The sequence below is a fragment of the Sylvia atricapilla genome, chromosome 1, assembly GCF_009819655.1.
Source record: "Sylvia atricapilla isolate bSylAtr1 chromosome 1, bSylAtr1.pri, whole genome shotgun sequence".
NCBI lineage: Eukaryota > Metazoa > Chordata > Aves > Passeriformes > Sylviidae > Sylvia > Sylvia atricapilla.
Window position 1 is genome coordinate 92,364,256 of NC_089140.1, and position 72,089 is coordinate 92,436,344.

At 40.9% G+C, this 72,089-nt stretch overlaps 3 protein-coding genes across 3 annotated transcripts; 2 read left to right on the plus strand and 1 right to left on the minus strand.

Moving 5' to 3' along the window:
• Positions 1-32,481: 32,481 nt before the first annotated feature.
• Positions 32,482-37,813, minus strand: SEC61B (SEC61 translocon subunit beta). The gene is made up of 4 exons (XM_066327957.1): positions 37,547-37,813; positions 37,360-37,457; positions 36,687-36,788; positions 32,482-32,813 (listed from the first exon to the last, which is right to left on the minus strand). The coding sequence occupies exons 1-4, from the start codon at positions 37,547-37,549 to the stop codon at positions 32,726-32,728; spliced, it is 291 nt and encodes a 96-aa protein (XP_066184054.1). The 5' UTR covers positions 37,550-37,813; the 3' UTR covers positions 32,482-32,725.
• A 95-nt stretch (positions 37,814-37,908) lies between these two features.
• Positions 37,909-41,041, plus strand: ALG2 (ALG2 alpha-1,3/1,6-mannosyltransferase). The gene is made up of 2 exons (XM_066327946.1): positions 37,909-38,290; positions 40,111-41,041. The coding sequence occupies exons 1-2, from the start codon at positions 37,955-37,957 to the stop codon at positions 41,011-41,013; spliced, it is 1,239 nt and encodes a 412-aa protein (XP_066184043.1). The 5' UTR covers positions 37,909-37,954; the 3' UTR covers positions 41,014-41,041.
• A 19,254-nt stretch (positions 41,042-60,295) lies between these two features.
• On the plus strand, positions 60,296-64,528 carry LOC136366704 (interferon alpha-inducible protein 27-like protein 2). The gene is made up of 3 exons (XM_066327969.1): positions 60,296-60,558; positions 63,310-63,456; positions 64,354-64,528. The coding sequence occupies exons 1-3, from the start codon at positions 60,411-60,413 to the stop codon at positions 64,380-64,382; spliced, it is 324 nt and encodes a 107-aa protein (XP_066184066.1). The 5' UTR covers positions 60,296-60,410; the 3' UTR covers positions 64,383-64,528.
• The last annotated feature ends 7,561 nt before the right edge of the window (positions 64,529-72,089 follow it).

Here is a 72,089-nt window from a genome sequence, read left to right on the forward strand (position 1 = left end):
AGACTTATTAAAATGAGCAGTGCAAAAACGAAAAAAAAAGAGAATAAAAGACGGGACTTTGGAAACTAAGGATTTGCTGGACATCCTTCCAGTTGGAAAAAGATGATTAGGTTAGAGGTAACCCACCTTTTTTATCTAACCTTGGGTGAAACTCAATTGCTAAGTGTAGATGCACATTAAAACCTTAATAAAATATTTACTTTTTTTTAGGTATAAGGGAGATACTAACAAAGACACAGTCAAACTGAGATGGAGAAGTATCAAACTTTTCCGTTCTGTGTCAGTAACTCTGAATGTCTGATCAGATGCTGCAAGCAGGCAAAGGGATGGGAGTAGCAATAAAAGAGCAGAAGTATTTTGCCCATCTAACCTTGCTATGCCTGACTGATTACCATGAGGAAAAGGGAGAAGGGGAAAGGAAAGGGCCCTCTGTCAATTACAGTTATCTCTTTTGCCCTCATAAGGCTTAAAATTCACATCTATTTGTTTAGATTGTATTTTTCTTTAGAGCAACAGATTTGTCTCCTGTGTTTGCCAAAGGAGACAAAAAGCCTCTTAAAGACACCCTTCTAGCTGAAATTGCCCACCAAACCAGAGAACTCCCAAGTTATAAATCTATGTGAGGCAATGGAAGAAGCCTATGCAGAGCTCTCCCAAATATCTCCCTGGTAGGATAACACCACGGTGCCACCAGAAACCTCCGCTTTTGCAAACAAACTTGACAGCAAGCACAGGCAAACCTTCTGAAAGGTTTCTAATCTTAGAAAATGTACTAAGCTACTTGATCCACATGATAACTGAATGCTTTGTGAGCTATAATCTATACTGCTAGATAAAAACTTCATTGCTTCTACATTTTTCCATCCATACCCTCGCATTTAATAATAATTTAAGTAGAATTATGTGGAATCAGCCATAACCATATTTGCCATAGGGGAGTGATTCCCAGAACCAGAGGGTATTAACTGCTAGGAAAAACTGCTAAAACCACATTTGCCTGTGTATATTAATAATAGGTAAGTGAAAGAAGAGAGTGTGAACAGCACCCTCTCCTCTGGCTCTGCTGTGTACTATTGCAGCACTGACTCCATGAAACATTTTGTGTGGACGTGTGTTGGTAAATCCCAAGCAATACTGAATTTCCTAAAGCAGGGAAGGGGAGGATCCATAACCCCACCTATACTGGCACCTGCAGAGAGTGAACTTCTGCTACCTACAATCTGTTAGCTCTCACAAAATGAACCCAACCCTTTTCTTCATAAAATAGTACTGCGTGAAAGTACAGTCATCTCCAGTAGAACAGTATAGATAGGGGTGGGGGAAATGCCAAACTGTGTCATTCACCATTTCCCTTTAAAAAAGTGCTGTGGGAAGTAGTTTGAACAATTCCCTTCTTCTGAACAGAACAAACCAAACTCAGTGCCGGAAGGTCTTAAATGTTGGCATCCACCAACTGGGTCACAATTTATATCATCTGCATCTATGTGACGATTATACATTTCCTTCCAAATTGTTGATAAAGGTATTGAGCAACGCTGAGCCAAGAATAGCTTCTTATGCAACTTCAGTTCAAAATTTACAGCACTCCTCTGCCAGCTCTTCTAAAACTGAGATTTCCAATCTGGAGTGTGCAAAGCCCACTGACGGTCCACATGCACCCTCAAAAGAGCAGCCAGACACAATTACAGCTCTGTCTTGCTGCCTTCTTCTGGAGTCAGGGAGAGATTGCCTCAGAAGGTAAAAACTTACTGCCATACTTGAGCTCAGTTTCCCACAGTGAAGGGAGAGGCTGCTGTGTAGTTGCTGTCTACCAGCCTCCTCTCCTTCCACCATTTAGATAACTACGTGACACACATGCAGGAGAGCTCTTTTTCTTCTGAATATGCCACCATGGGTGCTTTCAGTACCACTGACAGAAATATTTTCTCTGTAGCTGAGTCACAAAGTCACTACAGGATCAGATTCTTTAGGGATAGAAAGTGGAGAAGTAGTATTAAAGTAAAACCAAAACATGCAGCTGAGAAAAGCTCATCATGGTAGTAAGACTTCAAATCATTAACAGAAACTAAGTGAAGAAACCTATAATCCAGGTAGTAGCCAATCAAAAGGAGGAAGTTGGAGCAATATGTTAAAATTAAATGATCAGAGAGGACAAAATCAGATGGCACCTGAGAAAGGATCACACATTTAAATATGAAATAGCACATGACAAAAGAAAAAAACCAAGGAAGATAATGTAACAGCAATATAAAGGAACAGAAACCACTAGATACAACAGAAAGTTCTAGGTAGCAATCTTCATAATCCCACCAAATGTCCAAGGCAGTCCCAGAAAACTGTATATATATTTGGAAGTTGAATTCAAAGAGTGTTACTCATTATCAATGGCACACTGGGGAAAGTAGGACAGGTAGAAAGGCAGACAAAAGCAAAGAACAACTTTTCCATTCCTCTGAATTAATTTCACCATTGTGTCCACTTCTTTCCCCTCTAATGCATGCACACACACACCCCCTCCATTTCTTTCCTTGCTCCAACCTTTTGAATTCTGTCTCTCATTATCTGTCTGGGATCTTCTATAGTCCTTTTGTGTACAAATAATCAGCCCAATTAAGCTTCTAGGATTGCTAGATATGTGGCTACAGAAAAAAATCTACTTACATAGACGAGATAAATGGTGAACTTCAGCAAACTCTAAAAGAGAGACTGAGAGGTCAGTATACCTCAAGAAGTTACCATAAAATTGTGAGCTGAGATCACATACCTTTGGATCTCTGTGAGGGGATGCCCTACACCCTTTGGTGTCTTCAGGGGCTGGTGGGCAATTATCTTTATCTGTTGAATGTTATTCTTAGAAAATGTTGCTTAGTTAAATGCAAACTTCTGGGGAAAATAAGACAGTGTCAACAAGGAGGGCCACCAATTTTGGTCAAAACTAGGAAGAAAGGAATGCCAGGATAATGAATAATTTGCTTGTGAGGGAAATCACACCACATGCGAGAGAGCCAAACACAGGTCCCGGCTCTGCCTGATTCACAACAAGAATATGAAGGAAGCCAAGTCAGTCTTTCTGTGGTTCAGTGACTACTAACACAAGACAGAACAGACGCAACTGGAAAGCCTGTGAAAGTCCCACACACACTCCCTTGCAGAAGGCACTGTCTGGAGACTAGGGAGGCCACAGCCTAGTTTCAGCTCAGCAGGCACTTGCAACTACATTGAACTACCTCAGGATTATGCTGAAACGTAGAGGGCATATTTATAAATCCTCTGTGAGGTTGATGGTAATTCTGCACCTACTTTCATGGTCCTCTCTTGCAGCCCTCAAAAAATGTACAATCCTAGTGGCCCCATTACAAACCTGCTCTGCTCCGCAAGCTCAGAGGAACACTGCATTGGCTGAAGCAAGTTGGTTTTTTGCTTAAAAATTTGGCTTGGCTTTGTTTCTTTTGTTGTTTTCTTTTTGTGGAAGGACATGGACTGTGTACTTCCTAGCATGAAGGAAACTGAAGCAGAGTAAATGAGAAGTCCACAAGTTTGACTTCTCTAAGTTATGCTCATTACAGCTGTATAATCTAGGACAAAGGTTAAAACCAGTATCAGCAACAAAACCTCACCAAATACAATAAAGACAACCAATGGCAAAAATTAAGAGAAAGTCTTGGGAGTTGACTCAGGTACCAAATGATTTTACAAGCGCCTAACAGAGAAAAGTTCAACAGAAATTACTTTAAACTCCCTGAAAAAGCATGAGAGGAACCTGTAGACGGACAAAATACACAGACTGATACTAGGAAACAGAATTAATTCTTTTTTCAGTCGCTATCAGGAACAGGAAGAGCAATGCTTCAGGAGACATTTCCTAGAAGCAGAAAAAAACACAACTATTTCTTTATCAGAGCACAGGTAAAAGAAAAATGCAACATCATTAAAACATTCCTAGAGATTTTTGCTCTTGCCCTGACCCAGAAGACAGTCTGTCTCATCTTGATAATACTTAGCTTTGCATCTATGCAATCACACAGGTATCTCCTATTACTTAGAGGTGATGTTTACAACAGAAAATCACAGAGAAGTTGTTTGAAAAGGATCTGTGGAGATGATTTAGTCCATCCTCTTCCTTAGTACTGTGGGTATTCCCCACACTAGCTCCTGTCAAGCTGTGGTTTGTCTGGCCAGCCCTTGGAAATTTCCTAGGGTGGAGATTGCACAGCCACTCTCATTAACATGTTCCAGGGTGCACTACCCCTCTCATGGGTTTTCCCAACCATGCAACTGGAACCTTCCCACGGCAGCTCTTGGCTGTTGCTTCTTGTCATATTGTCTACCTCTAAATGGCAGAGTTTAGCTCCACTACCTTTGCTCTTCCCACTCCAGCTGCTGTGGGCTGTTGCTAAGATCACCCCACAGGCCCCTCTTCACCAGACTAATCCCTCAAACTCTGCATGTGTTCTTGATCCTTGCTATCCTGGCAGCACTCTGCTGGGCTCCCTCCAGGTTCTTCATAGTCTTCCTGTAACAGAGTGGCATGGAAGTGGGGCCATACAGCAGGATACATGAATCCAGCCTCACCAGTGCCAAGCAAAAGTGGATGAGAACAACTTTGCTTGACCTTCTGAGTATGCTCCTTCTAGCCCAGTGTGCAGTTTACAATGAATTATGGCTCAACCACACATGATTCAACCAGCTCACCAGAACCCTGAGATGCCTTTACAGCCAGGCTGCTCGTTAGCTAGTATCCATTTTGTACAAATGCTGGAGTTACTCTGCCATGAATGCAGAAACTTGCATTTCTTCTTGTTTAAACTTACGAAATTCGTTGTCCCAATCTTCAACTTTCTGATGATTCCTCTGGACTTAAAGCTCTGCCATTCTGTGTGTCAATCACGCCCCCCCACCTAACACAGTCTGCAAATTTGCTAACGGTGCCATCTGCCTCCTCATACAGGCCACTGCCTTCTTGTCTTTGCTATGTTTGAAAATGAATTTCAAGAAGATGTTCTTTTTCAGTGACTGAGGTGACAGTAACAATCGTATTGTTCCCTGGATCCTTCTTCCTGCTTTTATGTAAGACAGGTGTTTCAGCCCTTAGCCTTTTTCCAGCCTTCATGGATTTCTGCAGACCATCCTGATTTTTCATATATGATAGAGAGCAGGTAACACTTTCCATGTCAAATGAATCTCATCAAGCACTATGGATCTGAATATATCCAGTTGTAGTTGTCCCTAGCTCATTGCTCCTTTCCCAGCTGGCTATCCTCCATAACAAACAGTGCTGATGTAAATCTTTGTCTGATGCAAATGAGACATTGAGGACCCTGTTTAGCAATTATTGCCACTATGATTTTCTCCCTCATTCTTCAGCAGGCCTACATTCTCTTTGAACTTCTTCTGTAATTAGTGTTCCAATAGAATCCCTTCTTGTCATCCTTAATGGCCTCTCCTTGACTTGACTTCAACTGGGCCTCAACCATACTATTTTTTATCGAAAAATGCTAAAACAATATCTTTATATCCATCCTTCATTCATCCTTTCAATTCTTGTATGCTATTTGGTTGTGTTAATGGCTCGCCATGCAATTCCATGCTTAATCTGGAGCCCCTTCTGCTGTAATCCCATTCTGCACAATGGTATGCTTGACTGTTCCTCACCTCTCAGGAGACTGATTTTTTTTTCTTGTTTTTTTGTTTGTTTGTTTGGTTGGTTGGTTTTTTGGGGGTTTTGTTTTGTTTGTTTTTGTTTTTGTTTTTGTTTTTTTGCTTGCTTGCTTTTTTTTCCTTTCAGTTTTGTTTGTTTGTTTTAAATCAGCCAGCCCTCCTTTGTCCTTTTCACCCTTGGTATCTTCCCTAGGAATCTTGCCTAGGGAAATTCCCTAACTACGCCAAACTCTACTCTATGAAGTCCGGAGTACTAATTGTGCTATTTCTCTTCCCACTTTTCCTCTGTATGTTGAACTCAGTCATCTCATGGTCACTGCAGCCCAAGTTGCCATTTCTGCCATACTTTTGGCCAGTTTTTCCCACTTTGCAAGCAGCAGGTCAAGTACAGCCCCTCAGGCATTTGCATCATAACCTGTGAGCTGCACAGTCTACAACTTCTTGGGTTGCTCACATGGTGCAAGCCCAGCAATGCCTACCTGAACAGCTGAAATCTCCCAGCAAGACAAAGGCGCAGTCAGGAGAGTTCTGTATTTGTCTGTGGAAGGCCTCATCTTTTACATCTTGCTCAGGAAATTTTAGCCAGACCCCACCGCAGCATCTGTGGAGGCACCTTGCCCACAGACCTTGACTCTTGGCTGATATATCCTTGGATTTCTGCTAGAGCTCTGCTAAGTTAAGGAGTACCTTTGCAGAGGGGACAGCAACCCCATCTTCCCTAAGCAGACTGTGCTCAGTCATGAGAGCACTCCAGTCAGGATCCAACCCAACAGTTATGTATCTTTCATAACACCTCTCACCAGAAGTATTGATATCATGCTTTTTGTGCAAGACAGTGTTACACAAAATATTAGCGCTCTGTTTTCACTTTTGTCTCCATCTTCTCTATACCACTTCTTCCTATAACCCTATTAACTAGTATTTCAACTCTCTAGGATTAAGCTTTCCTTCTACATTTTTATTTCACCCACTTGAGTTCCTATCATCCCTGGCATTAGTGTAACAATTATCTTTTAAAAAGTGATTAATAATATAACTGGGGTGAGTGTTGGGGTTGAGGCACAGGAGAAGAGGAGTAACAGTTCCCAGTACTCGTAATTTGCAATTCATTAAATTAAAAAAATATGAACATGCCTTAATAGACTCATAACAATTTAGCATCCTTTACAAATGTAAGCAAAATTATAAGATCTAGTTACGGTCATTCATCATTATTAGGAACAAGAAAAACAGGTAATTTTGAATCTATTCAAATGAAAAGGAGATAGATCAGGAAGAGTGAATAGACTGCAACTATACTACTTTTATTCGAAAATTCACTGCAAAATTATGTGCAATAATTATGCCACTGTTTTGCTGAAGCCAAAAATGAATTTTAAAATATCCTTTACTTACACTGATTACATTCTACAACACTTTCTATGAGATCTAAGAGGATAAAATCAGATAAAGGCAACAAAATTTCTGTGCTAATCTTCCAACAGAGTATCCTGCTAGCTGCTGTTGAACAGCAATTAATGATCCCAAAAAATATCCAAAGGAGCAACAATTCTGTGGTTTCCAAAGGGTGAAAGCAGATGCTGCATTCTGAGTTCTCCCAATCCTGTGCTGCTTCTAAATGGGCTTTTCAAGATTTAGGCCACAGACCAGAAGCATGGCCTCCAAGGGCCTGCAAGGCTCAGGAAGTGATGCCTCTTCTTGAATCCATCCTCTCATGCTCACCTTCATCTCCCATTCCAAGTCTTTTTCCCTGCCAATAGCATCTGAGTGAGGCACAGGAGAGGGCATTTGTCTCAGCTCCAGGAGAAGCTCATATTAAGACAGTAATAACCCACCATGCCCAGGAACAGCCTGTCACAACAAGGTGTCTGAATTACAGGATGGTTTAAGTGACTCCTGACTGATCCTGTGTTATCCAGATGCTCTACTCACATATGCTGATGCTTCCTTATGCCAGCACCCACACCTACTTGTCCAGGGGGCTGTGGTGATGGATTCAGGTGCTAGGGAGGGAATCATCCCTGTCTAGCTGAACCGCCACATCCCGGATAATCATATTTATGAAGGGCATTTCTCAAACACAATAAGCAGCAAAACAATCCTGAGATTTTAGGTTGCTTCTAAAAAATTTCTACTCTAAGTATGGTACCGTTCAGATTTTTTTTGTCAAGTTATAACTGGAATCTCCACTGTAAAAAGTCTACTAAAACATGGCTCTTCAAGGAACACCATTAAAGCAAACATGATGAAAGAATTCACTGCCACAGCCACGAGTGACTCTCATGTGTTTGTATCCTAAGCTCTCTTTCCTCCCTCTGTTGCCTGAAAGAAGCATCTTTTCACCCCAGTTTTTCCAGTAAGTCTTCATAATGAGGACTAATAACCAAGGACACAGATCTATTAAGTAGGTGGCTTCTGTGCAGAGCTCTTCTTCATTGCTCTTGCCAAGATGAATAGTGCTGTCTCGCCCTTTCCTGCCCAGTGTTTTACTGGTGGGGAACCGTATGCCCCAAAAGGTGATTTATTAACCTGCTAAACAACAGAGCTGAATGCTGTAGAGATCCTGCTGTCATCATCCAACACAGTAGCTAGAGGAAGGTTTGTTCTCTCGTCTAATCTCAACGATTGCTACTGATGTGAGTCATGTTTCCCACACTGTCACTGATTCCCCACCTGTGTGATGTCTGAAAGGGGATTTTAGACACCATCTCCTGCCCCAATTACTCACACAGAGCTAGCACCCTTATGCACAGACAGATACAGTAATTAGACATGTGTCACACCTCAGGCTTTAAATACTGCTCCAACCTTCTTGCATGCAGGATTTTGTGAAACAACCTTTGATTTTCTGAGGGTGCAGCACAACCATGGAAAATTCTGGCTGGCACATTTTTTGGCCTTGAAAGTGATTCCTATTTATTTACTTGGGGTTTTTAAGTCCTTAAGTAGTATAGAGTTTCTTTTAGGCAAGTACATGTAAATGCAGGAAAGCAACAGAGAGTGCCAGCCTGACTCTCACAGAGAGACAAGATCTTTAAAATAGTATTTCCGCTCCTTTTGAGGCTACAGCCTGTGGTTTCATCTGAGGTACCTGTGTGGCAACCTATTCAAATGAGCCCACAGAGTCTCGTATGTTAAAAGATACCCGAAGGAAAGAGGAATTTCCAGTGGAAAATGTGATTGAATGGAGAGATGTTCACTTGGACAAGCTCTTACCAAAGCTCAGCAACCAGCTAGTGGTATCTGCTAGTCTCTTTTTCCATGCCATGAGGCACTCTGTCTTTACTGCTTACATCAATTAGAACTCTTAATGTCATTACTGGGCACATCAAAGCATCATGCCTCCCTTCAGAAAGGCTCATAAGTCTGCCCACTCACATTGTGGTCTGCAAGTAACTATGAATCCCCCAGCACTTAGTGGTATGTTTCACACCTCAGGTCTGGGATCTAAACACTGGTTTCAGGCTCTTATAGCCCTGACAATTAGACATCATTCCTCAGGACGCTGCAGGCTTAGGCAAACATTCTTTTTTTTCATATTAATAAGAACTACTTTTAGATCACGATGCTCACAATTTAGAATATAGTTAAGAAAATAACCCATCTATTAACTGAATATTTCAACACTGTCCAAGTAGTACAAGACGGCATAAATACATATGCATTTAGATTTCAAAATAAATGGTTCTAAAAATTTGCATGTGGGATTTTTAGTCTCCCATGGAATTTGTATGTGCATGTATAACTAACAGAATCACAAAGATGTTTTGTAAGCATGAAGCTCTTTTCTGGCTACAGGTGCTAATTATAACAATCACTGAATTTGTCAACATGCCACTGATGCTTAAGGGAAATGTCAGAGGAGACATGGCCAATTTGAAAAGGACAAAGGGAATGGAAATATTATGGTTTGGGGTTTGGGGTTTTTGTTTGGGTTTTTTCAGACAAGTGTCATACCATTGCTCTTGGCTTCACTTCCACAACACAGTCAGTTTTCTGATCTCCTGACTGTGTGTCAGGGTGCCAGAGGTACCACAAAGAAGTGACAAGAATGCAAAACTGGGGAGGAATGGTCAGCAGTGGTCCTGACTTAAATGTTTTTTAGCTGCAGCCTGAGTCTACAGTTGGTGAAATGATTCAGGAAAGTGCAGTGAAGGGATAGGAGAGGTCAGTGCTCAATGGCTTCTATGTCTTGTCTTTGGGGACTGAGGCATCTCTGCCTGCTTGCCTTCAAATTCCATGCACAGCAGGGCTAATCTTAAGCACAGAGGACACAGCTGCCTTGGGCAGCAGGTTCACAACCAACCACAGCCCTGATGCCTCCTCTGTACACTGGAGCTTGTGGGAGCCACGCCAACGCAGCTGCTGACTCCACTGACAGGATGGAGTCAGAGGTTTCAATTGAGCTCTTCATTCTTATCCCATTTAACAACAGCAACAAGTTGAATTCCCTAGGCTTTCCCCTCTCCCTCTGAGCTAACTCCTTCCCCTCCTTTCTGCCCTCCCACAGCATGGGTCCTACCCCAGCATCTCACTTGGAGGCAGCAACACTGTGTTTGGTTTGCAGTGCCAAGAAGCCCCAAACAACCTCTGCTATTTGGCTGTGAGGAGCCCAAACCTGCAGCTGTGAGCAGAACAGCTGCTGGTATGTGGGAGCCCTACAATGCACAAACCTGTAAAGGCTGGGAGCTAAGGGCATCCTCATCTACCTAAAATGTCCAGCTAGTGCAATGTGCAATTGATTGAATGCCTTTGGAGATGTGGTGGCCAGGAGCAGTCAAATTCCTGGAACTGCAGCCTACTGCTGCACCCTGCCATGGATGGGCTGTGGTTCAGCACCTCGGGTTATCACTGCAGGTGATCAACACAAACAGGCAAAATGAGAGTGCCAACAAGCAATGAAGGATTATGCTGTCACCTGGCCAAATGAGCCTGAAGTGATCTAGAAGACCTCTCCACAGCAAGCAAAGGAAAACTATCTGAAGGCTGCTGTTTTCTTTGGGATGGTTTCTGCAAAGCTCTGAAGCAGATTGGCTCCAGATGCCAGCAGGACAACTCTCTGTCCTGTTCTGTATCTCAGTAGTGGGGCCACAAAGAGCTACTTGTGGAGCTTATCACAATAATGTCACAGAGAGGTTTTGTGGTTGGTTGTTTCTGTGTTTTGCCTTTTTTTTTTTTTTAAAGGTCAAAACAGCTGAAAACTGCAAAAATGAATTTGTATCAAAATAAAGTTTTGCAAAATTGAAGACAAATGCAGTCCTTTGTCCAGCTGAGTATATGAATGTAGTTTCCTCCTATGTCCTAGCACAGACACATCTGAACCAGAAGCAAGGGATATCTTAATAAATGGTGTTAAAGTGCATATTTTTCATTGAACTGGAGGGGACGGAAGCAAGGAGCAGAAAGCTAAGACACCTGTTGCATGCCTCCTTCAAAAGAAACTATATAATACTAATTGCAGGCTGTCATGAAAACCCTTATAATGCCTCAAAGGCATTGGGTCAATGTGTTAACAATTTTGTTCGTATACTTAGTGGAAAATAAAGAGAAAAGAACTTCAAGGTATGCTTGGTCACTCACTGCAAACCTCAGCTGTATAGTTTGATGAGTGGTTTTATGTTGGAAATTCCTTTATAGTTATAGGAAGAGCAAAAAAACCAACACCACCCCAGATCTAATATTGAAAAGTAAAAGAAAGATTTAGGGATGTTCCCCAGGAAGGAAGGAACTATGACTCTGTAACCAAAGGGCTATTTTTTCTTCCCTGCTTTCTCAAGACAAAACTTTGTGTTTAGTCTGTCTAAAAACATCTTTGCTTTTCAGGTGATGTCTGCTTCACTCACTGAGCACAGAAGTGTTAGAAAGGACAGCATCTGGGGAGAAACAAAGCCAGGAGCATTTATTGGAAGGCACTAACTACATCAGAAAGAGTACTTCAGATCCTGATTTAATTGAAATCAGGAATGTAGCTGGAGAAAAGAAACATTGCCAGCGTACCCCGGAGAGCAGTGCTGAAATATGTGCTACATTGACCACTGACAATCCATAGAGAGCTGGCAGGTCACACTGTGCTGGCTCTTCTCCTTGTTTCCAGCTGCTAAATTACATTAAAGTCAGCTTAAAATTCATTAAACGCCTTCCTATTATTACTTTTCCATATAAGCAGTTGTTATAGCGGCTGAAGAGACATTGTGTGATGGTGACAGCGAAGAGAGAGGCCTGAGTAAATATGAATGGGAAAGGAGAGGTGATTTTGACCAGGAAAACGCTTGGGACCCTTCAGAATTTAACTGCTCTTCAAAAGATGAAAGCAGCTACACAGTAAATTGTGAATTCAGATGCTGAAATGCTCCAGAGATACGTTAATACTGATTGTGGAGGTCACGTTTTGTTTGGCAGTTTTGCATAAATCCTGAACCAGTCAGAATCATCACTCTGTGAGACTGTCATTGCAATGATGCTGACCCGGTGTCACTGATAATTACAGGTAATTTCAAGTGCTGTCATTAATTTCCCTTTTTCAATCTCTCAGCAAAGCCTTACAGGCTTTGTCCTGTATATAATAGTATTGAAGGTAATAAGATTTCTTCCATCAGGGATTTAAGGAATTGGATTTTACTCAGATTTTTTTAAAGGCTTAGCACTATTTCTTGCAGGTTTTGAAAAAAGTAGTTTTTTAGAAGGTTTCACCAATTTCATTGGGAAGTTTTTTCCACTGCAGGATAGAGAGGAGAGAAACTCAGGTGTTACCAGAAATACAGTTACTCAGTTCATAAGGGAAGCTCCTTTATAGGTGAAAGTGGAGGAGAGAGCAGAGGTCCTTGCCTCCATGCCCATGTAAAACTTTTTGCTTATGTGATAATTTTTTTTATAAAAGGTCAAAACAAAAAAGATTATTTGCTTGAATTCTGGCCTTTAATGGCACGACACATGCAACAAAGAACCAAGTGGCATGCAGTAAGTGCAGCTTTACCAACAGGACAGAAATGACTGGCCAGCACAGTATTAAGTGGTATTTTGAAGTCAAACATCAAGCACAGTGCTGTTCATTTATTAGCTGCATCATCTGATGTACATGAGAAAAACATATATGAAAGGGTCTTCAACACCACCACCTTCCAGTCTGACTGAAACAAAGAACCCATCCATTTCCCTGGGAGAGCAAAGTATCTAGTGGAGGAAAAAACTCTTTTTAAATCTAAAAAAAAAATATATAAACCCTTTTTTGTGACTCATACGACTTAGAGCTGTAAAGAATTTTTAAAATAGTATTTGCAGTTTCTGCAGGGAAGACTTTCAGAATAGCACCACTAAAAATAGAATCAATGTCTTTAAAGACTTACTGTCCATGCCCAGAAATCTCAAAAAAAGTAGAATATTAAAATAATATAGGCCCCAACAGAAAGCTATACTTCTGCATAGCTGACAACTGGAGCTAGGAGATGCAGGAAATGCAGAGATCCATCCACTGGAGACCGCTGCTGCATGCCATGCAGTTCCTCTGCATGTGCAATTCCCACCGGTATCACACTTGACCCACCCTACACAACGATGCTGCCAGCATACAGCAGTCATGTGTACAACTATCTTATTCTGATCTTCACTAAATATTTGGAGCTGAATTTGGCTTGTCTGACAACCGAGGTGCAGCAGAAGATAAGAAATTTCTGATGACTGTGGGCTTCCTATGAGTTGGGACTACAGTAGGAGCAGCCAAATCAGCTACTGTAAACGTGAAGAAGAACAACACAAGACTGATGAGAATCTTCTGAACCTAAGGGTCTTCCAGGGAACTCCGTTAACCCTGCAGGTTTCTTCAGTGGAGTGTCTGCCTCTGTGGAGAGCAGTGCAGCAGAGCCACCAGCTCTCTTTGGGAGAACTCATTTCATGTTGCACGGTGGAGCTGTTCTGCCCCCGCATGGCAGGTCACCGGCAGAGCACGGAGCCAGAGCTCGGCTGCACGCTGACAAACCCACCATCGCATGGCCAAGCGTGCCAAACATTCTATGCCACATGGAAGGGACCCGTGTTAGTGTTCAGAGCATCGTGTTCTGTTACAACTGCACATGCCAGAAAATTGTAGGAGCAAAGCAGCTGAAAGGACCCTATAAAAAATTAATGGCTGACATAAACACCAACGTCCAAACAAAGAATGGTCAGAAGGGAAGATGCAAAAGAAGTGAAATCTTTGACTTATTACAGGCTTTGTGAGAGGGTCTCATTTGGAGTACTGATTTTAAAATATCAAGAATTCAAGACGGGTTTTAGACAGGATGCAAACTTGGCTTCTGGAAGCAGAGGCCACACCTGTATATAAAATGCAACTGGGAAGGAGGTCCTAATGATGTTAACTACTTCACAGAAGCAAAGAACGAAATACAGAAACAGAATCAGGAGAAGGATGGAGTTAAAAGTTTCTGCAGAGGAATCCAGACGGCCTTTTAGGGGAAAAGAAAAACTATGTCAGTAGAGAGAATTAATTCACAGAGCAAGCAAAGGAAGTTCAGTTCTCCTGGTGAAGTGTTCCCATGAGACAAGACAGTCGATCCCATTATCCCCCAGGACAGCTTAGGCAACACCACTAGTCACTGAGAGCTAAACAGGGTCTTGGCTGTGTTCAGCTGACTCCTCTGAGAGTGGGAAGAAGATCGTGACTGTTTCCTGACTACATTCAAACAAATGTATAGAGCTTTTATGTGGGCAGGGGCATCTGGTTTTCTCACCATATGCTACTCCTTTTGGAATTTAAGTATATAGCTGAGTAAATGCAAAGGGTTGTTTATATGATGAGCATGAAACAGTCTGAAATGACACCAGAAGCCACTAGTAATAAATAAATTCTGCTTTTCATCACAGGTCTCCAGATTCTCTTGGTAAACTTTTTGCTGATACACTTGACCTTAAGTGAGATTGGCCTTTGGACATGGATGGAGGAAAACATCCTTAGTTTTTAAGTACACTGGATACTTCCAAACATCCAAAATGTGACAAATTAAACAGAAAAACAAAACAAAAATAAACCACAACACCTCACAAAATTCCATCACATCTCAGTTGACATTCTCTCTCCGCAGTGCTTTCCATTAAAGATGCTATACTCATTCATTGGCAAGGTGGCCTCTTGCCATTCAGTGTAAGCTGGGATCAAGTGATAAACACTATTCTTCACAAAACCCTGAAAAAATAAATATTTTAAGTGTAGAAGTGTAGCATTTAAGAGGGTGCCAAAGGCTTCATTATCCCAGTGCTGTGGGATCCTTTCTGTCTTGAAAAGGTTTCCATCAAAACCCTTCCTACAGACAGCACAGTAAGGAACAGACCAGGTTGTTAGTATACAGAAGAATAAAGAAGAAAGAATTTCACAGTCTGTGGTGACTGGCTTTATTAATTGTAGGCTGGGAGAAAAGATAGTCAAAATACAAACTACTGAAAACAAAGAGAAACCATCTGTCAAAAAGCGATTACATGTCTCAGACTGAAACCTCTGCTATACTAGGTGTGTATATACATGTGTATGTATTATTTGCTAATGTTGGTTTCAGTGCATTTCTTATTAATCTTACTCCTACAAAATGAAAGAATTGTTAAAAAAATAATATTTTCCTGGAAGAATTTTGAAGAAAGATCTTGAGGTGTATTAGTTCTTACCTGTTGTTAAAGAGTACAATCAGTGACAAATCATACTGGTGGTAAAGGGAAAAGTCATACATACAACTGGCATGATGAATTTTCTTGACAAGAAATCTTTGAAGAGTGTCGTCCAGCAGAGAAAGACTGAAATAGTGCCAAACATTATACATAGAGCCAGGACATAGTGCAACTGTGCAGAGAAAGTGATACAAGGATCTGTTTCTAGCCAGGGAAGACATTTTGATTAACCAGTCACTGGTGGACTGACATTTGCCATTCAAGCCATAATAACAACTTTCAATCAGACTTAATTTAAAGTTTCCACAGAGAAATGTCAATATTGATGCCCAATGGATTTAGGAAACACACACCTGATGTATCATGTATGCACATATATACATATGTATTTCTGTGAATACACTTCCATAAATTTAAGAGCACAAATGCAGAGCCACTAATATATAGTTACGTGATTAGACATGAACGTAGTTAAGTGGTGGTTTTATATTTGCCTCTGTAACTATAGATAAAATTTTGGCACATTATAAAAACACTGATATATATTAGAGGTTTCTCTCTATATCCAGAAGAAATAGGACGTACGTACATGAGATAAAGCTGTACGTAAATATCTGGCAGCCTGGCACACTGAGTAGGCCTGCACTCTCACTGAAGGCTGGGGCTGAATTAATGTTAGTTTCCTTTCAACCATGACAGGGAAGGAGGAGGGAGGTCTGGAAAGCACCATCTGTTTTTCCAGATTGCTGTTAATCTGCCAATAATTCATATTGGATATAAAGAATTAATGCTATGGGAGAACATTAAAAAAAAATATACAAAGCCTTCCTCTTCAGCATATGGAGCAAAGACCTGCAAAGAAGAGGCATCAGGTTGTCTTCCGGGGCCAGGAGGGTGGAAAGTCGTCTGAAATTTGTCTCGTATATTAAAGAGAATGAAAACACAGACAGATGTGGAAGAGGAAGGGAATACTCCTCTGATAATCAAAGAAAGAAACCTAGCATACATCAAAAAAGGCTTTATAAAAAAAATCTAAGATTGGCCAAGCAACATTGAGAAAAGAGGGCCTTGGCCCAGTCAATGCAGAGGAACAAATTATATCCCAGCCGTGGGGAACATTCAGACTATGCTTTGTGAAGCCTGTGATGGCTTCTCTGAGAACACACATTGTGAGCAAAAGGTCACACAAGGGGAGCCTGAAGCCACATGGAAAGGGTGGCAAGGTGGCATCAGCGAGACAGCAAAACATGGGGTGATACATCTGAGGTGAGGCACTAATCTAGTAACCACTGATTGTGGATTTTACAATGACCAGAAAAGGTCGACATATGGTCTGCTGGGAAATCCGCCAGCAAAACTACAGCTATTTTTGGATGTTTTTAATATAATTTTCAACCTTTTCCTTATCTGTGCAGCTTTATTAGAGAAAGGAGTGATGGTTACTACAAGGAGTGGCCTCTACTTTTTATGGCGCCTCTGACGATGTTGAGCAGGAGTGAGCTACGTACAGGTGACAATTCACTGAAATAGGAGTGTTCTGTCCCACTTCTGCTGCACCTACCCAAGTAAACTGAGCACTGACAAAGCAATCCCACAAAAGCATGAGCAATGTTTCTTGCACGTCTTTGGCCCAGGCCAAATGACATCCTGATCTCTAGTAACGCTTCAAGAGCTAATGCAGGTCAACAGCCTCTCTACTTTGTTCCTATAGACTTCACACAAGCACACACTGCATCTTTGGGGCAATTTGCCAGTTCCAGTGCTTGAATCCAACCAGTACAAACAAGTATGAAGACTTTTCCACAGGCAAACATGATATTTCGGATCCATCCTTCTGTTCCTGCCATGGCAGCAGAGGGTCTTTGCAGAGGTGAATAGACAGAATTTCAAAGCTATTGCCTTTGCATTCCTAAAAAGGTCCTCAGTGTCCCATGTAGCAAGAAATTGTCTTAAAACAACTTTTAATTTTCATACCAGAAATGAAAGAATTTATCTACACTGACACTAGCAAAAGACAATCACCCACCTCTCTGAGGACAGAAAGCTAGTGCAGCAACATAAGTGATCTGGCAGTTCTTGCATAAACAGGAAGAGAAGAATTCCACAAATTTGATGACATGTGGTCTTTATTTTCAGAGTTGTTTGATTGACGAGTGACTGTGAAGGGGTGCTGTATACAGGGAGCTCTGCTGATGGGCCCTGTGATCCAAAGCTGGAAGGAGCTCTAGACTGATATCACTGCTACCTGATGACAATTTTCTGGCTCTGGGGGCTATTTCTTCTGTCAGACATGCTGAATGCCATATCTCCTTCATTTCATATGCCTTTTTTTCTTAGGTTTTTTTCCCCACTGAGTTTTCTTACAGTATAAAACGTGTGAATGGGTATGGGTTGTACTCTTAAATCATGAATGTGGTGTCTCTGTTTCACTCAAATTTTTACAATCTTCACTTTAGACCCAGTAAAATCTACCAGTAAAAACTTGTTTTATTCTCCTCTCTGGTAAGCTTAAGCTGCAGGTTGAGAACTTCTAGAAAGCTCAGCCTTTGTAAAAAGACTACAAAAGTGGCAGGGGCCAGAGCCTAATGCCACACCTTTCAGACCCTCCATCAGTAAAAGCATGGACTAATGACTTGCTTTCTAGAAGCAGGATAAGGTTAGTAAATAACAAAACTTAACCAAAAAACACAGCTGGAAAAGACCAAAACAGGTAAGATTTGGTATACACAAAAATTTTTGGCGATTCTTTACCATAAAGTGGTCATGGTTTAAAGCTTTAGTATTCTAGACACTAGCCTTTATTTCCACAGATGCACAATGAATTTTAAGAGAAAAAAGTCAGCACATCATGTTCAGTATACCCAAGAGATGCAAATCACAAATTCCAGAAATTAAAATTCTGGCTATATGAAATACACTTATATTCCGTCTATCCAAAGTATATGTTGTTTCACTTAGTCGTTTGTTTTATGAAAAGAAAATGAAAGACATCATTTCTATAGCTGCTTAATGTTTTATTCCTGGCTGGATATTTGGACTAGGAAAACAACAGCTTTCCTTTTGGCTGTTAGTGCTTAATTATTCAATGTTAACAGCCAAGAAGTAAGCTGTTAGCCCTCCTTCTCTTCTTCACAGCTTTTCTTTTCCTCGTGGGTCTAAATCTGTCCTTCACACATATGAAGAGCAGTTTGAATTCTAGGGATTGCATTTTGGCCTCAAAGGAAACAGCCTATGGCTTACAATATTTCCTCTTAATATCTGTGTGGCTTGTTCTCCAGTCTTTTAAAACAACACAGTAGCAGCTTAACTTCCTCTGTCTTTGATGCTCTCCTTTAAATACCATCACAGACTCCTTTACAGACCTGCTCCCAAGCTAAGCTCTCTTGGTACAATTTCTGAAATGTGATGACTATTCTACCTAAATCACTGTACACAGTGCTAGACAAATAAGCTCGAAAGGGTTTCCTTCTTCTTCCTTAGAAGCCTCAACAACAGAAGACAGAAAAGTTCACCAGCTCTAACCAGAAGCCCTAACCAGATTGACTAGCAGCACTTAAAGGCTGTCTTGAAAGACAGCAAATACTAGTATCAGAGGATGACGACTGCTTGAAACATCCCCAAATAATATCTCATGAATTAAACCACAAATTCAGTGTTTTTGGGTCAAATGAAGGCCAAATCGGATAGTATCATCCAGAGGAATGTGTAAGTTGTGTTTTCCTAAAGACCAAAAAAAGTCATGCTGCTTGCCTCTCTAGGATAAAGGCTACTCATGACATAACCACACTCGTTCCTGAGTACAGCTTTCACCTTTACCCTCTTCTGAAAAAAAATCCCTGGAAACAGATTCATTTGCTCCAGCTAAGCATAACAAAAGGTGGGCATGTATCCCTTCATGACATGCCGCACCCCAAGATATTTTTGCTACATCAGTCAGGGATACACAGTTCATGACTGTTCCCTAATCTCTGCTACCAAATAATTGCATTTAGGTTATATTATAGACTGCTTGAATTCCCATCAGTCTGATAGACCTGAAAAGTTAAGGGCAAAGGGAACACACCATGTATACAAAACCATGATCTTACTGTGAGTCTAGCTGAAGTCTTAACAGTCTAATGAAAGAATTACCTATCCAGTTACAGTGACACTAATGCTTCACAGTTCAAATTATATTACTTAAAATTGCATATACACAAACATTTTAGCATCACAGAACCATTAAGGTTGGAAGAGACCTTAAAGATCATCTCACCCAATCATCAACTATGCACCACTGAATCACCCCAAAACCACAGCTCCAAGAGCCACATGCAGATGCTTCTTGAACACTTCCTACCTACCAGCAATCCTACCTTCTCCCTGGACAATTTATTACAGTGCTTAACCACACCTTCGGTGTAAGTGTTTTTTCTCTAGTATCTAATCTGAACCTCCCCTAGGTTTAAGGGGCAATTTAAGGCCCTTCCCTCTCATCCTTGCACTTGAGACATGACAGAACAGATCCATCCCCACCTCAATTACAACCTCCTTCCAGGGAGCTGCAGAGAGTGATGCAGTTCTCCCTGATCCTCCTCTTCTTCAGGCTAAACAACAACAGCTCCCTCAGCTGACCCTCATAAGACCTCTGTTCCAGACCCTTCACCAGCTCTGTTGCCCTTGTCCGGACACCTGCAGCACCTCCATGTCTTCCCTTTTGAAGGGAAGGGCCCAAAACTGAACACAGATTTTGAGACGCAGCCTTGACAGTGCTGAGTAGGCAGAATAATAATTTCCTTTGTCCTGCTGGCCACACTGCTTCTGATACCAGAAGCCAGGGTGCCATCAGCCTTCTTGGCCACCTGGGCACATGCTGATCATGCTCAGTTGTTGCCATACACCACTCCCAAGTCCCTTCCCGTTGAGCAGCTTTCCAGCCACTCTGCTACCAGCCTGTAGCACTGCCTGGGGTTGTTGCATTCTCATTGTTGAACCTCATGGAGTTGCCTTCAGCCCATCAAGCCAGCCTGTCCAGGTCTCTCTGCAGATCCTTCCTGCCCTTCAGCAGATCAAAACCCACCTAACTTGGTAATGTCTGCAAATTTACTGAGGTGCACTTGATCCCCTTTTCCAGGTCATTAATAAAGATATTAAGCAGGACTAGTCCCAGCCCTGGGGAACATCATTTGTGACCAGCCACCAGCTGGATGCAATTCCATCCACCACAACTCTCTGGGCCCAGCCATCCTTGCAGTTTTACCCAGCAAAGGCTACACCTATATGGGCCAGGAGCAGCCAGTTTCTGCAAGAAAATGCTGTGGGAGATGGTGTCAAACACTTTACTGAAATCTAGACAGATGAGCCTTTCCCTGATCTCCTAAGTGTGTCACTTTGTCATAGGAGATCAGGTTGGTCAAGCAGGAGCTGCCTTTTGATCTCCCAAACAGGGCAAAGTCTGCCTGTCAGAAGTCCAAGGTGGCAGTTCTGCTGGCACCACTCCTAACTTCACCCAGAACTGAAAACTATCATTTTGTGGTCACTATGCCCAGGAAATACCCACTTTTTTGGTGGTGTGCTTCCCTTGCCACTGCACCCTGCATCTTAAAAAGACAGCTTCAGAGCAGGGGGAGAGGAACAGTGAGCTCCTAGAGCTCAAATCTTTTGCCAGTAGGATGTTGATATTGATTCCACTTGGAATCTTTTCCTAACACCCTCTGCACCTTGGTCTTTCTTCACTCTTCTCCAACTCAGTGTTACACATATGTAACACTGTTACATATGGTGTGTAGAACATATGTCAGATACACAGTATTAGTTCTTTTGTTATGCCTAACTGGTTTTACTAATTTCTAAATATTGCCTTTCTTCAGTTGCTTGCAAGGGACCTCTGGTGAGCTTTTTAGAGCCCTGGGACCTCTGGTATCATCCTGTCCCTGTAACCCACGAGGTGCTTTATTCCAGGATCAGTCATACTTCAGAGAATAAGAGTTTGTTATTAATATCTTATAGTTACAAAAATATATAACATTATGTGTTATACCACACAGTTGTACAAAGTGATTAGAAGTTGAAACAAAGTAATAGTTACATTACACAACCACTAATACAGGTAAATAAGCTAAAATAAATCCACAAGTAGCCCAAGAAAAGTCCATACAAAGCCCAACAGGTTCAGAAGTCTCCACTGTTAGCTTGAGACAAAGCCTGTGGCCTCTTACAATAAATGGAAATATCATATCTACTTGGCTGCAAGGCTACAGCTGCTCCTTGAACCCTGGCCTTATGATGGAGATCTGAAAGTATATAACAGAAGAGTCTCCAATAAAACTCTGAGCTTGAAAAAACATCTCAAGAATTCATGTCTTCAAATCAAGTGAACGTCGGGAAGTGACACAGACTGGGATGCAAATGCTCTCTTCGAGACCAAATATTCAATTCAGACTAGATTAGAAGGGACTAGACTTCATTACTCATCAGTCAGTCTCCATGACAAATGTCTGAATTACAAATTTGCCATCATATGGGAAACAAACACACATTTTTATTCATTGCAAAAGAAGAATAAAACTGAGGACTTCATGGCTGTGAAGAGCACTTTAACACTCTTTGGTCCATATGAAAGCTTACTTCTCACCAGAATGAAGTGATTGTACTCCTGATAGGTGCTCACTGCTCTTTCTCTAGCTCAAAATATGGAAATAAACAGTAGGTGTGAGTCTTCAGGACAGTAAACACAATCCTCAGTCTCTGCTTGCATATCAAAACATAAATGCAGATCTAGACTGAAGCTCACTGCCTCTGACCTCTCTAGTTCCATTTCAATGTATTACTTTGAAAAGTGTGTTACTTTGAAAAAAGTGGTGTTACTGATTATGTAATGAAAGAAAAAGACACTCATGAAATCCACATAATTCTTCCTTTGCTCTTTCATGTTTTTTTTTCTTTTGAGGTTCTTTTATTTCAAGAGAGAAGTTACTATCAGACATGGAGTCTCATAGTTCATTAAGAGGCTACGTGATCTTTACACTTATTACCTTCCAAAAATATAAGACTGTAATTTCATGCTAACATGCTTCTGTTATTTTCAAGGAGCTTCAACACCATCATTCTCATTTAACTCTAAGCAGAGTCATTACAGAATTTGGTGAAAAAAATTCCAGCAGATGATGTTGCTGAGAGAGGTGTTAATCAGGGACCACTGAGCTAAGCCCTTCACAAACAGAATGCAATCCTAGATCATGCAGACTGAATTCTGAGATCTGTTCTGGGTAGTTTAGCACATATTCTCATGTTCTGAGTTTACAATGCATAGAAAAGAGGAGGCCAAATATTTCAGGGCTTTGTCTTTCATTTGCAACCTCTCAAGCACATCAATTTGAGTGACTCATCTCAAAATAAAGGAACAGTAGAAAAAAATTGTAGAATTTTTTTAAAAAATCATTATTTCCCCAAACAAGTTTAGATTTCCTGTCTATCCTGTGTTGTGTAAGTATCGCAAAAAAAAAGACATTTGCCTATAGATACAAAACAGTTTGGATAAACCCTGCCTTTGTGATTGAAGAATGTCTCCACCTCTTAAATACTGAAGTTGTTATTGATTTCCCCAGCAGATGGAGTAGCATGTACAGTTTTGATGATCCCTGCAGACTTATTTATGGGACCTATTTATTTGCAATGCATACTATGTTTTTTACCTAATATCACGGAACTCTACTTGGTTCGGTCTATCAAAAAACTAAGCTCCAAAGTCTGAATAACATAACTGATAAAACTAAGAATCTTTTTTCTCTCCATAACTCTCCAAGATCTTTGAAAATCTGACATAACTTTTATTGAGGTTCTTCTTTATCTTCAGCTCTTTGCATCACCTTCTGAGCAGCAGAGCAGCAGAAACATAACAAGTTTCAGAGAATTCAGACATTCATCTAAGTGTCAAAAAGGCTCCACAAGAGTCATATGTTATAGGATAATGCAGCTTGGAAGAGACCTTGAAAGGTCACCTAGTGCAACCCCGTGTTACCTACACCTCAAAGGTAGGTCACTCATGAGATCATACCAGGCTTCTCAGAGCTTTATCCATCAGATCTTGCCAACATCCAATGGAGAAAGGAGCCTGCACAACTTCTAGGTGCAAACTTGGCTCAACAATCCTCATGGTGAAAAGCTATCTCCTTATATCCAATATATCTCATTTCAACCTAACCCCATTGTTTCTCATCCTCCTGCCATGAACTGCCATGAAAAGACTGCCTTCAACTTCTTCATGGCCTCAGTGTAGCTCTAGTAGGGAGGGATGTTATTAAACCCCACTTTATCGCTGTCTTTCCTATCATGAGGATGACCACATAGGGTGAGAGGTAGACACAGCCAACCTCTGCTGTAAACTGACACAACTGTGCCACTATCTTCCTGTGTTTCCTCATGCTCACAGCTCATGCACAGGCTAACTCAGATGGACTTTATACTTTTATGCCAAGCACAGCATTACATAGAGGAATATCTATAACTTAAGGACCCCAGAAATCCTGAATTCCAGCCTGACTTGTGTCACTGAACTGCTATAAGAAAAGATTAAATTCTTTAATTTCTACACTGTTTCCATGCAAGGACAGCATATATCTCACAGAAAATATATATATTCAAGGTTCAGCCTAACTCAGCAAGCCTGGCCTGAGACAAACAGCATTATTTCTTAAAAAAATGTGACAAAAGAATACACTCCCTAATGCACAGAGGTCAGTTTTAGAAGCAGATGTGGTAAGGTGAGACCAATCCAATGCTTTCATATAAATTTGGTCTTTTTCCTGGAAAAGGCAGGAGGATGCTAGATCCCCACAGCAGAAATCCAAGCAGTGCTTTCTGGCAAGGAATGAAAGTGGGCACATACACAAAGAAATTGGGAGTGGCACTGATGCAGTGCGGAAATGAAAGCAGGAGCAAAGCACCAGCATTGCTTTGACGGCAACAGCTTTATCTCACACACAGCAACAAAGAACATGACCTACGATTACTGCCTTTCTCAGCAAGCAGAAGGAAACTGCCTGTGCAGGACCAAAGCCAAGTCAGTACTTCAGTGAACTACATCCAAAGTTGAGCTACAGAGAATCAGAGTTACAAAATGGCTGGGATTGGATGGGACCTTAAAGATCTAGTCCCAACCACCTCACCCCTGACACATGAATGATGTCCTCCTTTAAAGCAGCAACTGCTCCATTATCAGGAGGTTATCAGGAGATGAGCACAAGTGTTATGATTGCTTAAAAGAACAGAAAAGAACTTGAGGGGTTAGTCTGGCCAAAGCTTGAAGGCAGAAAACTGGGAGAATAATGACATTACAGTGGTATAGCTTATTACTAATAGCTAGTAAGTAGCAGTGGTTCTTACTGCTACAGGGGTTTTACCCAGCAGCATCAAGTGAGGGTGAGAAGGGAAATGTAGGATGGAAGCACTACATGAAAGCTCTTCTGTCACAGAAGGTACTGGAAATATTTAGCATGGGCGTGCTAATTAGGCACTGCAGTTACACTTTCAAATCTGGGACCTGATGGTGTTAAAAGCGCAGTGAAAAGATGGGACTTTGTGTGCGAAAGTACAGCTTTGACTCCATACATTTGCTGGTTTACAACAGCACAATGGATTTACACTGGAATGCCAGAACCCATGGTGCCATCACTCTCCCACGTTAATCTGCCTTTGCAGGTTTTTCACAGTTGGGTACTTCACAAAGACACTTAGAGTAAGAGAGGATGCTGTGTTTGGAATGTCTGCCAGTTTTTATGACAAAGTTCCCTGTAATCTGATCCATGAATTATCAGTAGCAGTATTGTTGCCAACTTCAGCATTATCTGAAAGCCACTGTTTTACAGTAGATGGTGGAGGAACATGGTCTGGAGCATGAATACAATTGTCTCACAGAACTTCTCTACAAAAGATGGTGATTAGGCTTTTTAAGATCTCTCTTCATTACCTGATGCTTGTGCATTGTAGGGGTAATGCACAGACTGACTTCCACCAACACCCTCTTCCTTAAGTACAGGCATATTTACAATCCCTGTGAATCAGCTACAGATTTTACTAAATCTGGCATGACTACACCTACAACTTCACTGCCAAGAGGTGCCTTTTTATACAGGGAGGTAGCTAACTGCTGTATATATCCCAGTGTAACCTTCTCAGACAAGACATGGGAAGTTCATACACCTTAAATGAAGGAGTTTGATAAACGTGTAAAATGCTTTAACTCTGTGTTGCCTGCAAGAGCAGGGAAAGTGAGCTTTGAGACACTGATATAATTTTCTCCACTTAGCTTGACATCAATATGGCAAAGATAAGCCAGTTATAAACATTCAAACATCTGTACCCAAACTCCCTGGAAAACATCCATGCTTCAGCCACTACACAGGACCTGGCTGGTCAGCACTGGCAATTACTTGGGATTATACGAAGACAATTCTTCCTCAACACTTTCAGCCTCCTGTCTACTTGAGAATGAGGTGAAAACCATCCAGCCTTGAAACTCTGGACAGACAACTGTTCCACCAGAAAGAACCAGGACTCTCATCCCAAGAAACAATGAGCCTGCCAGAGGCCTTTAATCCAGAGAGCAGACAAGAGGGATAGAAAACAGATTCACTTCTAGGTAAAGTTACCTAGAAGTCTGCATGGAGACAAGTAGAAGAGAAGCTGTCCACCAAATGGAGCATTTGGACACACAGGTATCACAAAGGTATCTTAATATCTTAACAACCCTTTCTTTATTGGCAAAGAAATGCCTAGAAGAATTGTTACAATTATATTTCTAGAGCCCCTTTTCCTTTCAGAGAACAGTCAGTTCAAGAGGAGAAAGAATACAGGGTGAGTATATACTTGGAAGTTTTCTTCCTTCTTCTTGATTCACTGGGAATGCTAAGAAGAAGTTCAGAAAACCACATTTTTCAACTGAAACCATACCAGAAATTAACTTTTATGTGTTGCTCTGGCCACCTAGTGCATGCTGTAGGCATCTTCTAGTAAAGTCTGTGTGAGATCTACACATAACAGAAATGGTGCAGGCTATTGAGAAGTTAGAACTTTATATAAATCAGTTTATGAGCCAGCAGATAGATCTGAATGCACAGGTGGTGAGTGAGAAATGAATAAGCAGAAGGCCTGGGAACAGTGCCTAGTGAATTTTGGGAAGGCACTCTCAAGCACGTCTGAGTTTTCACTTGCATCCTCCATGCATGAGGCTAGAGCCTGTCCTTATGTGAAATCCAGTATCTCAGTGCCAGGATTACGCTCAAGCCCAGACATATCAGGTTTTTTGAGGATGGCCATAAACAGGGACAGAAGCTTAAAGTAATCCTGCAGTGATGCAAACTCACTGTCATGCTGCTGGCAGAAAGGCAATTGGTCTCATTATCTGCATCTTCAGCAGGTTTATGAGGACACCAAATTTCACAAAGTGGTAGCTGGTGGAGAAGAGCCTTGTACTCTCAGGGACCTTAGCAGTGTGGAAAAACGAGCCAAAAATACCTTCTGAAGTTCAGGACAGACAAATGTTAAGTTCTCTATCATGGATGCAGCAACTCCATGCAGTGAGACATGGCCTGACTCTCCAGAAATCAGCACTGCACAGAATGTCCCAGTGGCCACACTGGACACAAGCCAGTGGCAGATCCTTGCAGCGATGAAGGCCAACCATGGTCCAGGATGCACAACGTCAAGCAAAGCACTCGTAAAGATACTCCCTTATGACACACTCATCTGGAAAACTGAGTTCTGTGCCCCCAGTGCCAAAGAAACAGTAACAAACTGGAGAATCTAGGAGAGGGATATTTAAATGGTTGGAGGCTCGTGAACATGACACACAGGGACAGTGACAACCAGGTTTGTTTAGCTCAAGAGGCTGAGGGTAAAACACAAGCTGCTGTTCCCCAGGTAAGGTTAGAAAGTAGATGGAGTTAGAACTCTCCCAGCAATGCACAGCAAAAGGACAAGAGGCAATCACTGCAAGATCAAACAATGGAATTCTAACTGGATATAACAAACAGTATCTTCACCAGAGAGTGGTTAGGCACAGAGATGGGTACCTAGAGAAACCCCTTCCTTGGAGATACTCAAAATGCAATTGCAGAAGGCCCTTAGCAACCTGATCAAGCCTTGATGATTCCTCTGCTCTGAGCAGGGAGCTGGAACAAAGACACTCACAAGTTCTTACCAAAGCATATTTTGCTATGACCTATACCCATATTTCCAATAGTATTTCACACTGTTGTGGCTATCTAGTGATAAGAGCTGGTTTCAATGTGAATTTCCATTCCATGGAAAATGTTGGCATTGGAATTACTTTTCACTGTAATTTTAATCAAACAAAAAAAAAATCATTATGAATTTTTAAAAATTGCTTTGAGATTAAAGAGAGTTAAGAGTGTTAATTTTTAAGAGATATTTAATATTATATTTAATTAATTTTATTCATAGATTACTTTTTGAAGTAAAAGAAGGAATATGGAAACAAAAATGGAACAAAATTAGAAAGCGAGGTCTACCAACCCCCACAACTGCATCAAGTTCAGACTCACACCGAATTACAATAGTTTGGTCCTTTACAAATTTCTGTGCATTTGTATCACACAGCTACATTTTCTCCCTCAGAGATGTCTCCTTAAGGTGAGGAGCACATATGCTCTCCTTCACTGATTACAACAACTGCATGGTGCTTTTATGTAAGTCAGGAGAAATATTACTCACCAGCCAATCTTGGGAATTTAAGGCAACATTTCTTTAGGTTCTTTTTATGTTACCTTACCAGAAAAACAACCAAGACAGCAGCTAATAAACTGGAAGATCTCACAGAATAGTGTTTGATAATTAAGCAATGGTGGAAATGCAGCCCCTCTGAAACTGGAGCATACTAACCACAGATTTATTTCTGATTTTGGAAGCATTTCACTCAGATAATGTCTAACCTCTGCAGCATTTGTAAGCATAATTTCTATCTCTCTATAGTACCTGAGAAGAAAGGCAGTACCAGGTCAGTATATTTACCCAGTGATAAATGCACAAACTAAAAAACCAAAAATTAGAAATCACACTAACCTAGCTGGAATTTCACTTTTTTCACTTTTTAAGACAAGCAGCTCTTTTGAAGAAGCACTGCATGGAAGTTTTGCTTAGTTCTACTTTATGAAATAATAGTGTAACTTCAAAGAATTTCTCAATTTTGGTTTGGTCAAAAAGTCACAGATACTAGTCTGAAAGGCAATGTGAAAAATCCTCCAAAATAAGAAGCAAGGATAATTATTTGCAACCTGCTGCCACATGTGTGATAGCAGTATCAAATCTGTGGTGATACACACCTGAACTTGAATTCTTGACTTAAGTAAAATAGGTCTGTCCTGTTCATTATTGCTACTGCCTGGCATATCTCTGCATCAGAGCATTATCCTACTACATGGCACAATTCAGCATCTTCAGAGGTCTCCAGAGAAAAAGAGATCACTAGAACACAGAAGGATGAAGAGAAGATAACAATACATGTCAGGGATGAGACATACTCAGTAACTTCACACCTGCTCCTGCTTAGCCTGCCTTTCCTTTCAGCAATTTCTGAAATCATAGCAGAAACCACAAATAAAAAGGCCCACCCCAGAGATCTTGAGCTGAGATTCATTACTATTCTTAGTATATTACCAATGCCAAGTTCAGAAAAGTCTTCTATGAAACAAATTTATATAAACAGCTAATAGAAGACATCAATGCAGCCTTATTACCAAATCAGGAAGTATATAAAAAGTTAGAGTTTGAAGTCGTCTCTCTCTCCAGAAAAAACAAACAAACAAAATAAACCCCACTAAAAACCACTGCAAAGTGCATGTGTGTGCATATGTGTGTGTGTGTTGTGCAGTAGAGTTGACTTCTAAAGAGATGACAGAGATAAAAGGTAATTCTGAAAAAACAGAACTAATGAAGCCAACCTCCCTACAGACCAATAGCTCGTGGGTGATTGACTTCAGTGTGGAAATAAGTGCAAGAGCAAAGGTAAAAGTTTTCCTATCATAAAGGCATTAAAGAAGTCTCTCTCCCCCTTTTCTTCCTGGGTAACAAGTTAGAAGTGCAAGGCTTTTGCACAGCAGGAGCTCTGACCATCTCCCTCTTCAATCAAGTTACCTATTCCACCCAACCCTCAAGAACATTGTCTTTCAGCTTCTAAGTCACTGTTAAATTAGACTGAGCCTGTTCACATACTCAGATTTATTGCTGGGGAGGGAAGAAAACCTTAAGAGACAGAAGAACTCATGTGCAAAAGAACCATCTCCTTATAAAACCCCTTCTTCAGCTGAGGGATAATGGAGTCTGAGGTTGCAAATACTTTAAGTCAAGGATAAAAGGTTTTAGTACTTTAGCATCTCTTGTATGGAAATACAAGTTCTTTCAGATATCTTGAATCTTCATTGTTAAGGAGGCAACATAAAGATCTTTGAGGACTTAAGAGTCTTCTGCAGCACCTAAGTAAAGACATTTTCAACAGTCAGCTCAGTCAAGCTTGTACTTCAATCACATACTGGTAGGCATAAAAATCCAAACTCTTTCTAATTCCTAGTCTGATACAAAGCTGTTCAAATGAGTGTCCTTTCTTGTTTTCTACCTATTACTGAAAGACTAAGTTTTCTGTATCACAGATTAGCTACTGTTTATCAATATGGCTATAATTTATTCACCCAGGCCAAAGAGAATTTCACACTCATTAGTAGCCAAAATTCCAATAAGTCTTTGCAACCTGCATTTCTTTATCTGTACCTTTCTGGAGCTGAAGTTTGATAAACATCAGTTGCAAGACTTCACTACAACTCGTGTACATGAAACACCAAGAAAATGAGCATGAATATCCAACACATTCATGTTAATAATTTAAATAATCACAGCTTGGAAACATACAATAGAGAAATCTGGGTTTTAATGAAGTACACGGAAAATAAAACTACTGATGCTTCAGCTAGCTGAATCCAACTCAAGTATCACCAGAGGTAAGCTGACACAAACAAAAAAAAACCAAAACAACAACAACAACAAAAAACAAACAAACAAAAAAAAAAAAAGAAAAAAAAAGAAAAAACCCACAAACAAACAAAAAACAAAACAAAACAAAAACAAAACCAATAAAGGGTGGGAAGTAATTTGTGCAAAACAAGAGACATTGGGCTCTTTTGACAGTGTATGCAAAAATCCAAGATACAGGCCACTCTAGAAAACAATATATTTAAGCAAGGACAGCACTGTCAAAATAGTCAACGTTTTTATACTCAGTTGAACTAAACGCATTAAAATATCTCTAAATGTATTTAAAAATTATCAAAAGGCTGTACAGCAATAAGCCTTCCCCCATCACTTTTCCAAGATCATCATCAATTCTAGTCTTTAGAAGCAGCAGAACACTAAAAAAGCCAAAATATGGAAGGCTTTAAATGGAATTATTTGATCTGGGAAAACGGCTTTTAAGGACTAGAAGTGTTTCAAAGAAAATTGTTTCTTCCTCTATTAGAAAGCAGTCAGTGTAACAGAAAACATAGTAAAAAAGAGGTTACCTACTTTGATATTACTGTTATTCCTTATTTCTTACATTATTTTAGAGCATTCCACTTCTTTTCCTTTGAGCACCACAAAATAGCTCAGCACAGTCTGTTCACATGGTCAGTAGAACAACTGACCTGCATTTGGTCTTCTCTTTACATTTTCTTGCCTTAAAATGAAATTGCTGACTGTACAGAATTTTTCTTGCTAAGCAAAGCATTTAAGTGAGAGATCCTTATCTCCACATTTTGAAGTGTTGAGCTACTCCCCCTACTTACTTTATTTTCCCCTTGTGTTTTAACTTCCTTTCCATATGCATAGAGGTAAATGATTTATGGATCCTTTTCCCTTTGATACATGATTTATTTGTATCAGTTTCCACCAATATAGTGTTCTGCTACACCACTGCCTTTGAATCTCCAAAATTCCATGTTTCTCAACTTCCAACCTTCTGAAAACACCTTCCTACTATTGTAGTTCTAAGATAATTTTCAGCTTCTGCTCCAAGTCTTCTATCTTTCCCTCCACATTTACATTAGGTACTGTGGCACTAGCACAAAACAGCACCAAATTAGCTCAAAATCAGCTCAAAACAATTCCCTCCTACAGCTCTGAGACCACATTCCTCATTCTTGGTTTTGTTCTGAAGTTTGATCTTTTCAGAAGTAATGCCAATTTAAGAACTGCTTTAAGGAAGGTGGTAGGACAGGCCACTTCTACAACATGCAGTAAGAACTTCTGTCAAGGCTGCATAACTAAGAATTTCCCATGACAAGCTGATATTCAACCTGGCCTCAACATGAACAGCAGCCTAAAATAATTCTATCTAGTTTCAAAACCATATTAGCAGTGAGAAATGCTAGTGCACAAATACATAGATATCTTTAAAAAGAGAAGGAAGAGCTTTTTGACTGCTCAAAAGGAAAATACTGAACATCCAGAAGCAAACTAGAGTGTTTATCTGAAGCAACACGTAGCCGTATCTCAGCCTATTTGCATGCCCTGTTATTTGAAATGCAGTCATTGCTTTTCCAGTCCTCCCATTCATTTAATTCTCCTTGAAAGAGTGTAGATCTGCAGTCATTGAATCACAGGATATCCTAAGTTGGAAGGGAGCTGCAGGATCACTGACGTCCAACTCCTGGCCCTGCATAGGACAGCCCCAAGAACTACACGAGTCCAAGGGTGAAAAATTTCTTTGACAGCCATGCAACTCCTATTCTCCTTAAAATCAGTTAGGTACCAGTTCATGTTCTTCCTCAAGCGCAGCTTGAAAAAACAAACACACTTATATAACTTTTATGTATAACAAGCACTGAGTAAAGTTAAACTTGCATTTAGGAAATAAAATAAACCCAGCTATTCTTCTGAGGTTAAAAGAAGAACATGACCATCTCAACACTAGTACCTCAGCTTTATATCAACAAGGACGCTGGTTACCTTCTTATATTTGTGAACATGACTTTGTCTCTTTCATCCACAAAAAGACATCTTCTAGCATAAAATTATACACCAATGTATAGTTTAGAAGAACCTGGTTTGAACTGTCGAAGAGCATTTACTCCAAAATGTTTATTTATGAAAACCAATAGTAAGTGTGTTAGCTGTGGTATACTGGAAGAGGAAAAAATACATTTAAGACTGTTTCTATTTCCATACAACTTTTATTGCAACACCTGTATTCTAAGTGTACAGATACAAATACAAAATTACCCAAGGCAGGCCTTAAAGCTGCCCAAGTAGCAAACTGAGAAATTAATTCGGTATTACAGTCAAAGTTGACAGGACTTCAACAGGTGATAGGAAGCTTCCCCAGTCTCTCTCCAAGAACAACCAGGATCCACCATAGTTTTGGTCCAAGATGTATGCTTTAAGCTGTCAGCTGAGTCTAGGAACGAGTGTATTTACCCCAGATGTGCAGCATAAACACAGAAGCAATAAAAAGAAGACTCATGACCAAAACTGGAACAGGCCCACTAAAAATAAAGAGAAAATGCATTAACATAAAAAAGAAGTCTGTCTTGCCCAAAGGCCAGTCATTATCAGCCAAGTCAGCTCATCAGTTCATACAAAATTGTACAAGAAAACTCTTCTTCCCTTCCCACAGAAATACCTTAGGACACATAGAAATGAGATAGCCATCTCTATCAAAAACTGCTGCTGCCACTGTTTTTAAAGACAGTTCTATACACCCTAAATAAAAAAACATACATAAAAAAACACAAGAGAAGAACAAAACCCCCACTTGTTAGAAAGGCCATTAATGGTTCATTACTATGCATCACTGTTTCCACAGTCTCTGGAAAAGTATCCTCTGTGTTAACAACTCTGATAGCCACCTGAGCAAAGATGCAGTCAGATAAAAAAAACAACAGAGTCCTCTAGCGGCTACTAAAATTTTGGCAAAAAATACTCATTAGCTGGTTTATTTTAGGGGCCTTATTTCATTTGAAAACAATGGCAGCAGTGGGTGAGAGACACGGACTTCTGCTTTCTTGAAAAACATACACAAAGTGGCAAAGCCACATCCTTAAACCTTTACCTAAAATGATTTTTTTCTTACTTTTATATATTGCTTAGAAATGTTTTTAAAAACAGGTTAATCTTGGGGTGCATGCTGATAGCTTCAATCAGCTGTTTCATGCTGTTCTGAGATGCAACAATTACATGAATACACACACTCAACACACCTTCATATCACTCACTTCATACAATCTCATTTCTGATTTTCAACAGGCCATTGGGAAATGTGTTATCCAGTCTGTGTTACCCTCCAGGGTACTGTTTATAAGCATGGAAATGCTACTTGAATACAAAGTAAAAAAATGAAACTGAAAAAGGATTTAAAGAGTTTACTGTCATATTTTTCTATGAGCTCACAATCCACATACTTGAAATTATCACAACTGTAATCCTACATTGAGTTTTAAAACTCCATTATTATCTATCTTACTTAGAATTATTTGGGTATGAAGAATCCTGAACATAGACAAAAACCATTTAGCAAATAAACCAATAACAAAATAAACAAAGTCCACATACATGGTGACTACACAAATGCCTTTAAGGGGTATATTTCACTAAGCAACAGAATGTAATTCTCAAATGCCAACATTTTATAAATATAAATATTTTATACTTTTTTTAATATATATGGATATATGTAAGTTTATATCCTACATAACGGAAATCATAATTTATAATCCTTACACTGTATCTGAATTACTATTTAATTCATTTGAGCCTTTAGCAGTAGGAATAGGTAAGCTGCTCTGCCAAAGGCACGCAGGAAAAAAGCAGCACCACTAATCAGAACAGAACTACATGGAAATAAACAGTAGGGACTGATGGCATGTTCCGTGTTTTTTAGACACACAGATGACATTGAACCCCTAGAGAATAATCAGCTCTCCAATACTGACACACATTAGCTCCTTTCCTCCAGTCCCAAAGAAAACCTGTTGAAACCCTGCAATTCTCCTCCACACACGTGCATCTTCTCAGCCCACCACAAGTAAATGGATTCAGACATCTCTAAAGATTTGGTACTGTGCAGTCTCAGAACGTCTTTCATAAGGCTGCACATTGCACAAGCTCAATTAGACTTTCTATCCACTGGAAAGCTGCCTAAAACTCTTTAAGCAGGAAAGCCCAAAACAAGATACAGGAATCACAGGTACCAAGTGACCCAAAAAGATTAAAAAGTTTGGGTATAGTTTTCTTTTCAAAGCATGTAATCTCCAAGCTTTAAAGAGAAAAACATCATATCCCCTCTCAGCCAAATCCCCCACAACCCTCTTTTGCTAATAGTTGTTTTGAAAGGCATACACATCTTGAAGTATCTTGTAATGCAAAAAAAGGATCTTTCCTGAGGGGAACCAATGTGCCTATTCAACATATTTATTATTTGAATGTTGATGTTGAATACAGATACAGAATACCCAAAGCATCAACCTAATTCTGCACAATATAAAATATATAAACTTTTTTATCTAGAGTGAAATTCCCCTCATAGCTAGTATGAATTAACCTGTTCTCAGGTGGTTTTATGTATTTTTTCATAGTAATTCTAAGAGCGTGCATTTTAAACAATATGAAAAAAAAAACACCATTGATCATAGCCATTTCTAAAAACAACTTCAGCTGAAGCACTTCACTGAGGCAATCACAAACTCTTGATAATCCATTCTCACTTCAAAGCCTACTAAACAGGGCAGAGATAATAACAATTGGTTGCTATGGGAAAAAAATGAAGAAAAATACCTAGAAAGCTGTAAGCAACACAGTTGCTACCGAGCCATAGCTCAGAAAATGCTACATCTAGTGTGGGGTTATTTGTAAAACCAACTCACTTTTATAGATTTGATTCTTTCATTAAAACCTGAACAGTTACCAAAGCAGCTTCCAAAAAAACCACTCTCAGTGTTTCAAAACCTTAAAATTGGGAACCACTGTGTCGCAACATAAATAGATGGGAAAAACCTGTTTACTGATCTGCTCACACTGAAGATGAGAACGATGGAGTGGGTATTCAGCTCCAAAAGTGACATCAAAGGATTCACAAGGAAACTCAGTAAAACTCTTAAAGCTCATATCACAAGTCTATTACAAAAAATCACAATACCCTTCTGGGTTTTGTTTTTTTTCTGTTTGGTTTAATTTATTTTTTAAATCGAACTTCAGTAGACCAAACAACAGAGAAAAAAAGTTACCCTGCCTCTCTACATAGATTTGCTCTAGAACACTTATTGCTGCTCATTGTATTTTCCTTGCCTTGCCTCCTTTCTGGACTCAGAAGGGAGTAAGCAAGGCAGAACAGCACTACTTCGGTGGCTTGCTGGATACATTTTATTTTTTAAAGTTTCAAGTACATAGGAAAATGAAAGCACATAAGACAACTTCAAAGGAAGGATTACTTATGGAACTATCACTAAGTAGCCTATCACCAGCCCTTCCCCAAATGTTCCATTTGTGCAGCTAGCAGCAGCCCTCTTGAAGAACTCCAAAAGAAAATATTAATGGGAAAAAACAAAGTGAGCAATGGGGTCAGCCCTGAGCATCTCAAAACTTTTCAACCCTGCAAGAACGAGAGCTCATGAACAGCAATTCTACAATAACCACAAATTTCCACTCAGGATACAACTTAGCACGCACTCATCAGCTCAAATACACCTTCCACCTTTGTTACCCAAGTATTAGGCTGCAAAGTTTGTTTGGAAAGTCATCTGAATTACTCAAACTGGTCAAAAGAGTAAAAACTTAGGCTCACTTTATAGTTTAAGGGACAATACTAGGCATTTGACCATAATCTTGGAATATTCACCCTGTGAAAATGGAGCTATATAAGATATTGGCATGCTATTTCCTAGGGAAGTTCAGTTAAAGTAATTTATCTGCAGCTTTTTAATAAAAAGCCACGATGCAAGCATGTGGTGTATCAGTTATGTTGTTTTTTTCAAGAGGTGCACAGGATCATAACATAGCTATTATAAGACAAAACTCAAAATTTTTACTTAAAAGAGAATGAAAACATGCACATAAGATGCTTAAATTCATTGAGACAAATGATCTTTCTCAACTTCAAAGTGATTGCTCACAGCCTTCAGAGGCCACTTAGGGTAAGCTTTGGCAATTACAAAATGCAACTTGTACCTACCTTTTTAAAACCACTGTAACTTCAAAAACTACTTCTCCAGGGTTACAGATTAAATATGTCATCCCAACCATCAACTAAGCAAGTTTTCCCATGCACACCAGACAGATTATTATTAATCCAAAGACTGCAAGACGACATAAGCGGAGGAACTCTGTGGCTCTCAAGCCTGCCACCACCCATTAAGCCAACTCACACTTTGAGGCCTGGAGAGTCCTCCGTGTAGAACCGCCACATGCCACCAGTCCCTGTGGACGTGGCACGGCCTGCACTCCTCGTCCCACAGCTGGCATTTTTCCTTTAAGGGATGACAGAAGGAAACAAAGACCAAACAACACGTTAGTACTCCACCAGCTTCTAGGATCAAGCAGCCCAAGAAACAATACACTTCACAGAATCAATTAGGTTGGGAAAGACCTCAAAGAGCATCAACCTTTGACCCAACATCACCATGTCACCTAGACCATAGCACTAAGTGCTATATCTAGTCTTTCCTTAAATACCTACAGGGACACAACCACCTCCCTGGGCAGCCCATTTCAGTGTCTACTCTCTCCTTCCTCCTGATGTCCAAGCTAAACATCCCCTGGCACAGCTTAAGACTTGTGCTCTCCTGTGCTGTCACTAGTTGCCTGGAAGAAGACACAGGCTAGCTTCACCCTACTTACAGGTGGTTGCAGAGAGTGATAAGGTCACCCCTGAGCCTCTTTTCTGCAGGCTAAACACCCCCAGCTCGCTCAGCCACTCCTCACAGCACTTGTGCCGCAGACCCTTCCCCGGACCGGCCCCAGCCTGCGCTGCCCCGTCAGCCGAGGGCGCCCTCCCGGGCACGCAGAGCGCAGCACGGGCCGGGCGCGGCGGGCACCCACCTCTGGCGGACGGTGGATCCCGCGGCGCGGGGAGCCACAGCCTTGCTGGGGGAGCGGCCGGAGGAGCCGACGCTGGTGGCGCTGGGGTTGGGCCCGGGCTGCGGAGAGAGAGAAGCGGGAGGGGGTGAGAGGCGGCGGGCAGTGCCGGCGGGGAAGCCGGGGAAGCCCGTCTCGGGCAGCCCCTCACCATGGCGGCGGCGCTGGCGTGGGCTCGGCGCGGTCTCACACACGCTCCGCTACGGCGGCTCCGGCCACGTCCCTGCCCGCACCAGGCTCCGCCCCCGCGCCGCGCATCCCGGGGCCGCGCGGCTTCCCGGGATAATGCCTGCGCAGCACCAGCCCCTTATCCCGGTACCCCTCGCTCGGCGGCCGCTTTCCGGGACCGCTGCCCCCCGTGACGCCTCGGTGGCGCCCGCTCCTCGCGCAGCGGCCGGGCCGGCGGGGAGCGGCGGGGGAGCGGCGCGTCGGGCAGCGGCGGGGCCGCCCGGCGGGCGGGGCGGGCGCCAAGGCCCGGGAGGAAGGCCGGGAGGGCCGGGAAGGCTGACGTGTCCCGCCGCGGCTGCCGGGCTGCGCATGCGACCCCGCGGCGGCGGCCATGGAGGAGGCGGAGGCGGCGGCGGGAGAAGCGGGCCCGTCCGTGCTGTTCCTGCACCCGGACCTGGGGCTGGGCGGCGCCGAGCGGCTGGTGGTGGACGCGGCGCTGGCGCTGCGGGCGCGGGGCTGCCGGGTGCAGATCTGGACGGCGCACTACGACCCCGGGCGCTGCTTCGCGGAGACGCGCGGGCTGGCGGTGCGGCGGGCGGGCGGCTGGCTCCCGCGCAGCCTGTGCGGCCGCGGGCACGCCCTGTGCGCGGCCCTGCGCATGGCCGCCCTGGCGCTCTACGTGCTGCTGCTCAGCGGAGAGACCTTCGACGCCTTCGTGTGCGACCAGGTGCGGCCACGGACTGGGCATGGGCACAGGGACGGGAGCGCCGCTGCCGGGGTGCCGGCGGGCTGCTCTTCGCCGAGTTGTTAGGGTTGCAAGAGGCCTCTAGTGATCGTCTACTCCAAACCCCTTGCCAAAGCAGGGTCACCTACGGCAGATGATGAGGGATCGCATCCTGATGGGTTTGGAATGGCTCCAGAGAGGGAGACTCCGCGACATCCCTGGGCAGCATTTTCCAGTGCTCTGGCACTCTCAGTGTAAAGAAGTCCTTCACGTGGATGTAGAAGTTCTCGTGTTTTAGTTTATGGCCGCTACGCCTGTCACTGGGCACCACTAAAAAGAGTCTGGCACCATGTTCTTGACACCTTTGAGGTATTTATATGAATGAATAAGATCCCCTCCTAGTCTTCTCTAGACTAAACTGGCCCAGTTCCTCTCATAAGAGAGATGCTCCAGAGCCCCAGAGTATCAAATCCGCACGAAATCAATTTCATTATGTGGTGTGCAACAAGCCAACAATGACACACTCAAGAGAGAGGCATCAGTTGTTCATTTTGGTGCTGTGCAAGCCTGACTGCTCCATGGTGTTCCACAAATCAAGGATACCCCATCAGGCTTTCTGTGCCATCTTTTATACACAGAAATTCGGAGTTAGTAACTTCCCAAGTGTGGTCCCTCGTAATGTTATGATTAGTTAATAAATTAAAGAGAAGGGAAGTGAAGCTGAGGGAGGATCTGGAACACAAGTCTTACGAGGAGTGGCTGAGAGAGCTGGGATGTTTAGCTGGGAGAAAAGGAGGCTCAGGGAGACCTTATCATCCTCTACAACTGCCTGAAAGGATGTTCTAGCAGGTGGGGATTGGTCTCCCTGACAGCTTCTGATGGGATGAGAGAACATAATCTTTAGTTGCACCAGGGGAGACTTATCTTGGACATTAGAAAGAATTTATTCAGAGAGCATGATTAGACATTGAAATGGACTGCCCAAGGAGGTGATGGAATCGCTGTCCCTGGATATATTTGAGGAAAGACTGGATGTGGCCCTTTATGCCATGGTCTAGTTGACAGAGCGGTGTTGGGTCAGTATTCAGACTTGGTGATCTCTTTTCCAACCTAATTGATTCTGTGATTCCCTACAAGTTACATAACCCCAGTTAACTTCTACACTTGCTCGAGGAAATGGTCTTCACTTGAGCAGAGGTATTTCTGAGCTGTAGTTGTGGTTTTTTAGTGTTATAATGAACATACTTTAGCTATAGGATGCATGGACCTTGAGTATTTTCCCAAGTTAGCAATGTATACATAGACAAATCAACATCTTGATTTACTACATCCTTAAGGCTTGTTAGTTCTGGAATGTCATTGCCTAAGGGATGCTAACTGCTGCCAGTTCCACTGGTTAGGTCTTCTTTCTTGCTGATTAGCATTGAAGTAGACAAAGATCTTACATCAAAGAACATTCTGACTTTAGATAATCTTGACATATTCCACGTTTTGCGATTGATCTCTTATATTCTGGGGCAGCTGGAGGGAGAGGATGCCACTGCCGCTTGGACTCTGCTCCCAGCATCCCTGGTAGTGGCAGAAGGAGGTGCTTGAAGAAGTCCTGGAGCTTGGTGGGACCTTGGTGGGGAGCAGGGAGAAATTATAGGGCTGCAGGAGGTCCTGGATGAGGGAGCACAATTTGATGTGCATGTGTGGGGGAGAGAGAGAAGGCACTTGCACAGTGGCCCTCAGAAGATGGGTTTGAAATCACGTCTGCACACTGGTAGTGCTGACACAAATAATTAACCTCTCCTCTTGGCCCATCTCTCCTGTTGCACTAGGTATCTGCCTGCATTCCTGTGCTTAGACTGGCCAGAACCCGTAAGAAGGTTTTGTTTTACTGTCACTTTCCTGATCAACTTCTGACCAAGAGAGAATCTTTCCTGAAGCGCCTCTACAGATTGCCGCTCGACTGGCTGGAGGAGTACACGACTGGCATGGCAGACTGCATCGTTGTGAACAGCAAGTTCACTGCCAGCGTCTTCAAAGACACATTTAAGTCCCTATCTCACATAAACCCAGATGTCCTCTACCCGTCACTCAACATCAGTAGCTTTGAAGAAATTGTTCCTGCAGACATAGCTGATCTGATACCGAAAAAGAAAAAGTTCTTGTTTCTTTCCATTAATAGGTATGAGAGAAAAAAGAATCTAGCATTGGCTCTTGAAGCTTTGCATGAACTTCAGGGGAGACTTGATTCTCATGACTGGGATGAAGTTCACCTGGTTATGGCAGGGGGTTATGATAAGCGAGTTCTGGAAAACGTGGAGCACTATGAAGAGCTGAGGAGACTCGCAGCCAAACTTGGTGTTAATGACCATGTGACTTTTCTAAGATCATTCTCAGATGAACAGAAAATCTCTCTTTTTAGTAACTCTGTATGTGTGCTTTATACTCCAAGCAGTGAACATTTTGGCATTGTTCCCTTGGAGGCAATGTATATGAGATGTCCAGTTATAGCAGTTAATTCAGGTGGTCCTTTAGAATCAATCTCACACAATGTCACAGGATTTTTGTGTGATCCTCTGCCAACCCAATTCGCTGATGCCATGGAAAAAATTGTGAGAGATCCTCTCTTAAAGGACACAATGGGAGCAGCTGGGAGACTGAGAGTAACAGAAAAGTTTTCTTCAGAAGCTTTCTCAGAACAGCTGTACAAATACATATGCAGATTAACGGAATAAAATTATATTCCTATGTTATATTTTACAACACTGTGTCTCTCATTTGTGTAGGGGACCAGTATTCATTGTGACTGATGAAGAGCTAGGGATATCTGAATGTCCTTGTTTTGTTCATTGTGCTGCCTTATGTCACTTGACACACAGAAGGAGCAAAACATGTCCCACTCTGTCATTAGAAGGTTAAAATTTTCATGTGGTAGACTGATCTGCTACTGCAGGAATTTTTTTGTGTACTGTGCAAAAATGCAAAGTTAAATGACAGCAACATAGTAGGAAAATTGCTGCATGTTTTATTTAATACTATATGGAATGGCAAATCCAATTTACAAAATTTGGATTTGTCCAGATAAGACACACACAACCTTATTTTTATGTATTTAAAATGATCATCAGTAATTTGTAAGTAAAAGGACTGTCTCAGCTGAAGTACGGACAGAATTGCACAGTCCAACCAACTGCATGTTTCAAAAACCCAGCAGTGTTAGGAATATGAATGGTATGGTTTTAAAGGGATTGAATGGTATGGTTTGGAATATGAATGGTATGGTTTTTAAGGGATTGACCTTACCGTGCTTGTGTAGCACAGTAACTTGGATTGGGTAGTTACTCTGGGTGTCAGAAAAGCGTACAGGTGTGTGAGCAGGAGGAGGTGAGACTAACACCAAGGAAGGATATTGAACTACCTCAGGCAAAAAAGTTAGTGCTGAAATCTATGTTCGTTACCTGCAACGCTTGAAGACGTAATTTTACTTTGGGAATTTCTGCTTTGTAGATAATTAAATTATTTTCCCTATATTTAACATTTCCTTCTGAATGACAGCACACTTTTAAGAAAGATCTTAATCTGGACTGGGCAATAAAGAAATTTTATTTTGCCTAATTTAGTGGTAACTTCATGTTTTCCTATTGCAGTGAGTGCACAGGAGACAGTACTGTGATTTTTTTTTTTTTTTTTTCCAGGCTGATCTGGGGAAAGGAATATTAATTTTTTGTTCATCTACCTCTCCTTTAGTACATCTTTGTTAATCGATGGCTCTGTTTGGTTATAACACACCTAATCCATAAAATCGAATTTTAAGTGTGAAAATAGATCCAGTGAAATCCAATGTTACCTATAAAATACACTTTGTAGTGTGGTACGAAATATCATTTGTAGTCTGAATGCTGCAATTTCTGTTTAAGATAGTTTCAGGTGTTTCCACATTAGTACTTCACAACAGAGAGACCATTCTTTTTGTTGCTTTGGACCAAAAATGAACCAAAATGGCTTTTATTTGAAGTAAACCAAACAGAAATCCACAAAGTTCATCTTTAATCGAGAAGTTGGAATACTGTAATTATTCATGACGGAGTCAGAGGGGATTGTCTCACAGGCCCTATTTCCTGCATTTCTATTCAATCAGAAAAACTCGCAAGCCTGAATCTATACTCTTAGTAGCCTGTTCCTGCATTTCTGCTCCTTTCCCACTCTTAAAAGATGTCCTAAATCTTTGTGCAACTTTTTCATCATGGGTGTGGCAAGAGATGACTGAAGGGCCAGAAGAGATGGTGAAAACTATTTGTGGTCAGATAAACACCCTCAAGACGTGTTTGGCCTCAGTTTTATGTTCCATTTAGAAGGTACAAGGTGGTTGGGGCCAATTCCTGTGCTTGCTTAGTCTGTATTACATTCTCCACTCTCAGTTGCCCTGGAGTTAACCTGGAGCTTGAAGAGACACACTGGTGCATGCTTGCCAGCATAGCTGCAGGGGTAGCTCTGTTTCTGCTCCAGCCTTGGCCTCCAGTCCTTTCCTGAGCTGTGTTGCTGGCAGGCATGTGCCTAGTCTTATATCCTGCAGCCTCTGTTCACTGAATTTCATGGATTCCTCCTGGACCTGACCGTATGCCATCTTACATTTACCTGGTGATCGCTGCGGCTGTCAACAGCTGCTGCAGTCACCAGGCTGCCCTGCTGGGGTACTGTGCCCTGGTCGGTGAGGTCACTGTCCTGTGATGTGATGTCCCCTGACATCCCTTGCAGAGCAGCCCCAGTCCTGCTGGCTTCATGGCAGGTAGGTTGGATCACCTCAAGCCTGAGGCTGACTGCATGGAGCCTGGCCTTCAGGCTCCCCATCAGCTGCAGATTCAGTTCAGATTCCTGCAGGAGGCTGTGATCAATGTGAAGTGTGGCAGGGCACTGCAGGCTGCTTCAAGATATCTTTCCATCCTGAGAAACCTGATCTAGTAAGAGAGATCCCTGCCCATTGAAGGAAGGCTGGACAACATGGTCTTTGAAGGTCCCTTCAAACCCAGACCTTTCTGTGGTTTTATGGTCTTCCAGAACCATTCAGTGGGGACTGCACAATTATATTAGAATTTATTAGTTAGATATGACTAGTCTTTACAGCCTATGCAGGTACCATGTATCTCAAGGGACGTTAGGTGACCAGCAGTAGTAATATCCCAAAACAGTGTGGATTGTGACTGTGTGGAAGACAATGGCCATCTGGTTGAAAACCAGACAACTTAGTTCATTTAAACAGTTTTTGGAGGGACCACAACTGCAGTGGGCAAGCACTGAAGTGCCGGAGCTCCATCAGGGGAAGGAATTGGCCAATAAATACACAAATCAGTTGACTCTGGAAACTGAGTGAGAAAAGCAAGTACCTTTAAAGTCTATGTCTGTCTGTGACCCTCGAAATGAGATGGTTAGGACTGGGCTACCCTAGAGCTTGGGATAGTCTATCAGTTGCATTCTGGTGGTAGGCCAGCACCACTGTTGGTTCTTCTGTTGCCTCAAGAGTGCGCTACCACTCCTCAGCTTGGATTTCCAGGTCCTGTGTGTCTCAGAGGTAAAATTGCTATTTGTGGGAGTGATCTGTCTAAAGAAAAAGACATGAGGACGTGGTTCTTGCTCTGAGATTGATTAGGGGACAGGATAGCCCCTATGGCCCAGAGACATCTGCTTATCTGCTTCCATAACGAAATGCCAGCCAAGACTTTGGCAGAATGATAAGGCAGCTTGTGGTGAATGACTCTGTATTCTTCACGAGCTTTATTTGCTTCTCATGCCCATGGGAAGTGAGGTCCCTTCCAAGTAGGTACCACTAGAAACATGACACTGGAAAACCCTGTTTTGGATTTCAAAAGAAGCTGGAAAATTAAGAAACTCTGCACTTCTGCAGTTAGAAGGGAATGAGCAGAAAAGTGCTTTCTCAGCCAGATACAGACTCTATGAGGATCTGGTGGTACTGTTGGGTCTCTCTTGTGCTCTGACCACCTTCTGTGGTTCGGTACATAATGTGCTGCACAGTCTGCTTGACAGCTGTGTAGTGGTATTCTCAGCAGCTTCATGTTCTCCAGCACTCAGCAGGCATACAGGCTATGCCAGGGAGGTCCTGAGTCACTTGCAGCAGTGGTGACTCCATGTCAAACCCCAGAAATCAGCTTCTTTCAACAGCACAGGCTAGAGTTCCTGGGATACCTGGTGTACCCTGACTACTGGCATGTTGATCCCAGACAGGCTGAAGCCACCTTAAAATGGCAGGCTCCTGTGAAGGGTCAGAATGCCCTATACCATTTTTTTTTTACAAAAAACATGGAGTGGCAGTGGAAGTAGAGTGTCAGATCAAGAAATTAAATTTCTGATTGTTCTTAAATGTTTTCAGATTATGTTGTGACTTGTGTTTTTATGTTCTTATGAGCCCTGAGGTTGGCTCATTTGATTAAATCAGGGTGCTAATTATGCCGAGGTGGTGGATTTGATCCCTGCATAGGCTATTCACTTCAGAGTCAGACTCAATGATCCTTATGGATCCCTTCCAACTCAGACTATTCTGTGCTCCTGTGAGGGTATTTTTCTCTTGAGCATTTCTTCATCTAGTCTCATATTGTCATGGAATCATAGTGTGGTTAGGATTTGAAGAGCTTTTAAAGATCATCTTGTTCCAAACCACTCTGCCATGGGCAGAGTCACCCACCACCAAAACAAAGTTGGTTTGTCAAAGCTCCATTCAACCTGGTCTTTGCCTACTGCTGTTTTAAAGACCAACATATGAAAACAAAGTTTTAGGTTTACCAAAGAAAGAGACTTCTCATTTCAGAATGCACGCACCCAGTTCCTTATTTTATCACAGTGTAGCTTTGTTTGCTCTCTACTTCCTCTCCTGCTTTTTGAAAATCCAACAAGAATCTTGATTATGTACATAGAATCCAGGATGGTTTTGTAAGAGACAAGCCTCCTGTCAATTTAATGGAAGCAGCTCCATCATGAGAGGACAGTAAGTACCCCCATATTTTACAAGTCAGCGTGTTCTAGGGTATATCAAGTACATTCTGTTGTGTTGTCTCTAGACCAACACAATATGAGAAAACAAGGCTGACTGATGTTGAGTTTCCACAAAGACAGGTTTTTAAACAGGAAATTTTTGTACCTGTTTTGAACCTGTTCCAGAAGTCCATACCTTTTCCTCCCTTCTCGTTCGTTTAAATTAAAAAATTATTCATGAGAGTTTTCTTTAAATCAAATTGCATATGCCTTGTGCAGTCTGCTGTCAGAAGAAATATTAAATATTGGAGTAGTACTATTAAGTTATCATTAGTCTAAAAGAAAATGGAAGTTTTAAGTTCGTATTCCACCAATGTGGTGTGAAGGATGATGCAACAAAAAGAAAATGACAGCAAGAGGGACCTCTCCTCTCCTCTCCTCTCCTCTCCTCTCCTCTCCTCTCCTCTCCTCTCCTCTCCTCTCCTCTCCTCTCCTCTCCTCTCCTCTCCTCTCCTCTCCTCTCCTCTCCTCTCCTCTCCTCTCCTCTCCTCTCCTCTCCTCTCCTCTCCTCTCCTCTCCTCTCCTCTCCTCTCCTCTCCTCTCCTCTCCTCTCCTCTCCTCTCCTCTCCTCTCCTCTCCTCTCCTCTCCTCTCCTCTCCTCTCCTCTCCTCTCCTCTCCTCTCCTCTCCTCTCCTCTCCTCTCCTCTCCTCTCCTCTCCTCTCCCCAAATTTGCATATCCTGCTACCTTCTCTTACCCCCTAAGTGAATAAAAAGAAGCCAAGTAAAGAAGTTGCTTAAAGTCCAATTGGAAAAATAAGGGCAGAGTATGTGCAGGATATTAGGTGTAAGCAAAGAGAGGCAAAGAGAGAGGTGATCAGATTTCTTCACTTAAAAATACTGTGGGTTGGAAAGTGCAAAGACAGAGTTTTGCTTCTTCAATTCACCTTTAATCTAGCCAATAAGATAGGCCACAAACAAATAATTTAATATGCATATTTTTATACTCTTTTTCAGATGCTAAAAAGAAATCTGAAAATTTTGTGATTAAGACAACCTGACATTGCTGGTTTTTTCCTTTCCTCTCCCCCTTCTTTGCTATTTTTTACAATTTTACACAATATAAAAAATTTATAGATTTTAACATTTGCATGGAGTCTATAAAAACCTCATGCTACATTACCATATTGGTAAACTTTATTATTTTTTATTATGGCTTTATTCTCTCTCATGGATGAAATGGCTGATATTTTATTTTGAATTGTAATTTATTATACAGTTAGTATCACAGGGGTATTTTTAATGAAACAATAACTGTAGAATACTGAAAAAATATAGTATTAAGGAAGGGGTATATTCAGTAGCATGAATGTTAATACAAACAGTAGAGAAGGAAAGGCATTTTAATTATAGTTATCCTTATCTGCTTTTATGATGAAAGTAGAATGTGTGACCCAAAAAGAAATAAATTAGGGGTTAGTCTCTATTGATTTATGGGTGTGCAGTTCTTTAGTGCCCCATCATTCTATGCCCAAGATTAATTGAGTTGGTTCCAGATTTTTGCACTGTTAGTCATATGAGAAGACCAACAAGTTTCACCTCATGAACTCTGAGACAGATCTATTAACATTATAGTATCTTTATTACTCCAATTTCTGTGCACTGAAAGAGAGAAAAAGTATAATGACTGACAAAATGAATATAGAAATAATTTTGAGTGGTTTTACATGGAGAAGGGGAGCTAAGTTTAAAAACCCATATGTAAGGTAATCAGTCTTGGGGAAACTGGTCATCAATCAATCTGCTTTACAGGTGCACACAAGTGTTTTGACTTAACTAACTTTCCCCCTCACGATTATGTACAGAACTCCTGCACTGTATAGCAAGCTTTGTGGAAGACAAAATTCTTGTCTGATTTATTATTTTAAACCTTCAGCCTGGCTGAGATGAGCCTCATAAACAAACTTACAGCTGAACAAGGTGCTGTGTGTAGTACAAACCTTGTAAAAGAAGACATAAGAGATTCTGACCATCACCTCCTCTAAGAACACAGGACAAGAGGACAGAGAACTGTGGAAGAATGAAACCTAGCTGGATACTGTCTCCTATTGGCACCCCTCTTTTAGCACCTGGCAAGAGACAGAGCATTTACCTCCCTCATCCCCTTTTTAATCCCTCTTTTCTTAACAAACTGAATGTCAAGAAATCTAACATTACAAAGGACATCTTGGTGGGACCTATTGACTGGAGTCTGGTAGGGCATTTGATGCCCCACTAAGGTGAGAGAGGTTCCTACAGGAGCAGTGCAGAATATGGAGCCCTGAGTGAACTGGGGGCTCGGCAGTGGTCAGGGAAAATGAAACTGTGTTGGTGCTGACAAAGGAAACATCATTCAAATAGGTCAGGGAGAATTCCAGGGCAGCCTCCATTCCCAGGTATCTCAGTTTCTCTCCCATCAAATCTCTCTTGCCTCTCACACATGTCTGGATTCAGCCAGCATAGAATGCCCAGGGAGCAGGAAGGACTAAGGAACAGGGAGCCAGGAGTTTGGTCACTAAGGAACAGGGAGCCAGGAGTCATGTGCATGCCATGAAGTGGGCATCCCACAGTGACCAGGCAAGGTGAGCAGGGCACACCTGGAGATGTGTGAATTACAGATCATAACTGTTGCCCAGGTCTGAACTCAGAAGAAACGAAACCAGAAAGTAACCTTTGTTCCAGGTAAATGACCGTATCAGCTGGGTGAATGCACTGGCTGTGTAGTTGTTGGTTTTATTGGTTTGATAAAAACAATACCCATACACCAGCACAACTCAGTGTGGATTATAATATGCAAACAATAAAAGTGATTGTCCAAATACAGTAATTGCTTAGGAAGTCCATCAATAATTATGATTAGGAGCTGGAAACTATATTAGCACACAAATAATACTAGAGATAAGCATTTGCTTTTCAGACCGATCCTGCTGAAAACAGAAGATAAATTTAATCTGATTCTTGATCCCTATTTGGACCTCTTTTGTTCTTTGGCAGAATCCCAGACCATGGAAAAATTAATCAAGAGACTACCCAAAGAGCACATAGAGTGCTTGAAGGATATGAAAATAGACAACTCTCTTCCTGAAACAGTTCCTGTCTGAGGAAAAATGTATGCATTGACATAAAAAGCAATATAAGAGAATTCTGCTGAGAGGAGATATTCCATTCATCCAGTACCAGTGTCCAATTTAACAATACTTAACGGAGAGGATGCTTTGTCACCTACTCCAGCAGCATATAATTTTCTGCATAGAAGTATTCTTCTTACACTTTACTGGGAATTCAAGACAAGAAATCGGCACTTTTAACTTAAGATACCAATTTGTGATTTACTGTGAATAAAATCTTCATCTATGAATTTTTAATCACCAAAACTATATGTGAGTTCATGATAGGTGAGAGGGCAAAATTCCCCATCTTGCATTCTTGTTACATTTCATAAATAATATGGTATGCTCAAGTCTCAAAATACTTTGTGTATACATGAACCCATGGTGGAGAGCTGAGTGAGAGAGGTCCAGTCCAGGCTGTCCTCCATGAGGATAAAAATGCTCACAGTAAGGCTGCCTTCTGCCTATATATTCTTAAAGGGGAGTCAGTTCCTAAAACTTAGGGGTTATGGGGTTGTTAGTGAGATATTTCTAGAGGCTGAGGTAGGTGTCAATTAGAATTAAATTCAGAATATTCTCTGCAGTGAGTAAGGGCACTTGCAAATTATCTGACATTGTAGTCTAACCCTGCAGCTCTAAAAAAATTCTGTATTTGACAAGGAAAAGATATTTTGATTACATATATGTTTAAAATAAGGAAAAATACACTCTGATTCATACAGGTGAAAAGATTCTCCACAACATAATATGAAAAAAACCTAGCAGCTGCAGTCATCTAAAATAAAGATGAGGAATAATAAAGGTAGAATTTTTAAAAATTAATACACAATAGTCCAGAAGTATTGTAAAATGTGTCAATCTGATAGGAATAAGCAAGCATAAGCATTCCTTTCTTTAGAGTACAAAGAACCTGGTACCTACACTTCTAGAATTTTCCCTAATTTTTATTTGGTTCCAAGCACAAATATTTTCCCGAAAAGTAACTTAAAGCAAAAATCTCTGGTTGAGCAAAGGACACACTTTCATCTGCTCTTTGCCATTTCCATTAAGTGATTCATTGTTCTGCCAATCCTAAATAACAACTTGAGAGAAACTGAATCCTGAGACCACCATACACAGAAGAGCAGCAAATTTCAAAGATCCATTTAGAAGAAGCAGGTCCACTAGAGCACAAAGCAGTCACAAAAATATTTAAATAAATGGCTAATAAAAAGGAGTAGAAAGATATGCAAAGGCCTGAAATAAAACATTCTGCGACAGGATCTTTTTCAAATCAAGACCCATGAGAAACCAGGATTTTTATTGGCAATCATAACAAAGGCAGTATTTTCAGCAAGAAATATGCTTTTCTCCAGAGAAGGTGGCTTCCTCCTTGAAACAGTCTCCTGAAGGATGTTTTTCTCAATCAGACATAAAATAGGTCCTAACCATACATTTCATAGAGAACCAACTTAGAGGAATACCATTGAGATATGGAAGAAATTATATCTAATTTTCTCCACAGTAATGTGAATCAGAATCTATATACATGTGTGCACATGATTTATTTTAATGAACTGTAGGAAGGCACCTCCTTCAACCTAAATTCCAAGTAGATAAATATATTCTGATTTAAGAAAATATGTAATAGAAGATCTTTTTATGAACTCAGATGATACAGTAATACCCTTCATATCTTCATCTAGAACCTGATATATCACCAGTTTGACTTGGCAGCCACGAAATCTTTTTTATGTGCTAACAACTTTGTAATTGCTTTGGACTTGCGGAAGAGTTGCTCAGAAGAGAGGAAAAAGTACTCCAAACCCAAGCTGTTACTGTGCTGAAAGCAGCCACACCTCAAGTCCATAAAAGTTATACTGGCATCGATACCTTGTGTTTGCTGTCTCCTGTGCTCTCTTGTTCAATACTGTTTGCTTTTATCAGGTTTCGTTTCCTCAATCTCTTCACCTCTGGACTTCACCTCTGCACTGTTAATTGTGATACAAGAGACACCTTTCTATTACAGAATACTCAGGAATCTGTCCTCATCTCTGTTTCATCCTGGAATGGCCTTTGTGGTTAGCATGTGCAAGAGGAAAGGAGCAGAAGTTGCTGCCTGTTGTGATTAATGTTTCATGTAATTGTATGTGGCATTGAGATGCTATTCTCTTATGAGCATGTGAAAACCCTACAGAAGAGTGGAAGAAAGATCAAATCTGCAATACAATGTGTTCCTTGAGACCTCTTCCAATGAACATGGTATGAATTTGGAAAAAAAAATCCCTGGTGCTCACATACTAGCACCCAGTCACTGCCATATTACAGCTGCTTGGATGGAAACTCCTCTGGATAATAAGCAGGTGATAAAGAGGCAGGAAGATCAACTCCTTTTAAAACTTAATTCAAATCTCCCTTCTCTTGCCTGCAGGATTCATCTAGTTTTCACCTTTCTCCTTTAAAAACCCTTTTATATAAGATTTACTCAGGCAAAGATCAAGGTCATTTACAATGGCAATAGAAAGTTGATTAAAACAAATAACAAAGGCTGTACTTTCAGCAAGTTAAAAAAAAAAAAAAAACCAAACAAAAAACAAACCTTAAGAGCATTAAATGGACAAAACTAAGGCAGAATCTAAGTCTGATTGATTCCAACAGTAGGTCTCATGTTTTTCCTTTCCGTAGGACTCTACATCTTTGCTCCACCATAGTGATTTTGGGCTCAAAATTCACCTTGGAACTGTGCTGTTAAACACTGATGCATAAAAGGCCAAGCAATTGATTCCCAATGTTCCTGTGAAATAACAGGCTACACCACGCTCACTCCAGGCCTTTACAAGGTGAGCAAGGTAACTAAGTTTGCATTTGAAACTCTCACCTCACCAAAATACCCAAATTGACCATTTTACTGTCCTTGGTGTTAGTCTTGGTGGACAGGGACAGGACTGATAAAACTGGTTTTTCAACTTTGAAATGTTGTTTGTATTCCTTCTGTAACAGACTCCCTTTGCTAATTGCAAAGAACATTTCAACCCCTACAGAGGAAAAGAGCAGGAGAGATGGATGGGGGTGGGCCTACAGCCAGAAAGTTATCCATAGACTTTCAGACATCTCATTTAATCTGATGAAACTCACTTTCACATGAGTTGTGACATAACCATGGCAGGATCTGACAAGTGTCAAAATCTTGTGGAACAAATAAGATTTCAAGTCCTATTCCTCTGTACCAAAGAAGAGCTAGCAAATGCTATACATTTATTCTGCTTTTTCCAATGGCACTAACTACTCTCAGCAGCTTCATTGGCACTCTGTAAGCACGTCCAATTCTCTCGGTTACTTAGAATAGCTGCTGATATTTAACCTAAACTTTCTTGGCTTTTCCATAGAGACACCTTGCTAAATATCACTCTGCTGGGGGGGAATAAAGAGTTAACTGATGCTCTGTCATCAGGACTGGGGTTTCTGTGCAGATTCTGGAGCCCAAGAAGCAACCTCAGCATCCTAATGGCACACCAGTGTCTTAATAGAACAAACCAACAAGTGTGGACCTTGACACAGAGGAAAGATAATGGTAAAAGACAGATGTAGGTATAACTAGGTCATGTTGTCAAAGTGCAGACAGGGGGAAATTTCCAGCTTTTCCCTCCTCACAGTCATGTACTGCACTGGAGGGTACTGTGACCTATTTCAACTTATCAGGTCCTGTGGCCTGTTTTTTTCCAGAATAATGTCTAGCTGAATGATAGAGATGAACCACACTACAGGGTGTCTTCCTATTAGCCCCTCTCATCATCGCACAGTACAGACAAGTAGGGGCAGTGAGTGCACCAGGTTGGTCTGCATTGCATAAGGAGAAAAGATGAGAGAGAATTGCTCTTGAAATTTTGGCACATTTTCAGCTAATTTACAGTACAGATAAGGCCTGGGACCACAAAAGCCCTGAGATGTGGGCAGCACAGGCTCACACCAGCCTGCTCACTCATCCAAGTAACAAAAACATAGGCGATCCACCTAGGACAGAATGATCCATCTAGAGCTGTTCAACTTACCTGCAGTAAATAGTTTATCCAGTGTCTTATCTACAGCCGGCAGAAGCAACAGAAATCTCTTCATTATTTATTGTTAGCACCTCATGATTTGACATTTAATTTAAGTCTTTCACTGTGTCTTGCCCAGGAGCTTTAGCATTATAAATAGGGAAGCACTTTCTTTCCCATTTAAGAACTAGCCACAAGGATTTAGATCTGTTTGATGAACCTTTCCATAAGGCTTGCATCATGTTGTCATAAATGGGTGATGTTCAGACGATTTCAGGCTTCTCTGTTATGAGGAAAGTTACCTAATTGCTGAAGGCACTATTGTTTCAGGGCATTTATCCATGGACAGATATGTTTCACAAAATACTTTGGAGATTACGCAGTTTTTTTTCTTTTGTTCACAATTGCAAGCTTCTTTAAAAACAGCTGGGTGGTTTTTGAAAAATTTTATTTTCTTTCTGTTACAAAAGCTTCCATGGCACTTGGGATACCAGACACTTTGATGCAGGGAGCAGTCAGGTTGGCCACAGACAATATTTGCCCTTGGCAAATCCATGCTGAGTAGTGCTGATTGCTTTGTTCTGCTCCACGGACCAAGGTGTGGCTGCCAAGTGGATGTGCTCCCTGGTCTTTCCAGAGAGGGCTTTCACTCTGTGCTTTTCTTACTTCATCCTTACTCACACTGCTTTTACCCTTTACAGTATCTCAGATGCTGTACTACATTTGTAGCCTCCATTCTCAAACCAGAAGATTAATGCCAAATCCAAACATCCTCCAGATGCAAAAAAAAAAATCCAATAAACAGAAAATAATAGGTTTCACTTAATTGAAACAGGCTGTTAAGGCCTAGAAGAATTCAAAAGAAGCAGCCGCTCATTGCTCTTCCAAGGAAGCATCTCAGTCCTTTTAAGCAGGGTCTGAAACCCGTCCACATATCTTGTAGCTGGAACTGAGAAGTAAATCAGAACATCTGGCCTTCAGAGACCTCGCCTATGTAATAGATTGACCACTTTGTCAATAATTCCTTTTCAAAGCACTGTAAAGAATTTCCAGCAATTATGCTTACATAGGTACTCACTTGTACTAGTGTTTGAAACCCCTTTGTCTTTATTAAATGCTTATACTATGCTTATTAACATAATGCCTAAGTAGCATAGTACATATGACCTCAGACATCTCCTGGAAACAGGAAAATAATATTCTCTTCAACTTACAAGCAAGGAGAAGTTCATATATTTTAAGCTCTCTGTGCCCAGCTTCTGTCTTCTGACAAGTCTTGCTCTTTCATTTCTGAAAACAGTGCTTTGTTTCTGTTCCTCGGACCCTGCAATGCTGACCACAGACTCACATGGTTGAGCACATTCCTTGGATGTAGAGGCTGCAGTCTGGGACACCAGGAAGAGATCTGGCAAGTCATGTAAGCCAGTTCCATCATGGAATGAATGTCCTCAGGCTTCGACTAGAGATGGTAGGCACCACAGATGCTTTTTCCTCCTCCTTCCTCTGCCAGAAGCTTCTATGTGGAGTGAACCCACCAGGCCTGCCCTGGGATCTGCTGGATAGGTTCCCTGGCTGAGGAAGCAGCTGCCCTGAGGGACCTGAGCTGTTCTGAACTGCTCAACACTTTTCCTGGAGTACACACTGTTCATTTATCCATGTGGGATCTGTGAACTTGAAAAGGTGCCCATACTTACACAGACTTAATGTTTGAAGATAGTGTGTTTTGAAATGGCTTTATTAAGGCACCAATTGTTATATTTGAATAGCAGTGAGAACTCAGTGTTGTTAATAATAGGACTTTGGCCATGAATTCTATTGCTTCACATTTTATTTTTGTTTTCAACAAATTTTTTCCAGAAAAACATATCATCTTTTTTTTCCTTTAAGAGAGGGGTATAACTTATTTGTGGCTTGTGTACTTGATCTATTACCTTCATGAACCTGCTTCCTATATTTCAGAAAGACTTAAAATTTTCCCTCAAATCTATACATCTTGAAGTCTGTATGAGCTGATTGAGACTCTTTTCCTTCCCAGAGGCCAGAGTAGTCCGTATTTCTGTACCCTGAGGTTTTTTTGGTATAAGTGTGCATGGGAAGACTGCAACCTCAAGGTCAAATGGAACTCTAACTTGGCAGACGACACGGTTTTGTCACTTACGTATGCATTTTGTTTTACAGAATAATATATAAAGGAACATCTCATCTTTACCTCCGTTTTCAGGCTCAAAAAATCAAAGAGCCTGCTGATGATATTTATTTGTTAGCTGAAGTAAATATCCATATTTTGTATAGTAAAACATTTAAACATAGGGAAAGGCTCTGCAGTGCAGGAATAATGGCTTGTGTTAAATGGTCTTGGAATAAAAATATTTTTCTGCTCAGAACATTAGCACTGGCTATTCCATGGCATTTTCCAAGTACCACTGTCCTTAGAGCCTTGAGAATGATGCCTAAGCATCCATTTCAGTCTGTCAAAGGCATGTGGCAGGTCAGGACAGGAAATTAAAGGATCAGTGGGAAGCCCAATGTAATAATGAAGGCTTCCTTGAAGGCAGAGAACAAGTGGGACATAACTCCATGTTTGAGTGATACTTCCGCTCCTGGTTCCTACAGTGCTGCTCTTGAAAGGCTGAGTCCTGATCTGGGTGAATCCTCTGAGCTTGAGCACTCAAGGCAGGACTACTCCCTCTTTCCCAGAGTCTACTTTGAGCAGGGTCTCATTTCATGTGTCTGGACAATGGAGTAGAGTCCTGGCATAAACTACAACATCAAGAGTGACTATGCTCTTCAATATAATATTGAAGTCAAAAGCAGAGGTGCCACTTTGGGGTATGATCCAATCAGAGGATCTCTGCTGAGGAGCACAGGCTAGAATTTGGAGGCACAAAGTGGACATTAATAATAACATTTTTGCCACCTAACTCCATTTAAGGCCTAAACTTAGTCTTCTCAGGCTGCTTGTTCAAATGCTTTTTTCTGGAATTCTAGCTGGAAATTCCACAGAATTTCAGCTGATATGAGTATGCAGTGCATATAGATGTTAAATGTGTTTAGTTCTCTTTTTAATAGCACACAAAATTTAAACTTTCAAAACTAGAATTTTCTTCCCCCAAAAATCCACCAGTGCAATTTTGTGATTTGTTTCATCTGTAACAAATGCAGGGATGATGATATCTTGCATTTGGCAGATGAAAATGATAATAAAAATCCAAATGAGACACACAGGGCCTAATCCTGAAAAAGGATGAGTATGAAAATATATAACTTACCTGTAAACTTCTTTTTGACCTTGGCTATAAAACTTCTGGGTCAATTGCTTCCCAGTCTTTTCCTAGCTATAGTAAATTTGGCTAGTAGAAGACGGATAAGTTAAAGGAAGGGATTCTTCCCCATGTTACACACTCATGAGTACTCATCTCTACATTTGAAAGACAGATAAAGACCAAGTAATAATTAATATATATTCTAAAAAGAACTCTAGAACTTCTTGAGAAGCATTAGTATGTATTCCCAAGGAGAAGTGATTGCTTATATGATTAGAGATTCATTAGACACATACCTAAATAAAGTTAGAAGGTAAAATTTCTTGGATATCAGAGAAGTGTCCCTACAATCCTCAGATTTTGTAAGCTAACAATATCTTTTTAGCTTCCAACCTAAATTTCTGTATCATTCTATGATTATGACTACATAAAGACCTATTTCACACTCACATGAGTCATGTGATGTCACTGTGTGAGCTCGTATCAGTCCCTTGATATCATAATATCAGTTTTGTGGGGTTCTTTTCTCATTTTACACTATGTAAATCCTCACAGACACTGAGAATTTTTAAATCAGATAATTGTGTTTGCTGACTTACACTAAGCACAACGATGGAATATGTTAAATGTAATTTCATTAACTGGTATTTTGGGAGACCTTACCTAATAAGGCTTGATAGCAAGGTTGCTATTTTTTCACAGCAAATATAGCCTTATAACTAATAAAGCTACTGCTACTTGTATTGTGACAAGTTTTGCCACTTTTGGCCTATGTAGATGGCCTCTTATTCTGGTGGAGATACCTTGGAAATGTCTTGGAATATCTATATCGGTTATAGGCGGCTTGCATGTGTTTCTTCTTGGGTGAAATGAAAAATTTAATTATATGAAAAAAATGCAAATTGCTGCCAACTGTGTTAACTGTGAGAGAGTTGCATTATCTTCTAACATAAATTGTCAGTGAATTGAAGAAAAGACGTTTTGGAAGCTGATCTGATTACTGTCAGGGAAAGTGCTCAAACTCAATTGTTGGCAAATGTCCAGTACCCATCACTGAACGATCATCACCTCATCATTCAGTCTTCTCAACTGACATGCAAAACAACATCCAAATATTCATTGCACATCTGTGCTGGACAGATTATGCATTAGCAATTCAAATCAATTCAATGTACAGGCAGTTTCTGTAAAGGCGTCTGTTTGGGTGAGATGCCTTGTTGTCTGGGATGGATAATAAGGCAACTCTGTCTAATCTTGGAGAACAATCAACCCATCTTGAGAAGGTGACTGACTACGTATGCTCTTGCCCTGACAGTGCTAGAACAATGGCCCCATAATGCACTTGACTCAGCTGGTAATAAAATCTACTTTTGATTAGCAGCCATGGCTTGTGTCAATCACTCCATGATGTACCATTGTCCTCTGGTCCTGAACACAGTTTATTTACAGGGAAACAAAAGCTTTTTGGATATGGCTGCTGCCCAGAGATTGCAAAATAGATTGAGCTGTCAGCCTCACACACTAGATGAAGATTAATGAGTTGTGCAGACAATAAATATGAAGCAATGACCATAAATATGCTAATAGGTATTATCCATATACACTATAATTGCTACAAAAATTAAAAAGTAGTGTAAAGGAAATAGGTCAGAGGGTGACAGATAGATAATCTTGGATGCTGAAGATCTTTGGTTCAGTCAGATTCTCTACAGGTTTATTTCCTTCAATTAGACCCTTCAAAAGATTAATTGTTTAAAAGCTGTTTGAATAATCTCTTTTGAAACAGAGGTTTATGGGAAAATGTTTATGAAAAAGTGACTTCAATGAACATGTTATTGAAATAAAAAAGGTGACTACCAAAAGCAGAGATTAATGTGTCTGATCAGCTGCCCAGCTTCACTGTGAGGTAAATTTCTGAGTGTCACACTAGTGGGGACTGCAAGGAAAACCTACCAAAGAGACACTACAGTTTATACCCACAAACACAAGAGATTAAGGTCCTTCCAAGCAAAATATAGAAGAGTTGCCTGTACATCTGATTGCGTTGGTCTGTTTGATGGATGTTTCTTAGCCTATTTTTCCTCCTTTTTTTTTTTTTTTTTTTTTTTTTTTTAATAAAAGAAGAATGCTCACCACTCCACTCAAATTTTCAGACTACTTCCAATCCAGCCTTTGGCTTTTTATTTCCTTTCGAAGAGCACATAATCTAGATTTTTAACACCCATGGGTTTTATTTCTACTTGAAACTCAGAGAGTTAAGCTGTTGTTAGCTGTGTTTAAGTGCTCCAGCACCTAAGGCTACAGAAATTGCAGTGACACTGAATATAAAGGCAGTCATGCTCTTGGTATTCATGGCTTTGACTCTCTGGTCTCTCAGGCTTAGAAGTGCTACGGGATGATTTTCAGGTCAGCTCACACTACTCACCTCGTCTATGATTTTCAGTTTCTGGAATGGGGAAGCTAATTTACCCAGATATTCTCCCAGGTACAATTTACTGTTGTAATGACAAGCTCTGTGATAAAAACCAGTTGGGCTGGGGTTTTTTCTTTCCATACTTTAACTAGAAGTTTCATCCATTTAGCACTTAAAGTATGACTGCTGGATTTTGGCAAATAGTCCACAAAGGCTTACAGCTGCCTGAGTGCTTCTGTGCCTGTCACCCTGAAAACACAGTTGAACATTAACTTTACATCCTAATATCTTGGGAATTACCCTTTCTAACTGCAAATGCCAGTAAAACAAAGCACACACACCAAAAAAGAGAGGAAAAAAAGGTAGGGAACCATTTAGGAAAACGTCTTGCACAAAGCTGCTCAGTGAGAGGAGAAAAACACCTTTCTGGAAGAATCAATGGAGAGAGAGGACCACGGGAAGCTGCAGACTCAAGAACTATGTTCATGTTCCCAGTCCCACTTCAGCAGTGACACTGTGTCTCTCCAAATTGGAGGCTGTGATGTCAATGGCACACATTGCCAGGGCACAGCAAGGTCCAGAGATGATAAACAGACTAAACCAAGAGTCCCAATCATTGGGCAAGTTTGTAGAGGCAAGTCCAAGCCTTCCCTTGAATTCCTCCAGTGGCTTCCCTTTCCTTATTACACTGAGTTACTTCATCTTATTTTTATGAGACTTCTAGTAATTTCTTCTTTCTGTGCTTGTTTTCTGATGTCTCTGCCAATTTGAATTGCCTTGAGACTTTTTATGGCAATAAACTTTTATTATTTCTAGTTGTAATTATTTTTAGTTAAACAACTTTGTGTGTATCCATTATGATTTGTGTTTTAGGACTGAGTAAAATGTCACCTCATATAGAGTGTCTGCAGATTGTAAAACCTTCATTTTCCATGGCTTTGCCAGACTTTACCATCATTTCCTAATGGACTGTTTGTAATATGAAATTAATTATATTAATAAAGCAAAAGATTTCACCATTTGTGAAGGAGGGATCTGCAGCAATATGTACAAAGAACCTGACATTTTTGGTTTTATTGTGACTTTGAAGAAGGCCTGTAGCATTCACTATCCTAGTCTTACGTGGAATTTTACTTGCATTTAAGCCTCAACTTTAGATATTTTATGACATCAAGTAGTTAAAGTGATAAATGAGGAACTTAAGAAATTATGGGGTTAAAGATGCATCATAATTACAGAAGACCTAATGCAAGCAGAGTAGAAAGCAAAAATAACTGACATTAGAATTAAAGAAAACTAACATATATGAATTAAAGAAAAGTTGAATGAAAGAAAGAATTAAAAGATCACAGCTGCTTAGGGGTACACAGGCCAGATATTCCACTGCTCAGATATATAGCACATATAAGAAGGGAGGAGCAGATGTTTCATATCCTTTGTTCTATAACCCACCATGTACAAGATATAGATATGGCACTATTGTGAAAACACTACAGTTTTATTCTGTGTATTTCCTCTTTGAGAGTCATTCTTCTGGTAGTATGACCAAATCAGATATTCTTCTTTACCTAAGGGAGGTCCATGGATTTTTAATGAGCCTTTTTTAAACTCCTGGCTAAGCTGTGATAAAGGCATGTGTGCCATTTGCAAAGGCCTGTTCATTAAAGACAGAGGCTCTGCTTTAGAGGGACTTGCATGAAGGAGAACAAAGCATTTGTGTCAATCTGCTCATACGACTCAAGGTCCCCTCATGGTTCCTTCATATAGAAATTAATTCCAACCATCCACTGTTAGCTGGGTTCTGATTTCCAGCTCTGTGTAGACCAGTGTTTTCAGGGGTAGCTGTACCACAGCTGAACTCTGGGTGTGATAACCAACCCACCTGAAGTCTCTGCATGCCACCACTTTACTGCCTTTTTGTCTCTTGTCTTTACTCAGAGCTGTATGAATTCTTGAAACAAGACAGTACCTTCTACAGACACAATTCAGTGCAAAAGGGTGAAGGAGGAAAGCTTTCAGCTGCATCAGTTGCCAAACAGTGAATCATGCACTAGTAATTTCTTTTAGTATCACAAGAGGAAATTATTTGGTTTGCCTGAATTCCATCCTGGCAACAGCAGTATAAAAGCCTATTGACAAAGTTCAGTTTCGTTTCCTGGCTGAGAATAAGTTTCAGTTTCTATTCTCCCTTACCTTAGCAGCAGTTTCATTTCTCCACTATCAGCTGGAGAGAGTATAAAAAGATGGGCTGAGCAGCCTCTGAGTTGGAAGTTCCAGCAGCTTCACTGGAATTCTCAGTAGTAGAAGGCACCATGTCTGACCGGAACGTCCACAACGCTGGGTTCACTCCCTCTGGGATCACTGGAGGATCCCTTGCTTCATCACTGATGTCCCAAGAAGCAAGAGCCTCTGGGGGAGGTGTGCCTTCTGGAGGCCCCACTTCTACTCTCCAGGAACTGGGTATGAGCAATTCTGGTGTGACTGTGTGTGTGGTTTTGTGGTTTAGTGCATAGGGTCAGACAGCTGTTTCTCCTTGAAAATGAGCTTGCCAAATAATCTCTTCTCCCCCACGTTCCTGTATGGCACTGAAGAAACAAGATTCCTCTGTTTAACTGTGTGCTGTGAGTGGGATATTATTGAGGGTGTTTTCTGTATGTTTATATGCTATTAATGAATGAACATATATTTATGTGGTATTCATGAGGTTTTGGACAGCATTTTTCTGAAGTTTGCGCTGTCTCTCTTCTGCCAGGAATCATCAATAATATGAAGAGTCATGGTAGCAAAAAGCAATGATGCACTTTTGCAAGAACATGATCTGTGTAGCTACATTTCATATAAATGATCAGATTTCCCTCGCTCTTTTCTCACACTCATCCATACAGGGAGAACACCTAAAACCTTATGCAAACTCTGTAGAGGAGAGAAATTAGTTGTAGTCCAAGAGATGAATTCATGAAGGGAATGTGTATACACGTCCTTGACAGCCCCTATCTAAGTACTAAAATAAGGCATAGCTGCCTTTCACATGAGCTGACCCTGCAGGTATTTGCTGTTCTGCTGCTGGCACAGAGCAGTCCCTCACCTGATGACTCTTACCAGCTTGGCACTTGTTTAACCCCAGATCTCGAGGGATCTGTGCACAAGGTATTATCCCTGCCAGACCTGCCCGTGTGACCTGATTCAGCAGGTGTCCTCTGAACAGGCATGACTCCACAGAACAGAGTGCCCCATGCAATCCTGCTTTACCCAGCAGCTTAGTAATTAGCTCTCTGACCTTGGATAGAGGCTTCTAAACCCCTTCTGCCTTCGGAGTCTCAGCCCCACACATCCCATGTGTCAAAGGTGTGCCAGCCAGCAGGCTGATTATAGGTGGGCATCTCTGCCATGTTGGTCTTCCACTGGTCTACTACTTCCATAATCAGCAGGTAGAAATCTGAAGGATGGAGCTGAATGACTTCTTCAGCCATAAAATGGGTGGTTGACCAGGTGAGCTGGCCAGGGTCCAGATTCAGGCCATCTTTTAATAGCAAAAAGTGTGTTAAGCTTGATTGAAAGGAAATAAGTTGGATTTTTTTTTTTTTTTAAGATATGACTTACATTGCTGCCAATATTTTTCATGGAGTGAGGCCCTCTAAACAGTGAAGGAATAGGTGACATAAGGGTCATTCAGAGACATACCACATGTGACTCCTGTGAGGCATTTTTTTAATTTTCACTTTGCATTATTTGATCTGTGAGTTCAGGTTGCTAAATAGCGTTTCTTAAATATTCAGTAGGAAAGAGCTTAAGGGACAGTAGCAGCCAAGGGACAGAATATGAGAGAAAGTCAGGAGAGGAGGGGGTCAGAGAGAGTGAAAAGCAGAGAGGAGAGCTGCTCTCGGGCACCACGCTGCCTTAGCAGCAGAAATCCTGGTATGCAGGAGGTGCCAGTTGCTCACTGTAGTCGTGTGTTAGTCAGCTGCACAAGCTGCCTTCTGTTACAGATCAGGGTGGTACAGCACGCTCATAACCACTGGGAAACTCTTCAGTGGAGGTGCCCTACAGAGAGCATGAAGCTGTCAGTTCTAAACGAAAACACTGAAGATTTCTATCCCTCTATGTGCTGAGAATTTTTATACGAAACAGAAGCAAAATGAGCATTTAACCGCACCCAGTTTTATTCTTACAACCTCTGAGTTAACTATGGATTTTTATGAAAACCACCATTTTGGTGAAGACAAATCTGCATGACTCAAGGAAACCTTTGCCATGCCGACAGGAGATACTCCAAAAGATCTTTTATCCATGTGGGAAATGCTAGCTCTGTAACATTGCCAAGACAGGTGTGAGCTTTGGCTCCCTGCAGCAGGAGAGCTTGCCACACATTCTTTGCCTGATTGAGAGCTAAAAGGGCCTGATTTCATTTCCGCAGGTGCTCACTGAAATCTCTCCAAACACATCTTCTTAACCTTTTCATTCAGACTGTAACCCTTCCTCCCCCCAGAACAAACATGCTCGAAGGAGCGGCTGATTCTGCAGTGGGGCATGAGTATTGTTCAGGATCACTTTACAGGAGATGTTATAACAAGCTCATCACCAAAATATTTGAGCATCCTCCAGGAATGCTTTAAGCATTATCACTAACATTTGTCGTCACTAATGTTTACTCTTCTCCCAGGAGAAGAAGAGTTTGCAAAGGAATGTTTTGCTTGGGGCTTATTTAGACTGAGACAAAGATACACATATAAATTTGCCACTGGCTACCACAACTTGTGGCACTTTAATTTTACAGGTATCTATTACAGGTTTATGTGAGGGAAAGTGAAGTGAAAAGAACATGTTTATCATCTGGAACAGAAAGTGCAACAATTCCTAGTTTCTACAGGAGTTTGTTCCACAGTCCTCTGGCAGCTCCACAAAAAAGTGCAATTTCAGCTGAGGCAAATTGTGCTGAAACTATTTTGGAGATCCAAGTTTATCAAAAACAGTCTGTGCAAAAGCCACAGAATTTTTTGTTCTGGGAACTCCACAACAGCACTGATAATATCCTTTCCCCAAGGTGGCAGCTAAAAAGCAGTGCAGTGACAGAACAAGTCAAGTAATCAGCCATCGCCTTGTCTTTTGATACGTTTGCTAGCATTGAACTGTTCTAAAACACAGTCGTTTATAATTGTCCTGTAAGGTTCCTTCCTTTTTTCGTCAGTAACATATCCTTTGTAACTGTTCTAGGTGCCAGAGGCACAACCCACTCATCAGGTTATACCAGCAGTGGGATCTCTGGTGGATCCAGGGCCTCCAGCACGATGTCCCAGGAGGCCACAGCTTACGGGGGTGGAGTTCCCAGGGGCGGCACCACTGCCACTGTCTCATCCATCGGTAAGGGAGAGTCCTCTCCATAAAGATGAATTAACAAATGGCTTCTGAGCAGTCAGCAATATTTCAGCTCATTCGCTGTACATTTACTAGATGAAGGGATGCAAGTGACAGAAGTGGCTGCTTTGTATTTGAAGCAGTATTTGTACTTTTTGTTTCTTTAAACTTAGTGGGAAGATGAAACTGGGGAATTAGTGGAAATAACTATGCCACAAACTTGCAATGGTATGAGTGGACAGAAGACAGAAATCTGAAACACAGTGACAGAAAAAAAAGCTCAATGGGCTTTTGGATTATGGTGCTTTAATCAGCACCACAGTGGCAGTTCAATAGCTCTTTTTCAATCATAAATTTAGGATTAAACCACTCTTGAACATACAAAGCAGATATAGTGGGGAAAACAGTGGGTGAAACATGAGAACGGAGTTATCATACTGACAGACAGGTAGTCTGTCTAGTGTACTTCTTGGGGCCTTTCAGAACAGCTTAGCTTTCTTTCCTTTAAAGGAAATTCATTGGATCAAAACCACAGGAATCTTCCTGAATTTACCAGCTCAAAGCAGAGAACAACAGAAATCTCCCTCATCACTCTGCCAGGTTAAATCAACACATACCCAGATAAAACAGACCGAATTATGAAAGAGCCTAGTCTATATTATTCGTAGACTGAATGCATCAGTAAGGATGCAAATGGTGTTAGTAGGATCCTATGGGGTTAGGAAGAGCATTGGAGAGAGGATTGAAGTTCTTAATTTCAAAAACTGTCTTTCAAGTAATAACAGAGACCTTTGATTTCTGACTTGGGAAGGCGCTTAACCAATGCTTGTACAGTCTGTATAGTTTCCTTTACTGCAACTCTGCTTTATATTGTCCTCACAATTTTTCTGTATTTCTCCTTAGCCATGGGTGGAAAAGGAGGAAGACACTGAAGAGAAGAAAAACATCAGTCTAGAAATAAGCACTACAAGCACTTCATCCCTCACCCTTGGCTTTGACAATTTCTCCCCTTCTATGATCTCCCTGTTATGAAAAGCAAAGCCTTCCACGTGTACAAATAAAGTTTCTGTTAAAATTATGGATTCTTGCATTGAATTAATGGGGACATAGATGAGAGACGTTTTTTTTCCTTGATTAAATATTCCCTGAAGCACAGATAAACACAAGCCAGTGGAAATTAAGGTATTTGGACTGCAAGGCTGCCTTAGGAAAATCCTGGGTTTAGCACTAGGCTCTTAATTGCAAGTAGCTTGCTTTGTTTATTTTACGAAAAGTAATTACAGTGCAGAACTCACCCTCTTGTGAGAGAGAAGCATAGAAACACTCAATAAGGGGCAGCCAGCAGTTCCTTCTAGATGCACTCCTAATAGGCTATCAAATTAAATTATTATTACTTAATAAAGGAGACACATTAGCAAACAAAAACAGGTCCCAGGACTGATTTTTGTGTAGGTTTAGAGTTTTTAAGGTCTCTTTCACAACAGTCCCTGTTCTAGTCCCTGTTTGCTTGCAGCAAGGTGTGAACTTTGTCCCAATCAGACTGAAAATTCTCCTGCAAACTTAGGATAAGTGTGAACAGGTAAGGAAGAGAGCCCATTTTCTCTGATACTGGTCTTACTGTTGGGGCTTTTTGCTGTTCCTTACATCTGACTCCTTTCCTTCATATGTGCTCATACAATGATATTTCCCCAAATACACATAACATTGTCCATCCCCTATGCAAATTCCCATATATAAACTACCCCACACTTTCATCTTCCTTTTGTCTTTCTGGCTCCCCATCCTCCCTACTCCATCACCTCGCTCCCTCTGTATTTCAAACAGAACCACACAGTACAGCTGCTTCTTCCCTTTCTCACACCTTCAGGCCAGAAGTAAAGAGGTGCTGGATTTGGGGAGCTGCAGTCAGTGATTTTCTCCAATGACTCCTGTCACCCTGCTTGGGTGTTCCCATCTCAGCTGCATTTCTCCACAGAAAACTTGTTTGTAGCTGGGAAATTTGTTTGCTTCCATGCACATCATGCTGTCAGATATGGTCTTCTCCCTGCTGCCTGGGCACCTTCCAGAAAGCACACAAGGAGTCAATGTTGGCCTCCAGTTGAAGAAAAGTTGAATTATATGTTGAGTGGTGAAATGCTAGCATGGAGGAGAGATTAATGAAGAGGAGAGCAAATGTATCTTCACTTGCTGTGCTATACAAAGCATTAAAAGGCAATTGAAAAACAAGGGCTTCGTTTCATAGGCTAGAGCTGATGTCCTAACAAAGAGCTATCCTGGGCAAATGTTTAAATGTAACCAGGACTTGAATTCATAAAATCATAGAAAGATTCAATTTCAAAGAGACCTTGGTGTGAGGAGAATGAGGGCAGTTCTCTAATCTAAACTTCTATTACAGAAATATTTTACCCTAAAGTAAGACTTGTTTGCTTAGGACTTTGTCCTATCAGATTTTGAAAATCTTCCAGGAGATTTTTCATAGAAGTCTTCCATACACTTTCCTTCTTAGGTCTAATGCAGCAGCCTGGGACAACTGAAATACACCTGTGATCTACTGACAGATCTCTTTTCCACTCTATGCCCTTAGCACTGGCATGGTTTGAACCCAGAAGGTCTACCCTGGGTTTTTCCCATTCAGAAGTTTTTCTCCACGTGCAAAAGCCAAGTTATGGGTCCCAGAGAACAGCAAGGGCCTTGATCCCCACAAGCTGGTATTCAAGCAACTGCTTAGCACTGATGATCATGATAAATGAGTCATAAGAATGAAAATAATGTAAGAATGACAAGAAATACTAGAAAAAGTCAAGTATATACATAACTCATCAGACAAACTGAAGCTGTATTATCCAAGAAACAATGTGTGATCATTTCATGGTAATTAAAGACCTTGTTTCTTATTCTTATTCAAAGGGAGGAGATTTAAAAGTGGATTTTAACATTAATGTTGTCATTACTTAACCTCAGGTAATTTTGTCTTCTTAAAAAATGAGTCACATTAATGAGAGCTGAAAAAGAGTACTTATGCCTAAAAGAAGGAAACCAAAGCAAGGATGCTTATTCGCTTATCATTTCACTTTTCAGCTTTTACGTAATTCTGCTGCTAGAAGTTTGAATTATTTTCCCATTTAGATCTTGTGTTGAGAACTGGCCTAAGAAGCTTTGCCAAAGCAGGGAGGGTTCTCAGCTGCATTCAAAACCCCTCCACTGAGTCAGCTCTCATAGGTCCACAGGAGAACAAAGGTACAAGCATCCCCCTGGAAGTGTTCCTCATAGACTGCTTCAGCAAATTCGTATGTACAGAACTGCAAATGAACTATTTACATATTTAACAGAATATAATTGGGAAGGTCAGGTAACAACAAATATTGCAATTTGAGTCCTTCGTGTCTTCCAATCAATCTTTGCACAACAAATAGACAGAAAGAGAGAGAAAGGAAAAGAGGCAGCAGCGTGGGATTACCAGAGCAATAGCGCTGGAGCAAGGCACTGCAGAGAGCACATAGCTCTCTGCACAGAAATCAATTTCTCCCATGGGATGGGATCAATAGTCATCTGACAGGACACTATGCAGGCAATTTAATAGCGTTTTATCTAAATGAATCTATTCCTCCCCCCAGCCAGCCTCACAGTTCATAAGAAGTCTCTCTTAGTAAAATAGATTTATTTATTTTTTATAATACAATGGGAAAATATTTATCATTCTGAAGACACTGCCATTGTCTACTAAAAATCATTTATCCCTGTTAGTTACTAATTACCTACCACTCTTTCCCAACATCTTTATTCAAATTAGCTAGCTCATGGACACAGACCGTAAAAATTACATTCAGTTATTCTCGAAAAATTTTTCTTACCCCAAAACATTCTGAACTATATATCACCCATTCAGGAAAAATAAGCCCACATAGCAGGCAAACTCAGTTAAATCAAAGGAGTATTGGTATCTGAAATGACATTTTTATGCAACAAAAAAGCTTATGTTTGAGGAATTATTTATACACAAGAACTGATTGTCTGATGTATCTGTTTTAATAGTACTTAATAAATAATAAATAATAAAGTCAATCTGATCTTATTACTGGATATCTGTGTGAAGTAAATGATAATGAATGAGAAACCTTAATAAGTATAATTCCAAGGATGGATCTTTGGCACTCTGGGAGTTTGGTATTGTGCCCCAAAGGCTCTTGTAAATCCAGCTGCAGTTCTTGCTCATCATTTAAAAGATTAGGGGCTGATAAGCAACAGTCAAGCCTTATTAGAACAGGCTAAGGCAACAGGAAACATTAATTGGGTAATTTAATGCACAAGGAGACGTTAAATGCCTGCATTGTGGTTTAGGTGCTGTTTCCTCTATTGATTTGTTCATGTCTTGTTCTATGAAATTCTCACAAATTCTTGGTGAAGAGGGTGTAAGAAAAAGCCTAAGCTTAAAATAGACCAAAATACTTTTGTTATTTCCTAGGGCTTCCCTTTACTCCTTGTGTTAATAAAGGACCCATCAGTAGTCCTGCTCTTGCAAGCAAAAGAAAAAAGACTACTCCCTTGTCCAAGGACTCTTCCAGCAAAGGAGGGGAGAGATCCAAGGTCTAATAGCTCTCTGCAATGAAATGCTGTCTCACCATCTCACTTATTCTGTTTCTTTTTCACTGTGTGTGCATAGAGCAGGAGCCCTGCAAATCTGGGAGGAAGCTCAGATGCTCTTTTCCTCTAGAAAGCAGGGAGCATTTAACAAAACCCTCTTCTCTTGCACTGTTCTGAAGGAGATGTAGAAATAGTTGCTGGACTGATCTTCCTCTGGAAGTAAGGAAGATGAGAGGAAGGGCCTGACGTAGCTGTTTCTCCTCTGTCTAATGCCAGAGTTAATCCACTCGTGGGTGGATTTGCTCTGTTCCCTCAGTGGTGGATATTGGTGTCTGGAACACCAAAATCTCTGTTCCATACTAGGTCCTGATTTGGGCCCTGTTTTAAGACTTCCTTCCTAAGACATCTTTCCCACAGCTGAACTGAAATGAAAAGAGGTAATCTGACAGTGTAAAAAATTCAAGATGAAAAGGGGACAGCCTTTCCTTTACCTCACTGACCCAGGCACTCTTTGTTTCTCATTTTCTAGTACTGCAGCTTGGGAGATCAAGGGTGATAATTCATGGACACTTTATTTTAATAATTTACTTCTGCAGCAATTTAAATATTAAAATGCATTTTGAAGACATGCAAGGCTCATTAATTTCAAATAAACATTGTACATTATGCTCTGTTTAACAGCATTCAATCCCACTGTGTAGCCATGGTCTCTCCCTTCCATCCAGCAGCCTGGCACTGTTCCTGCTGCCAGCAAGTTTCCTCATGTCCCTGGCATGGCTGGGAAGCCACTGTGGGCACAGCACCCCTGCTCTTCAAGGTTCCTCAGGTCTGTCACATTTGAAATTGGTGTCTTCTTCACTCCTGTCCATGTTTTAAGGAAGAAAACAGCCTCTCTGACTCTATTTACCTTACCTAAAGTCATGGAAGCCATGGTAGAAGAGGCAGGGTCCACCTACAGCCCAACACATTCCCTCTAGCAGTGCATTAATTGGTGCTCTGGCTGTGCCCCTTGCATCTCCTCTAAGATTGACCCAAACACAGTGATCCAAGGCTAACCACCGGACCAGAAACGTGGAACAAAACCAACACATTCCTTTCAAACCAGCAACTGGGTACCCAGTGGCTGGGTTACACAGCTCAGCCCCTTTCCTCTTCTGGAGAGGAAGAGTCCCCAAAACTCGTTCTGCGGGCTCTCATTCCACTGAAGTTTTTAGTGTTGCAGCTGTTGTGAAAAGCAATAAAATTGTGCTGACTGCCCACAATGGTCTATTTCCTGAGAACCCCACACATTAAAGAGACACAATTAATAATTCCCTTTTAATATACAATAATTTTTAAAAATCATCATTATTATTATAGTAATTAACATTAAATAATTCCCCATTCTTCTCTGTATCTCTTTGGGGTAATAGCGAGCCTTGAAATATAACCTGGTTTAGTGCTTACCTAATATAAGTAATATTTTATCCCAGCTATCTTCTTTTTATCCATTGTTTAGTGGCTTTTGGGTTTTGTTGTTTGTGGTGTTTTTTAAAGAATGCCTGGATGTGAAAATAAATAAACACATGCAGTTTGCTCAATGTAAAAAAAGTCATAGAAAATATTGTTGCTAAAGAAATTATGTATGCCACAAAAACAGTTCTTAAAATTCATATGTTGGTTTTTGCAGTCTTTTGCTATTGGAATTTTCACCCAGGCAAGATTTTTACTGGCCAGTTTTAAGCTACCTCTGCAATTTATGTTTATACATAAACAGCTCTGATTTTAATTGCTATCAACTTCTTATACTTGATAGATGGTCTTAAACATTTTTTGCCTCCAGAGACTGCTTACTTTGCCAAGTATTGACACACTTTCAAGATTTATACTTCTCTTAGGAACAAAGTTTACAATAAAATGTAATGTATTCCGTGGCTGTGAATGGTAATGTTGCTAAACAGTCCAAAGATATTTCACAACTGATAGTTATTTTCCTCTCACAACCAGTACTGCCCTCCTTTAATACTACTATAGATTTAGGCTTTTAAAGAAAAGTCAGGCCCCTAATTTGCCTAATTTGTTGTTTCAGAGATCCTATATGACTTAATTTGTTTCCTTCCACTACAGCCATTATTAGAGTAATAATTAGACTTTCGTTTTTCCCAATAATTATTTTAAGAGGCTAACTCTTGTGGAAGAGATTAATTCACTTCTGGGATTGGAATAACCCCTTTCAGAGTTCAAATATCGTACTGCCAGAAAAGGGAGTGGCTACAGAACTGTAAACTACAACATCAAACATAAAGTAGTTACTAATTATTGGGCAGACAAAACTTGGTAGATGATTAAAGTCACATCTAGATTTAAATACTTGGATTGAATCCAGTTTCCTGGTAGCAGTCATGGGTCACAATGCCCAGAGAAACCCCAGAGGACAAGGAAGGGTTCTTGGAAATAATACATCAATTTGTACCATCTCCATGAAACTGCTGTGGCATTGCAGCAGAAGTAGCATCATCAAGCTGTAGCAGGAGCTCTTGTGAAATCAGCTGAAAAGATCTTCAGTGCTGAAACAATTCACGGATGTTACTTTAGGACCAAGTGCACCTCTCAGCCTTCTAAGAGCACACTTTCAAAGGAGAGGATTTCATTTTTTTGTTTTATTTTTTCCCTGCCATTTAATCTCTTTAATGCAGTTTTTTTATATTAATCCATTTTGTAGATAAGTTTGCACAGGTAAGAGGAAGACATCTCTGATTTGCTTCAAGGTGAGCAAATATCCCAGCCATAAAAGGAAACACTCCCCAAGCCCTGCACCACCCGTCATCCTCACTGACCAGGGAATGGAAAGGATGTGGTCCAAGAGGGTCTGTCGGTAATTTCCCTGGGATAAGTGATGATGCAGCTTGTACCAGATTAATCTGTTGTGAAATTTTGAATTTAAACATCCCAGCTTTTGGGGAGGCCACAATTGCACATTATTTGGCTTTTGTGCTCAAGATGAAGGAGACATTCCCTACAATTTCTGTAAGAAACACTAAAAATTCTAGGATATAAAAAAATAGTTTATTTTGCCAAAGTGACAATTTCTGTAATTACAAATTTCCTTGCCCTGGTTCTCCCCCTCCTACCCATCTTACAGGGATTTTTCGAGAGCAAAAAATAGTTTAAACTGCAGACAGAATAAAAACTGAGAAAAACATAAGAATAGAAGTTTACAGAGATGGAAATAAGCAGTTGCTTAAGTCTATTAATAACCAGATATAGCAACAATGAATGACGATGATCAGAAAACAGAAGAGACCAAAAGGGAAGATCTAAGATTTCAACCCTGTAGGAGAAAGCAATAGAAACAGAGACCAAATTCAGTATACGATTCAAAAAGCATGTAAGTGCTAACTTACGCACTTCTCATTTTACTTAAACATTTATACAAAAACGCTTAAGAAGTCCTTCATGTTCTCTCAGCAAGAAGTTAATTTTTTACTTTGGCACAGTAGTCTGTGCTGCAAAGACTTTTTTTGCAAAAGCATTAGTGAGTTTTCAACAAAAAATTTATTAGGGTGTAAATTAACTCCAGAAACCTGTTTCAAGATATCAAACCAATAATTCCTCTCTAGTGCATTTTATTTATGCTTCTTAGTGCTAGGATATAAGCCTGAGGGTAGTTTTGTACCAGTCCAATAGAGGACTTATGAAAGACAGTGAATGAGATAATTAATTTCTGATTATTCACGTTTCTTTTGTCTTTAGCATAAATAGATCACGAAAGTAATCTTTTCCATGGCTGGTGCTTTTTTGAAGAATTTTAAATTATATGTGGAATATTCTAAAGTAGAAAGATACTGAAAACATAAATTTGTTATTTTTACTCCTCTTGGCTCCTGTGCTTAAAAATGGTCTATACACAAAGAGGTTAATGGTATTGTGATTTTCAGATAATCTGTTTTTAAACTACTGACTTGGAAACTGTGAGATTAATAGCACTGAGAACATCTAAGGGTAATAGGATTACAACTTAATATTAACAAAGTGTTTCTTGAGGGTCTGCTGTACCGGTGCCTCATCTCTGGGATCCA

Bases quoted from the DNA above. Each gene is read 5' to 3' on its own strand.
- ALG2 (XM_066327946.1), top strand. From the start codon at position 37,955: ATGGAGGAGGCGGAGGCGGCGGCGGGAGAAGCGGGCCCGTCCGTGCTG. The intron at 38,291-40,110 runs GTGCGGCCACGG...CTGTTGCACTAG, and splicing joins ACGCCTTCGTGTGCGACCAG to GTATCTGCCTGCATTCCTGT.
- LOC136366704 (XM_066327969.1), top strand. From the start codon at position 60,411: ATGTCTGACCGGAACGTCCACAACGCTGGGTTCACTCCCTCTGGGATC. The intron at 60,559-63,309 runs GTATGAGCAATT...TAACTGTTCTAG, and splicing joins TTCTACTCTCCAGGAACTGG to GTGCCAGAGGCACAACCCAC. The intron at 63,457-64,353 runs GTAAGGGAGAGT...ATTTCTCCTTAG, and splicing joins TGCCACTGTCTCATCCATCG to CCATGGGTGGAAAAGGAGGA.
- SEC61B (XM_066327957.1), bottom strand. The intron at 36,789-37,359 runs GTGGGTGCCCGC...CATCCCTTAAAG, and splicing joins GGATCCACCGTCCGCCAGAG to GAAAAATGCCAGCTGTGGGA. The intron at 32,814-36,686 runs GTGAGTTGGCTT...CTTTATTTTTAG, and splicing joins GACTCTCCAGGCCTCAAAGT to TGGGCCTGTTCCAGTTTTGG.